General features: G+C 44.0%; 1 protein-coding gene across 4 annotated transcripts; it reads left to right on the top strand.

Annotated features, from left to right (window-relative positions):
- Positions 1-23,214: 23,214 nt before the first annotated feature.
- LRRC8B (leucine rich repeat containing 8 VRAC subunit B) lies at positions 23,215-61,866 on the top strand. Of its 4 annotated transcripts, XM_029062218.2 has the most exons (5): positions 23,215-23,272; positions 27,233-27,282; positions 45,470-45,567; positions 50,577-52,735; positions 56,705-61,866. In XM_029062218.2, exons 4-5 carry the CDS (start codon positions 50,603-50,605, stop codon positions 56,975-56,977), a joined length of 2,406 nt encoding a protein of 801 aa, XP_028918051.1. In that variant the 5' UTR covers positions 23,215-23,272; positions 27,233-27,282; positions 45,470-45,567; positions 50,577-50,602; the 3' UTR covers positions 56,978-61,866. The 4 variants fall into 4 exon arrangements, with proteins under 4 accessions (XP_028918051.1, XP_028918050.1, XP_028918052.1 ...); XM_029062217.1 differs by lacking the exon at positions 27,233-27,282; XM_029062219.1 differs by lacking the exon at positions 27,233-27,282 and having other exon boundaries at positions 45,438-45,567.
- Positions 61,867-72,089: the final 10,223 nt, after the last annotated feature.

Below are 72,089 nucleotides of genomic sequence, written 5' to 3'. Positions count from 1 at the left end.
GATCGCCATGCGTAAGCATGTTCTGTATGACATACAGGGCGTTATTCTCCCCCATTCCAAAGGCCTTTGCTGGGAACAAGTTGGATGCTTTTAGAGAGTAACATTAATTCTTTGACATTGAAGACGATGCTTGTTGCACTGCTACAGAACGTGATGCTTGGAAGAAGAAACATAACAAGCTCACTATTGTGGAAAGCTTACTACCTGATCTGAGTGGGGCCAAAGCCAATTGAAATCATGAAAAATGGTTAACAAGCCTTGGACCAGGTTTATTCTGTTTTTGAGTGGTGTGATTTTTGTTTGTTTGTTTTTGTGAAGGAGAAAAGTGAATAAGCAGGAGATTGACCTGGTCTTAATCCGGATGACTGTCTATTCAGATAATGACTTTCCACTACAGCAGGAAGGGGATTTAAATGCCTGAGAAGAATCGGGTTCACCAGCGCTCAAAATACCGTGAAAGTTTTCTGAGATTTGCTCCCTGGTTTCCCATTTGTTCCTTCTGAAGGGTTCCTCCAAGTCTTCCTTCGCAAGTCCCTTCTTGAGTGAATGAAATGGTCTGATTGAGTCCAGGAGTAGGAGTTGGGAACTGGAGTTCCCCTCCCGGCTCTGCCCCTGCCTTTCTATAGGCAAACCTAATTCCTTCCGTGGCCCGTTCAATCTGTAAAATGATGGTTACTGACCTCGCAGAGAGGTTTTATGGATTACTGGGTAAATTTGTTTTGTGAGGGGGGATTAGTATAACTTTGGAAGAGTCATACCTTTGTAGTCCGTTCTTTCACTAGATACTGATCCTGTAACACTTAAAGGAGTTACTGAAGTTCACCCGAAAAACCACTAACCCAACACTTTTTTCGAAAGTTCCCAGAAGGGGATATTACAGTTCAGGTTTGAGAATATTCTCTGTGTTAAACTGATTCTTGGCTTCAAGGCTCTACATCACCTTGCCCCTTCCTACCTCTCCTCCCTTCTCTCTTTCTACCACCCACCCCGCACGCTCCGCTCCTCCGCCGCCCACCTCCTCACCGTCCCTCGGTCTCGCCTATCCCGCCGTCGACCCCCGGGCCACGTCCTCCCGCGGTCCTGGAACGCCCTCCCTCCTCACCTCTGCCAAACTGATTCTCTTCCCCTCTTCAAAACCCTACTTAAAACTCACCTCCTCCAAGAGGCCTTCCCAGACTGAGCTCCTCTTCCCCCTCTACTCCCTCTGCCACCCCCCCTTTACCTCTCCGCAGCTAAACCCCCTTTTTCCCCTTTTCCCTCTGCTCCTCCACCTCTCCCTTCCCATCCCCACAGCACTGTACTCGCCCACTCAACTGTATATAGTTTCATTACCCTATTTATTTTGTTAATGAATTGTACATCACCTCGATTCTATTTAGTCGCCATTGTTTTTACGAGACGTTCTTCCCCTCGACTCTATTTATTGCCATCGTTCTCGTCTGTCCGTCTCCCCCGATTAGACCGTAAGCCCGTCAAACGGCAGGGACCGTCTCTATCTGTTGCCGACTTGTTCATCCCAAGCGCTTAGTACAGTGCTCTGCACATAGTAAGCGCTCAATAAATACTATTGAATGAATGAATGAATGAATTATGAGGGGGAACTCTACTTGTTTTGTTTCTGCTCTACTTGTTTTGTTGTCTGTCTCCCCACTTCTAGACCGTGAGCCTGTTGTTGGGTAGGGACTGTGTCTACCTGTTGCCAAATTGTACTTTCCAAGCACTTAGTACAGTGCTCTGCACACAGTAAGCGCTCAATAAATACAATTGAGTGAATGAAGTACAAAGAATTTTTGGGGAGTGTGGCAGGTGTGGTATTCATTGAGCACTTACTACATGCCAGGCACTGTACCAAGTGCTGGGGGGAGGTAATACAAGCAAATCGGGTTGGACACACCCCCGTCCCACATCGGGCTCACAGTCTTAATTTCCATTTTACAGGTGAGGTAACTGGGGCGTGAAGTGAAGTGACTTGCCCAAGGTCACACAGCAGATAAGTGGTGGAGCGGGGTTAGAATCCATGACCTTCTGACACCCAGGCCATGCTCTATCCACTAGGCCATGCGGCTTCAATTTCTGTATTAGTGGGGTCGTGAGCCTGATACTGCGTTTTTCCAGGGTGGATTATCCGCTATGTGAATTATCCAAACCCCTCACTTCTTTCTCCTTCCTTCCCTTTGCTCATTTCTCAGTGGTTAGTACTTTCAACAGGGCGTGAGACAGGGAAGAGAGGATGTACCAATTTCAGTTGAATAATTTGAGCTATCAGTCACACTAACCCAGCCCATTAACCATAAAGATGCTTAATTCTGACACAGACACTGAGATGCAGCGTGACTCGTGGAAGGAGCCCGGGAGTCAGAGGTCGTGGGTTCTAATCCCGGCTCCGCCACTTGTCAGCTGTGTGACTTTGGGCAAGTCATTTAACTTCTCTGTACCTCAGTTACTTCATTTGTAAAATGGGGATTATTAATAATTATAAGACTGTGAGCTCCACATGGGACAACCTGATTACCTTGTATCTCCTCAGTGCTTAGAACAGTGCTTGGCACATAGTAAGCGCTTAACACATGGCATCATCATTATTAGTATTAACTTCTTAGACTAAAACACAAGGAGTAGAGCTGCGTTCTCCATTTGCAAAGTATACGATTTACATGGTTTAAATGTACATTTTAGTCAGTGCTATGGATTGGGATATGAATTAAGTGCTTAGTACAGTGCTCTGCACACAGTAAGCGCTCAATAAATCTGATTGAATGAATAGACCTTTGTTGTTGGTTAAACCTCATGCAGTATATAGTGGGTGCAGATTGTTCTTAGCAACCAGTCAGTGGCATTCACTGAGCACTTATATGTGCAGAGCACTGTATCAAACTCTTGGGAGAATACAATACAAAATTTCTTATACACTGAGAGCGGTGAGCACGCATTGGAGGCCCGGGAGAGCATTTTTTTAAATGGTATTTGTTAAGCACTTACTATGTGCCAGGCACTGTACTAAGCGCTGGGATCGATAGACGATCATCAGGTTGGACACAGTCGCTGTCCCACATGGAGCTCACGGTCTTAATCCCCATTTTGCAGATGAGGTAACTGAGGCACTGAGAAGTGAAGTGACTTGTCCAAGGCCGCACTGCAGACAGGTCGGGGGAGCCGGGGTTAGATTGTGAGAAGGAAGGGAGAGGGAGGGCAAATGAGAGAAGAGGCAAAGGAAATTGAAGCAAGATCAACTGTCAGGTACCGCCTCGGGCTTTGTGAGAGAAGATACATTTGAACAGCAGCAGATGGGAAGTGCCTAAGTAGAGCACTCAGGTCTGGAGGAGCAGCAACTGAAGCTGTGTTTTACATATAGTTTAAAAGAAGACAGTTATTTGTTATATAACTGAGAAGCAGCGTGGCTGGTTGGACAGAGCCATGACTCTGTTTGTTGCCATTGTTCTTGTCTGCCCGTCTCCCCCGATTAGACCGTAAGCCCGTCTAAGGGCAGGGACTGTCTCTGTCTGTTGCCGACTTGTACATTCCAAGCACTTAGTACAGTGCTCTGCACATAGTAAGCGCTCAGTAAATACTATTGAATGAATGAATGAATGAAGAGAGCACGGGCTTGGGAGTCAGGAGCACCTGGATTCTGATCCTGGCTCTGCCAGTTGTCTGCTGCATGACCGTGGGAAAGTCACTTCATTTCTCTGTTCCTCAGCTACGTCATTTGTAAAATGGGGGTTAAGACTGTGAGCCCCACGTGGGACAAGGACTATGCCCAACCTGACTAGCTTGTATCTACCCCAGTGCTTAGTACAGTGTTTTATACACAGTCAGTGCTCAATAAATATGATTGAATGAATGAAGGGCACATAATAAGCATTTAAATACCTAAAAAATCACTCTCTGTATATATATCTACATATATAAAATTCCCATTGCTTGGCTTAATTTTCAGAGAGGTGACAGCGCATATAAGCAGCAGGGACAATATGCTAGAAGCAGTGGTGACAGATTAAGAGCAGATTGAGTGAGGGAGCAGGAAGACTAAGTGAAGATGATCAGAAAGGTGTTATGGAGAGTGGGAGAGAGAAGCAAGGAAGAGGAAGAGATACTTATGGCATCTGTCAGTCCTTACTATGTGCCAGGCACTGTACTAAGCACCGGAATAAAAGGGAATGCTCCTGAAGTTCCCATAATATAGCGATAGAACTATTGCACAGCTCAGCCTTGTGTGACCTGGCATCCATCCCAATAATATTTCCAGAAGGTATCCTGTGTGTAGAACACGTTGCTAAGCACATGAGAGTGTACAGTGTCACGGAGTTGTTAGACATGTCTGTCCTCTATGAGCCTACGGTCTAGCAGGGGAGACAGATGTTAATATGAACAAATCACGGTTATGTACGTAAGTCCTGTGGGGCTGAGGGAGGGTTGAATAAAGGGTGCTGCTAGTGCAAATCTAAGAGCAAGAGCAACGCAGAAGGCAGTCGGAGAAAAGGAAACGAGGGCCAAGTCGGGAAAGGCCTCTGTTTGCATCAAGCTGAATGCAAACAGTCTCATATCATTGGAAGAGCATTCCCTAATTTCCAAAAGCTGTAGTGAAGACATGCAGGAATTTTTCACAAGTCTCAGATTAACAAGGAAGAGTAGGCACAAGGTGCAGATTTTCTGTGCGCCAGTCAGTTTTGAGCAATGAAAGTGTCTAGTAATAGCTGGATGCCCTACTAATAATTTTAGGAGCACAAATCTTCATGAGGTTTCCAGGAATAAGTGAAGTTATTGTATTTGCTCAACAGCAATTCCGAATTAGAAAGGATTGGACCAGGCCCATTAGACATTTTGTCAGTGATGCAGAATTCCAGGAATCTGAGTTAAAGAACTTGAGCTGATTGCTTCTTGGAGAAAAGGGACTTCTCCCTTAGTGGGGAAATTGCTCAAATGCTTTTCAAGCTCCTGGCTAATCCTACAAGCAGCAACTGATAGCCGATGTGAACTGTTTTGCCTCTAGGAGAAGGGAAAAGAGTCCAATAAATTCCAAATCAATGAATGAAGAAGAGTTCAGGAAGTAGAAGTCTGGGAAGAGTTAGAGCTCACCCAAACCTCAGTTTCCTCAGTGTCCCTCAATCAATTAATCATTGGTATTTATTGTGTGCTTACTATATACAGAGCACTGTACTAAGCCCTTGGGAGGGTACAGTATAATAGAATTGGTAGACATGATCCCTGACCTCAAGGCATTTACAGTCCGCTCCCACGAGCATCTGATCTCAGGACTAACTCAGGTCTGTATCTTACTAAATCATAGAACAGTGCTTGGCACATAGTAAGCCTTTAACAAACACCATGATTATTATAAAATCTACTCTTTGTAAATGCCGATGGAGAAAGGATTAGTTCTAAGACAAGGAAGGATGAAGAACAATCGCTGATCATCAAGTTATTGAGTTTGATTGTTTCAATATACTTTTTGTTCATTGCCTAGTTTTCCCAATTTAATAATTCTTTATTTGTGAACAGTGCCTTTCACTGTACACTTCTCACAAATCCCTGTTTAGAGATGAAACACTGTGGAGTGAACAGGACCTGTCAAAGCTAATTTGACAGTCAACAAAACTATGGCTCCTTAGTCTTCTTTTATTTCACTTACTGAACCTTCTAGCTTTCAAATTCTTATTGAAATACTTGTACCATGACATGCCAGAAAGGGATACCTTATTCAGAGACCTGACTACCATAAATCCAGAGAGTATTGTATTCTTCCCAAGGTATATTTTCCAGGAAATGTATTTTCCAGTCATTACCTCCTCCCTAATTTTACTTGCTCTGCAGGTGCAAATCCACCTTTGTATTAGAGTAAGCTCTACCTGATTTGTTCTTATCATAATTCAGAACTGCCATTTGAATTATGTGCTTACATGTCATCTTCCTCAGTCGGCTTTGAAGTACTGCCAGATTTCTTGGTCCTGAAAAATTTCACTTGCTCAACAGTTGATCCAGCAGGAACATTTTAATCAAAATGATAGAATTGGTTATCCCAATCATAAATCAGGAAAGCTCTACATGAATTTCTTTTTACAGTGGTTTGAATCACACCATCTCTACTCAGATTCCACAGTCTTTCAGTAGAGCAGGAGCACCAGAAACATCCCACCCTCTTCAGTAAATAGCCAAATTAAGCCATCGTAACCATTTTTTCCAAACAAGGCACTTAAAAAGTGTGCATTTTCCTCCTTAAAACCCATCAGATGTTTCATGGTGAGTTTTTTCACTAGTGAGACTCCATTTGATAAATAGATATACCTAGTGATGGATGTTTCAGATGTGTACTATAGAATTTACACCTTCTAATGCTGTTTGGATTTGCTGTTTTCGTTGTCCGTAAGGTGAGAGCTGTAGAAAACTACTCTCTGAGTGAGAAATTTCCTTCTCCTCAGATGAAGTAGAGGCGCTCAATGGCGCTATAATCGAAATAGTGCTCAATATCATATAATTGACTTTCTGGAGTGTGCTCTTAATGGAATTGTTATGTAATACAGAAGAGTATCAGTATTACAGCATATCTGAAAAGTCAATGGTCAATAATTTCTGCTTGATGCAATGTGGAGTGGTCAACTATTGGAGGCAGTTGAGGAATAGGGTGAACTCATGCTGAATTAGGTTTTAGAAAAATGATTTGGGAGATGATGGAGTATGGACTAGAGAATGAATCCATCAATCATTGGTATTTATTGAGAATGAAGTACAGACAAACCTGCCTGTTTTTTATGCATGTCGCCTAAGATCAGCAAGATCTGTTCCCAGTACTTATTACAAGTGTTGTTTCTCTAGCCTTTTTATAAGATCTGCTCTCCACTTTGGAAGCCATCACTCCTGAAATGGTTCACGTAGACCAGTCAGTGTTTTAAAATCTGTTTTTCATTAAACGAAATCAGGAAATGACTCTGTGCAATTTACCATACCCACAAAGGCCCCCAAAATTAAGAGCCCCACTTCCTGAAGCCCTGAAAGCTTTTTGTTCTTTCTTTTGTGGGGGAGGGGAGCCCTACATTTTGTGGCTAACGATTTTCTATGCTGAAGTGACCTCTCAAGCAGTCGAGAATGAAACTAATACGATGCTGAGAGGGGGACTTAAGAGGACATGACCGTGATGTACTGTTTCAATTCCTTCTCTTTTCAGCTGCTGATTAAGAGCTAAAGCGCACCGGCTGTTCAGAAATGTAACAAGGATAATAATGATGATGGTATTTGTTAAGCACTTACTGTGTGTCAAGCACTGTTCTAAGTGCTGGAGTAGATACAGTCTAATCAGGTTGAACACAATCCCTGTCCCCCTTGGTGTGCACAGTCTTAATCCCATTTTTCAAATGAGGTAACTGAGGCACAGAGAAGTTAAGTGATTTGCCCAAGGTCACACAGTGGACATATGGCAGAGCCAGGATTAGAACTCAGGTCCTTCTGATTCCCAGGCCCATTCTCTGTCTACTAGATCATGCTGCCATGGTTACGAAGAGATTTTCCTAGATGCAGATGAGCTGGGTCTCCACGAATACTCTCTCAGTGAAGTGATTGTTGGCCTCAGAATTGAATCAAGCTGTAAATTGAATTACATCCAGTTTCAGATACCGGGGACTTGGCCTATGTTGGATTCCTGACTACATTTTTTTAGAGAGACGTTCAACCTAGCAGTGTTCTTACTGAATACTTATTTGGGGATCCAACATAAGTAATTGGCATGTGTTTCTCCTGTCAGTTTATGAGTTTGCATTCTGAATCTTTATGTTTTCTAGACCAGTGGGGGTCTAAAAAGAACTGTATTGATCAGATACAGTTGGCTGGAAAGGGAATGTACACCGGATACTAATTGAAAGGGGACACTCAAGGACAGTCATCTGTCTAAGTGCACAGTAATTATCATTGATTGAAAGTTTGAATTTTTCAATCAGTGGTATTTATTGAGTGCTTACCGTATGCTGAGCACTGTACTAAGCACTTGCTGTACTTGTCAGTGTCTGAGTGTCTACCAGGGGCAGAACATTTAACTGGGCTCATTGGCATATACAATAAAGTAGAAAACCCAGATCCCTGCCTGCAAGGTGCTTACTTAGGATGTTGTTAATTTTTCAAATGTAGTATCTTTTCAAAGCAAGTCACCAGAGTCTGGTTCCTTGGAATTATTTGTTAGCATAAAACTTGTCTAGTCTATACCTTGCTTGAAGGGTGTGCTACCGGAGAAGCTTACAAATGTGTAGTAGGAAATGCTTCATGTCAGAAGTGTCCTATCAGGATTTCAGGCATGTACTTCTTAAAATCCCTTTTATAATAACCCTTTTATCTGACGGGTTTTTGAAGAACTATCCCCAATGTCTTTCTTAAAAGCAAAGCATGTGAATGTTGGTAACAAATTGGGAGTTATGGGTGCATTTGGTCAATCCTTTGTGGGAAGCGGTGAAGCAGCATGGTATATTGGATAGACCACTGGGATTCAGAAGGTCATAGGTTCTAATCCCAGCTCCACCACTTGTCTACTGTGAGACCTTGAGCAAGTCACTTCACTTCTCTCACCTCATCTGCGAAATGGGTCTCAAGACTGAGAGCCCCATGGGACGGGGACTGTGTCCAACCCGATTAACTTGTACCTACCCGAGTGCTTAGTACAGTGCCTGGCACATAGTAAATGCTTAACAATTATTTTCATTATTATTATTATTATTATTTGGGCGTGAAGGGTGTCAACAGATCTTTTGGGGAAAGATTTAACAGAAATGTAGAAATAGGTGTGGTTGTCTTCACTGAAACATTTTTAGTGAAGACTTAGAGCATTTTTGAAATGAAGATCAGGCATATCTCTGTCACCTCTTGACCACATCATTCTTTTTTTTTAATGGTATTTTTGTGCTTACTATGTGCCAGGTACTGTACTAAGCTCTGGGGTAGGTACAAGTTAATTAGTTTGGACACAGTTCAGGTCCCTCGTGGGGCTCACAGTCATCATCCCAATTTTACAGATGTGATAAGTGAGGTACAAAGAACTTAAGTGACTTGAACAAGGTTACACAGCAGTTAAGTCCCAGAACTGGAATTAGAACCCAGGTCCTCTGACTCCCAGGCCTGTATTCTTCCTACTAGGCCATACTGCTTCTTGTGGTTTTCATGTTAAATCACTGTCAATGATCATGTGGATTTGGGTTGTATTCTGGCAGAAACCCAAGTTAAGGAAAACTCTCATTGGAATCACCAGTCTTAATGCTGCTTGCTGTGTGACCCTGGGCAAGTCACTTGACTTCTGCCCTTTAGTTTCTTCAACTGTAAAATGGGGACTCAATACCTGTTCTCCCTCCTACTTAGACTGTGAGAGCCATGCCGGACAGGGTCTTACCCCAGTGATAGAACAGCGTTTGACACATAGTAAGCGCTTAACAAATACCCCAAAAAAATGATCTCAACACCATGTCAAGCTGTAATCAGGCAGATTAGACTATAAGCTTGTTGTCAGCAGGGAACATGTCTACCAACTCTGTTGTACTTTGCCAAGCAGTTAGTACAGTGCTGGGCACATAGTAAGCGCTCAATAAATACCATTGATTAACTGACTGAGGCTCGAAGAATGTTGCCCAATTATACCTTCACATTTTAGCCAAAGCATATAGTGAAAGCCTGAGTTCAGGCAGAACTGGGTATAATTAGTCTCCCCACCTTCAAAGCCTTATTGAAGGCACATCTCCTTGAAGAGGCCTTCCCTGACTAAGCCCTCATTTCCTTTTCTCCCACTCCTTTCCGTGTCACCCAGACTTGCTTCCTTTATTCACTGCCCCGCGCCAGCCCCACAGCTGTAGTGTTCATATCCATAATTTATTTATATTAATGCCTGGCCCCCACCTCTAGACTATAAGCTCATTGTGGGCAGGGAATGTGTCTGTTATAGTGTTGTACTCTCCCAAGCCCTTAGTAGAGTACTGTGCATGCAATAAGCACTCAATAAATATGATTGATAATTTACCATCTGTGTTCATAAAGGTCACTTCCTCCTAGGTGCTGTTAGGGAAATATCCTTATTGATGCTCAAAATTTTGATACTTCTACCCTGTCACATAGGTTTGTTAATAGAAGGCCCCGCTTTATCTCCCATGTTGCCTTTTATTGGCTAATCTCATCCCAGGAATTCATGACTAATAGTTTGATCATCTAGTAGTGATCCAGGAGATACAGCACATGCTATTTTAACCAGTGTCTATTCTAGCAAAAATGTCATATTTATGACCTGTAAATCTCTTACTAATTTGTAAAGATGATTATTATTGATGGCTCTGACAGCACAACTGTATTATTCTAAGCTCCTTGTGGGCAGGGATTATGTCTACCTACTCTTATACTGTGTGTTTGTCTCTTGTAATATTGTACTCTCCCAAGTGCTTAGTACAGTGCTTTGCACACATAAGTACTCAAATGTGATTGAATGAATGAATGAATGCTCTCCCAAGTACTTAATCCAGTGCTCTGCACCCACTAAGCGCTCAATAAATACCATCGATGATCTATATAATTGGGGTTGAGATGTTGAAAGTGAGAAAAGCATACAGATTGCTGAGAGAGGACCAGCATGTGAGGCCAGTTATGTTATGGCTCCAAAGGGAACAATGAAAACAACCACCATCTTTGTCAGTGTTTTTCCCATCTCAACAGTAATAGTATTGAGGGTTAAACCCATTATGGAAATTTCTCTGGCAAATTTGCATGTCCCAGTTGAAAGGAAATGCTGGCCTCTTTTTCCACCTCTGACTACTACAGGTAGTGATAGTGGTGCCCTGGAGAAACCACTTCTTTCTGAAGAAAGGACAAACCAGTAACCCAGGGCTCAGTCAAGAAGGGAAGCAGTGTGGCTTAGTGGAAAGAGCAAGTGAGTTGGAGGACCTGCACTCTAATTCCGTCTCCGCCACTTACCTGCTGTGTGATCTTGGGCAAATCCATTAACTTCTCTGGGCCTCAGTTCCCTCATCTGCAAAGTGGGGATTCAGTACCTGCACTCTCCTACTGTAGAATCGGAGCCCCATGAAGGACCTGCTTATCTCATATCTACCCCAGCTCTTAGTACAGTGCTTGGCACATAATAAACACTTACTTACCTTAATGATCAATTATTAAGGATTAGTTGTATTTATATATGAATCAATATCAATGTATTTCTAATATATTTAAATTATTAATGGTTAATGTTTAAGAAGGCTTGGGAAATTCTCCATTTCCTCTGAACTGGTGTCATTGACCCAAGGACTGACTGCCCGGCTAGATTCAGTTATAATGGGAAGGGATGAGAGAGGGGGATGGGGTATGACAAAAACTAAATAAAACCTCATACTTTGGTGACTCCACCAAATCTCTTAATTAAAGTAATTTTTCCAAAGGAGTGAATTTTTCTACAGGAAATTTTAATAATGCTGAAAGTGATTTTCAAAGCACCGTGGAGCTATTTAATTCAGCTTTGATAATGGCTAAGCTATTTAGCTCCACTTCCTGGATCATCCACTGGATCCTGTTGGCGGGAAACATGTAAATTCAGAAGTGTTCCCTAATGATGTGTGCTGTTCTTAACTGATGGGAACATTTTAGTTCACATCTGAGAATTGCAGAACTACAGTACTGGTTAAGGAAACTCTAGTCTTGCTGGGACAGAGCCATCAGTTTAAGCTGATTTGTTGAGGGGAAAACCATTCTTCAAGTACCGGAGGCAATTAATTTACCTCAAACAAAAGTTGCTCTCCCTCCCAAACAACTGTTGGATTAAGCAGCAGTTAGTGAAACTAATGAAATGCTTGTTTATAATTAGAATGATTGCAACTTGATTCTAAAATGGAAGAGATTTGATTTCATGGTGACATAATGGCCTCTGGTTGCTATATAAACAAAGGCAAGTTTATTCTTCCTGCAGAGGGTTTACATGGATTAATTAACCATTCTGTAAGAGTGGAAAGTGGCAATTCTGCTAGACTCTAGATTCCTCTGTGTGTGTGTGTGAGGGAGAGGAGGAGAGAGAAAGACACCTTCTGTTTAAACATGACTCTTTTGAACTGCAAAAGAGCCAGGACAGACCTAAAAGTGGGAGAGGGCCAAAATAGAACAGAAAAGGGGGGTGGGGGGAGCGGTCACTGCCTTGGTCATCCCAGAATGGACCGTTGGAGCCAGAGAAGCAGTGTGGTCTAGCGGATAGGACACGGTCCTGGGAGTCAGAAGGACGTGGGTTCTCACCCCGGCTCTTCCTCGTGTCTGCGGAGTGGCCTTGAGCAAATCACTTCTCTATGCTTGCAGATACCTCCTCCTTAAAATGGGGATTAAGATTGTGAGCCCTGTGTAGGAGAGGGCATGTGTCCAACTTGATTAGCTTGTATCTACCCCAGCGCTTAGTACAGTGCCTGGAGCATAGTAAGCACTTTGCAAATACCATTAAAAAAGAAAATCACTTGGCTGTGCCACCCACAGTGACCCTGGCTCCAAGGCTGGGCTGGGCCGTGCTCCATGTGGCTCCCAGAGCAACGACGGCTCACAAGACCGGTCCTGGCGGGGACCTGGCTTACACAGATCACTCTTTCCCTCCCCCTCACTCCCCTTTCTTTGCCCGTTTGCCTGATGTGGAAAAACGTCACCCCAGAAATCACTTCCCCAACTGTTCATTTGACGTGGTGCTCTTTCCTCCTTGCAGGAAGCAGAAGTTTCTGATCTCCCCACTCGCCATGCTTTGTGGCGTTCTTGATTTTGTTTGGGGAGAGTCGTGCCCCCTAAACGACCTGGGCCCACTGCCCAAATGGGACAGCTGAGCCAGAGGTCCCCGGCCTTGGCTGAGAGGGCCATGGCCAGATTTGGGCAAGCAGCATGCTGCTGGAGAAGCAGCATGGCCTAGTGGATAGAGAATGGGCCTGGGAGTCAGAAGGACCTGGGTGCTAATCCCAGCTCCATCATTTGTCTGCTGGGGTAGACTTCTCTGGGCCTCTGTGACCTCATCTGTAAAATGGGGATTAAGATGTGAAACAGGGACTGTGTGCAACCTGACTAGCTTGTATCTACTCCAGTGCTTAGAACAGTGCTTGACACTTAGTACATGCTTAATAAATACCATCATTATCATCAGACTCAGGGTTTGCACTTTCGGGCATCTCTTACATCCCCCTTCACTGGGAAAAAGGAGAGAAGAGAAAACTGCTCTTGGCTGGCCTGGCTAACTCAAGAATTATAACGACTTTGGTATTAAGTGCTTATTATGTTAGGCACTGTACTAAGCACTAGGGTAGCTACACTATACGCAGTTTACACATAGTCTCTGCCTCATGTGCTTCATAAGTCTAAGTAGGAAGAAAAGCAGGTATTGAATTCCTTTTATACAGATGAGGAAACTGAGGCATGAAGAGATAAAGTGACTTGCCCGGAGTCACCCAGCAGGCAAGAGGCAGAGTTGAGATTAGAACCCAGCATGAGAAGCAGCATGACTTAGTGGATAGAGCGCGGGCCATCCAAGCGCTTAGTACAGTGCTCTGCAAACAGTAAGCGCTCAATAAATACGATTGAATGAATGAATGAGTGACCTGGGACTAATCCTGGCTCTGCCACCCGTCTGCTGCGTGACCTTGAGCAAGTGACTTGACTTCTTTGTCCCTCAGTTACCTCATCTGTAAAATGGGGATTCAGACTGAGCCCTTAGTGGGAACAGGACTGTGTCTGACCTGATTAACTTGTATTTACCCCAGGACTTAGTACAGTTCCTGGTAAGAGAATAAGTGCTTAAAAAAATACCATTTAAAAAAAAAAAACCCCAAGTCTTCTGACTCCCAGCCTTTGTCTTTCCACTGTTCCACACTGCTTCCCTTGGGAAATCGGAAGCTGAAACAGAAGCAGTAAATCCAGGTTGCTTTGGGATGGGAATGGAATGAGGAATAATGGTATGGTATGCCTGTCTACTGGTTTTGTTGTCTGTTTCCCTCCTTCGAAACTGTGAGTCCGTTGTTGGATAGGGATTGTCTCTATTTGTTGCCCACTGTACTTTCCAAGCACTTAGTACAGTGCTCTGCACACAGTAAGCGCTCAATAAATACTATTGAATGAGTGGTATACCGTCTGTGTCCCCGAAGATGGCTGAAATCAGAGAGGGACCTAGGAAACTGATTTAACATGTGCTGTCTTGACCCTGGCCCAATAAATACAATTGACTGACTGACACGGCCCATTCATTGTATTCATTGAGCATTTAATCTAGGCAGATCACTGTACTAAGCATTTGGGAGAGTACAATACAACCTGGTGTATCAGGAGAGATCACGGTGAGTCTCTTAAATACAGACTAGCTTGAATTATTAATGTCCTCTGTCCTCAACTCTGGTGCCTAAGTGATTCCCTTTAAGGACTGTGCAGTAAGACTTGATCCTGGCTATTCTCAATATTGGTCTTAATTATATTGTCGTCAGCCCGGAGGCAACAGTTGTTGATGCTGTTTCATTAAATGCACTTATAAATTAATGGTTTGCTTTAGAAAAACAATGTTGGGTTTTTTTTTTCTGAAACTATGTATTTTAGCTTCTTTGGGTGGTTTGGAAGGTGCTTATGTTGTGAGTGACCGGCATGAAACCTCTGTCTTGAGCCCTGCTTAGACCCAAATTTAGATCCAAATATTTTAAATAAAATAAACATTTTTACAGTTTGGTAGGGCTGTTTCTCCATAGTTTGGTAACTAAAAAACTAAAAGATTTGATAATCCTTTTAAATTTTCAGTTAAATTTGGTGACGTCCCAGGTCCTTCTGGGATTAGAACCCAGAAGACCTGGGTTCTAATCACAGCTCAGCCACTTGTCTGCTGTGTGGCTTCGAGCAAGACACTTAATTTCTCTGTGCCTCATTTACCTCATCTGTAAAATAGGGATTAAAGCTGTAAACTCCATGTGGGACAAGGACTGTGTTCAACTTGATTATCTTGTATCTACCCCAGAGCACAGTACAGTGCCTGGCACATAGTAGGTGTTTAACAAATACCATAGGCAGCATGGACTAGTGGAAGGAGCACGGGCCTGGGCCTAGTTTCTAATCCCAACTCTGCCAAATTCTTGTTAGGTGACCTTGGACAAGTCACTTCACTTCTCTGTGCCTCGGTTCTGAAAAGCAAGTGGGAATTTATTATCTCTTCTCCCTCCATCTTAGACTGTGAACCCGGTATGGGGCCTGATTATCTTGTGCTTAGTACAGTGCTTGACACGTACCACTTGAGAAATACCACAGTTATGATTATTATTATTATTATTATCACCACCCTTAAAGAAAGCCAGAAAGCGTTAGTGAATGCCCACAACTTGAAGGGATGTAGGAGGTACGAGAGATTCTATAATCGTGGTTTGGTAGTGTGCCCAGACCCCTCCATTTTACCCAAGATTTACTTTGTTTCCCACAATTAGGTGATGTACAAACAGGGACTATCCATCTCATTGCTGGTGATGAGGCAATTCAGCTCTCCTTTGAGCTCGACAGAATCTCCCCATAGAGAAAAATCTCCTTCAAGAGGCCTTTCTTTAACTAGGCCCTCATTTCCTCTCTTCCCACTCCCTTCTGCCTCACTCTTGCACATGGATTTGCTCCCTTTTTTCACCCCTCCCTCAGCCCCACAGCACTTATGTCCATATCTGTGATTTATTTATTTGTATTAATGTGTTACTCCCCGCCCCAGACTGTAAGCTCAGTGTGGGCAGGGAACGTATCTGCCCACTCTGTTCTACTCTACTCTCCCAAGCACTTAGTACCATGTTCGGCACACCGTAAGTGCTCAATAAATTCGACTGATTGATAGAGATAACTGTACGGAACAGGTAGTCAAATGTGGGAGAAGTAATATGAAAAATCAGTATATGCTGGAGCTTGGGGGAGTCTGACTTTATGAACAAACCCCAAAGGCTGAGTTAATCTTAGGCACACAATTAGAACTCTGGCTCCCTGCATATTTATAAATAGGGATGGCTGTCTTTTCCAGCCATTCTGAAAGCCTTTTCTTCCTCCAACACCGGAGCCAAAATTGCTGCCCTTCAGTGAAATCACCATGATGATGATAATTGTGACATTTGCTAAGTGTTTCCTGCGGGCCAAATACCGTATTTAGCACTGAGGTAGATAATAGAAAATCAGGTCGAGCATAGACCGTGAATCCCATATGGGGGCATAAGCTATGGGGGAGGGAGAACGGGGATTGAATCCCCATTTTGCAGAGAAGGAAATGGAGGCACAGAGAAGTTAAATGATTTGCCCAAGGTCACACAACAGGTCAGAGACAGAGCCTGGATTAGGACCCAGGTCCTCTTGACTTCCAGGCCTCTGATTTTTCACACTGCTTCCCACGCCTGCTTGCTTGACTATGTGTACGTACTCAAATGCATAGACTTCAGCCTCTGACTAAAATGACTAAAATTCTCAAGCACAACTGGGTGACAAATAGCAGTTCCACTTCTTTTGCTTGGTGCCCTTTGTGCCTCTAACTTCCCCTTGCCAAACGGCTGGTCCAAAGAGAGTCGATTAAAAAAGAGAATGCTAGGATACATCTCCCAGAGCCACTGACCATTCCACAGGAACTATACTGAAGAGGAAATTCTGAGCATTGCTTCTTCCCCGGCAAGGAGGCTAATGCTGGGATGATTAGCTGGAAAATCCTGGGGTTTGACTAGGTTTTCCTTCTGACATTCAATTTGTCACCTACCGGCTGCAGAGCACCAAAACACCCATTTCTATTTTGTGAGTTGTGTTCTAGACTATAAGATCATTGTGGTCAGGGGATGTGTCATTTGACTGATGTATTGTACTCTCCCAAGTGATTAGTACAGTGCTTTGCACACAGCGCGCAGTAAATATGATTGAATGAGTAAATGAAGTTCTGGCAAAACCCCCTGTTAAGGAGAACAAGTACTATATTACTTGTAATAATTGATAATAATTATGGTATTTGTTAAGCACTTACTATGTGCCAAACACTGTTCTAAGCGCTGGGGTAGATACAAGGTATTCAGTTTGTCCCACATGGGGCGCACAATCTTAACCTCCATTTTATAGATGAGGTAACTAAGGCACAGAGAAGTTCAGCCACGCCTAGTGGGAAGAGCATGGGCCTGGGAGTCAGCAGACCTGGATTATAATCCCAACTCTGCCAAATTCTTGCTGTATGACCTTGAGCTAGTCACTTAACTTCTCTGTGCCTCAGTTCTCATGTTCTCCCGCTTAGACTGTAAACCCCATGGAGGACAGGGACTGTATCAAACCTATTTTTCTAGTAATAATAATAATAATAATGTTGGTATTTGTTAAGCGCTTACTATGTGCCGAGCACTGTTCTAAGCACTGGGGTAGACATAGGGGAATCAGGTTGTCCCACGTGGGGCTCACAGTCTTAATCCCCATTTTACAGATGAGGGAACTGAGGCACAGAGAAGTTAAGTGACTTGCCCACAGTCACACAGCCGACAAGTGGCAGAGCTGGGATTTGAACTCATGAGCCCTGACTCCAAAGCCCGTGCTCTTTCCACTGCACCACGATATACCCTAGCGCTTAGAACAGTGTTTGACACACAGTAAATTCATTCATTCAGTCATATTTATTGAGTACTTATTGTGCAAGTAAGTGCTCAATACTTACAGTAAGTGCTCAACAAATACCATTTAAAAACAATCCATTCTGACACCATATATGTATGATCTTCTGTTACCATGGCAGCCACATCTAAGCAGTCTCACGATGCTAGATGAGCTGCCAGTGATTCTCTAACAATGCTTTTAGCTAAAATTCAGAACAAAACCCATGCGTCATTCTAGCAGAAGATGCACGTTGGGAGGATAAAGTGGGGAGAAAAAAGCTTAACCTCTGCTTTTAAGGAGTAAAAGGATTTTCAAATTCAGGGTAGAGTTTAGGGGAGCTGGTGTCCAGATGTTTGTAAATGTGATTTGCTAGGGACTATAGGTTTGGGTCTGTCTGGTGATTTGAGTATAATCTTTTTTCTGGCCACTTCTTTAGGACCTCTCAAATGTTTAGTACAGTGCTCTGCACACAGACCTTCAGGAGACTCACAATCTGGAACTGTGAAGAAGGAGTAGGGGATGAAACAATAAAACACTGAAACACATAAATGACAGGGATAAATAAACAAAAATGAGAGTCAGAGGAGAATCCGCACAGCCTAATAGGAAGAACACAGAGTCTGGGAATCAGAAGGATCTGGGTTCTAATCCCAGCCCACCACTTATCTGCTCCATGACCTTGAGTAAGTCACTTGTCTGCTTTGTGACTTTGGGCATGTCATTTAACTTCTTTGTGCCTCGGTTACCTCATCTGTAAAATGGGGATTAAAAGTGTAAGCCCCACATGGGACAACCTGATTACCCTGTGTCTACCCCAGCTCTTAGAACAATGCTTGGTTCATAGTAAGCTCTTAACAAATTCCATTATTATTATTATTATTATTATTATTATTAAATTCTCTGTGCCTCATTTACATCACCTGTAAAATGGGGTTTTAAGTTGTGAGCCCTATGTAAGGCATGGATAGTGTCCAACCGGATTAGCCCGTATCTACCCCAGTGCTTAGTACAGAGCCTGGCATATAGGAAGCACTTTAAAAATGCCATAAAAGGGTGCCGTGGCTAGGGGAACAGAATTTCAGGCTCCTCATGATCCAGAGTCCAAGGCTCACCCTTAGCCTCAGAGACCGCTCCTGCAGACGCCAGTTTTCCTGAGGGTTTGCGGAGGCCTCACACTGTGGGTGCTGCAGTTTACATCCCTCCAGCCCGGTGCACAAGAGCATGTTGGGAGCAGGGGACCTGGGCAGTACAGAGGAGAGGCGGCAGCTTCGCTTGGCCGTAATGGAGAGAATTGAGGGAAAAACAATTCTTTTAGCTTTCATTTGGAAATCAATTCTCAACTTTTTGTCTCCTGTATCTCTCTAAAATTACGTTTTCATATTGAGTGTTTTTATTATTGACTCTCAACTTCAGTACCTCTCAGCCTTCAATCCAAATTTGGGATTAATGCCTGCATGTGACATCCTTGAGTAATACAGGGGGATAGCGTCAGATTGGAACTGGAGACACCATCCAGTCCATCCCCTTGCCTTTAGACTTCCTTGACCAGTGAAGAGAGACCAACTTACATCTTCGCTGGGCACTCCATTCTAAGGTTTAAAAACCATCACTGTGGAGATAAGCATCTTGGCCTAGTGGCTAGGGCATGGGCCTGGAGGCCAAAGGATCTGGGTTCTAATACCGGCTCCGCCACTTGTCTGCTGTGTAACCTTGGGCAAATCACTTTACTTTTTTGTGCCTCAGAAACTGTAAAGTGGGGAGTAAGAATGTAAGCCCTATGTGGGATCCTGTATAACATGATTTGTTTGTATCCATCCCAGTGCTTAGTAGAGGAGCAGCGTGGCTCAGTGGAAAGATCATGGGCTTTGGAGTCAGAGGTCATGGGTTCAAATCCCGGCTCGGCCACTTGTCAGCTGTGTGACTTTGGGCAAGTCACTTAACTTCTCGGTGCCTCAGTTCCCTCATCTATAAAATGGGGATTAAGACTGTGAGCCCCACGTGGGACAACCTGATTCCCCTGTGTCTACCCCAGCGCTTAGAACAGTGCTCGGCACATAGTAAGCGCTTAACAAATACCAACATTATTACAAGGCCAGGAACATAGTAAGTGCTCAACGAATACCACTATTATTATTATACCTTTCTTATGTTAACCCCAATTCTTTCCTGTTCAGTCCTTTGTTAAAGTGCATATCAGACACTAACCCAGTAAATAACTTGTGATAATAATAATAATTATGGTATTTAAGCGCTCACTATGTGCCAAACACTGTAGTAAGCAATGGGGTGGATACAAGAAAATCAGGTTGGACACAGTCCCTGTTCCACATAGGATGCTCAGTCTTCATCCCCATTTTACAGATGAGGTAACTGAGGCTCAGCAGATGAGTAGCAGAGCCAGGAATAGAACACATGACCTTGTGACTCCCAGGCCTGTGCTAATTGTTGAAATAGAAAAACACAGTGTTTATCCATTCATTTATTCATTCATTCATTCGTATTTATTGAGCACTTACTGTGTGCAGAGTACTGTACTAAGCTCTTGAAAAGTAAAACGCAACATTAAAGAGTTTACCGCACTAGAGCACCAGAGCCACATGATCGATGCTGACAGCTGGATGGGTCCCTCATTGATCAGTGATGCTTTCCCCAGGAGATCAGAGAAGCAGCGGGGTTCAGTGGAAAGAGCACAGGCTAGAAAGTCAGAGGTCATGGGTTCAAATCCTGGCTCCACCGCTTGTGAGCTGTGTGACTTTGGGCAAGTCACTTAACTTCTCTGGGCCTCAGTTACCTCATCTGTAAAATGGGGATGAAGATTGAGCACTCTATGTGGGACAGGGACTGTGTCCAACCTGATTTTCTTGTATCCACCCCATTGCTTACTACAGTGTTTGGCACATAGTAAGCACTTAAATACCATAATTATTATTATTATTATTATCATTAGTTATTTACTGGGTTAGTGTCTGATATGCACTTTAACAAAGAACTGAATAGGAAACTAACACAGGGAACATGACTACCAACTCCATTGTAATAATAATGATGATGGTTTTTGTTAAGGGCTTACTGTGTGCCAAGCACTGTTCTAAGCACTGGGGTAGATACAGGGTAATCAGGTTGTCCCACGTGAGGCTCACTGTCTGATTCCCCATTTTACAGATGAGGTAACTGAGGAGCAGAGAAGTTAAGTGACTTGCCCAAAGTCACACAGCTGACAAGTGGTGGAGTCAGGGACCTCTGACTTCCAAGCCTGGGCTCTTTCCACTAAGCCACGCTGCTTCTTGGACCCTCCCAAGTGCTAATACAGTGCTCTGTACCCATTAAGTGCTTAGTAAATACAGTTGATCAATTGATTTAGCACCAGTGATCTCTAGATTCGTCCAATAAGGAATTGTTCTACAGTGCCACAGCATTATTACAGACGGTCTGGAACAATAGTTGCTTTGATCTATTTTTCGGATCAGTGGTAAAAGACTTCCATCACCTCAGCAGATCAGAAGGAAACAAAGCATTGTAATGCCAGATTTCATCAAGCTCTCAGATCTTGGAACCTATTGCCTGCCTGTCAAAATGCAGCTTTAACCCTTTGCAACTGAACCTGCTGTTATTCATTCAGTAGCATTTATTGAGCACTTACTATGTGCAGAGCATTGTACTAAGCGCTTGGGAAGTACAATTTGGCAACAGAGACAATCCCTCCCCGATGAGGGGCTCACAGTCTAAACGGGGGAGACAAACGGCAAAGCAAAACAGAACAAAAAAAACAAGACATCATCATCAAGATAAATAGAATGAAGGAGATGTACACCTCATTAGCAAAATAAATAGGGTAATAAATAATATATACAAATAAGCACAGTGCTGAGGGGAGGGGAAGGGGGAAAAGCAGAGGGTGGGGGGAGGGCTGCTGCCTTAAATGGAACATGTGAAAATCCCAGAGGGGGTGGAAGAGGATGGTTTCCACTTGGCCAGCTTCAAATCTTGCAGGGTTCAGTTTTGAAAGCTCATCTTGGAGGTCCCTCTCGCTGAGGAACATTCATTCGGTCCTATTTATTAAGCGCTTACTGTGTGCAGAGCACAGTAAGTGCTCAAGAAATACCATTAATTGGTTGACACATAGTAAGTGCTTAACAAATACCATTATTATTATTATTATTAGCAGTAATAGTAAAACTCGTGCCACAAGAGTGTTGAGAAACCGATTTTAAGGTAGCAAATGATCCCTGAATAGCACCCAGACCCTGAGGAAGAGTTAATTTGGAAGCTAGTTCCGTCAAAACCATAACGTGGAACTCTGTGCTCTTTATAAATCTGTCTGAAATAAATATTTGGGTTTTAGGAGCCTTACCATTAAGTGTGCTTTGCTTTTGTTTTCCCTGTTTGCTTAGTTCATGCATTCTAGCTGAGGGAGATGAGCTTGATGACCCTTTATTTCTGAAGAGTGTGCAAGCTTGGCTTTGTGCAGTTATAGGGGCTGAGGCGCTGTAAATATACAAATTCCACCACTGTGGTCTAGTTTTGTTACACTTCCGTTGTACAGAGTTCAGAGAACAGAGTTTAGAGCTGAGCCTGGGAATCAGAGGACTTGGGTTCTAATGCTGGCTCTGCCAATTGCCTGCTATATGACCTTGGGCAAGTCACTTCACTTCTCAGTTGCCTTATTTATGAAATTATGAAATTATTTATGAAGGTATTCAATCCCCTGTCCTCCCTCCTACTTGGATTGTGAGCCCCATGTGGGATAGGGACTGCGTCTGACCTTAAAATAGCAGCTTGGCTTAGTGGAAAGAGTACAGGCTTGAAAGTTAGAAGATGTGGGTTCTAATTCCGACTCTGCCACTTAACTGTCTGCTGTGTGACCTTGGGCAAGCCACTTAACTTCTATGTGCCTCAGTGACCTCATCTGTAAAATGGGGATTAAGAGTGTGAGCCCTATGTGGGACAACCTGATTACCTTGTATCTACCCTAGCGCTTAGAACAGTGCTTGGCACATAGTGATTGCTAAACAAATTCCATAATTATCGTTATTATTATTAAAACAGTGCTTGAAACATAGCACTTAACAAGTACAATTTTAAAAAAAAATGAGTGTTTGAACTTATTCTCTGCTCATAATGTGTCAGGATCAACAAGTTCTCTGTCGATTCTGAATTTGGCAAACCTAATTTGAATTCTCCTGGATTGAGAGATTGAGATCCATTGTGTTATTTCTCTTGTTCCAGGACAGTGTGCATACTGTAGGACTGTCAAAATTGGAAGCATTTATTAAGCCTTCACCAAGCAAAATACTTTCCTGGTTATGGTAAAATGCAGAATTGTGCAGCTGCTTGTCCCAGTGATGCTGGATTGAATTATGCTTCATTAATATAACATCTCTCAATTAGAAGTAATGATCTAGGGGAATAATACTCTTTGTGAGAAAATGTTCCAAATGTAAATCTAGCAGTTTTGTTATAGCCACAAAAATATGATCAGAATTTTTAGTGCCATTATCTTCAAAATTGTGATGTTTTGTTTTTTTTTAAGATAAACTTCCCATAATGAAATATCATTAAAGGCAGTGCTAGACATTGTGGAAATGGATAAATAGAACTAGTTTTAATTGGGCTGTGAGCAGAAAACTTTACATCCTCTTTCTGATTTCTCTTCAGGAATTCTTCAAGCAAAAATTGTAATTTATAGAGCTTCCAAGTGACTGGGATTCAGAGGGTAAGTTGAACTTAATCTTTTAATCTTTGAGAGGTATGTAAGCGTTTGGCTTTCTTAATACAACTGAAAGACCTATTGAAGAAAATCCGGGAGATTGGGACGATTATTAAATTGGCATTCTTCCATATTAGCTCATGAAGGTGCTTGCAAAAGAGGTGTTAACTGGGACAGAAAAGGAGGGACAATAAGCATATCTGATTTTGCAAATCTTTACCACTAGGCTCTGCTCTTATAGAGAACGGTTTGGAAAACTGCATCTTCACATTTACATTTTGGCAAGGTTTGGACTCCATCATAAAGAACACTCTGTGCGTTCTACACATTACGGTAGTAAGGATGCCAATAGTTTGTTAAAGATATTGAGCTCAGTTCTTTCAGTGCCTGAACTCTCCTTCTGCTTCATAACATACACTGTGACCGTGCTCTTCAGTATATAAAATGGTTCCCTAGTGGTCTGGAAAAGTTGACGCTTTTCCTAGAGGGCCCAATTTGCTACAGTATAACCTAATAAATCTGGCATCCGTGACACTAGCACCTGCCAGGGATTTGAAAATTCTGGATTTTGGAAACATAAAGAAAGTGCATCATTTACCAGTCCTGTAACAATGTACACATTTGGGTTTAGACTTTAGTTTCTCCACATTTCTAGCCCTGCTGCTTTAATTTGAAGTGATACGGTTTTACTTTTAATGTACTCGAAATTGTTTCCTCACCTTAGCATTGCATTGGAAAAGGCATATAGTATACAGTAAAAGGAGCTGGATTTGTGAAAATTGAGATTTTTCTTTTAGAGAGTGGATTAATGAAATTACGCTGTAGCCAGTTATTTACTGTAATCTCTTTTATTCTATGTCCTTTGAGTGCTTTTATCATATGCTTTTAAGTTTTGTGCACATAGTAAGCGCTCAATAAATACTATTGAATGAATGAATGAAGGTTTTGGGAACACTGTTTGTAATAGGCAACTCCAGGTCACATTCCAGACATGGAGACGTGGTCTAGGAAGTCTAAGTGGATAGGGCATTGACCTGGGAGTAAGAAGGCCCCAGGTTCTATTCCTGGCTCCTCTACTTGTCTGCTTTGTGACCTCTGGCAAAACACTTAAGAGCTCTGTGCCTCCATTACCTCATTTGTAAAATGGGGATTAAGATTATGGGACAGGGACTGTGTCCAACCTGTTTGGCTTGTATTTAGCCCAGTGCTTGGTACAGTGCTTAGCACATAGTAAGTGCTTAACAAATACTGTTAAAAAAAAAGGTGGGGGCAGGGGGTGGGGAATCATTGAAGTCTCCATTTTCCATGGCAGCCTGAAACAATCAATTTAGCAGTGGAATCATTTAACAATAAGAAGAATAACAAATAATTACGGTATTTAGTGCTTACTATGTGCCAAACAGTGTTCTAAGCCCTGGGGTAGATACAAGGTAAGCAGGTTGTCCCACGTGGGGCTTACAGTCTTAACCCCATTTTACAGATGCGGTAACTGAGGCACAGAGAAGTTAAATGGCTTGCCAAAGGTCACACAGCAGACGAGTGGCGGAGGCGGTATTAGAAGCCACGTCCTCTGACACTCAAGCCCGTGCTCTTGCCAGTAAGCCACGGGGGTTGAAGTTAGGTAGTCATAGTTATCCAGGGTCTGAGGGGAGCCAAGCACTGTATTGGATGTGTGGACACCCTTATCGGAATTATGAGATGAGGTCCCATACTCGAGGTGTTTACAATTGAATGGGGAAGTCAGGACAAATGTAGACCTCAATAAGAAATCCAAGACCATGGATTGGAGGATACAAATATATAACACAATGAGGTAATTGAATGGGAATTATTGAGAAGCAGCTTGGCCTAGTGGATAGATCCCGGGCCTGGGCATCAGAAGGACCTGAGTTCCAATCCTGGCTCCAATACTTGTCTGCTGTGTAACCTTGGTCAAGTAACCGAATTTGCCCAACTGTATCAAGCAAAAACTTATCATCATTGACTTTAAAACTCTCCATCACCTTTCCCCCTCCTAACACACCTCGTTTCTCTCGCTCTACAACCCAACCCACACACTTCGATCCTCAGGTGTTAACCTTCTCACTGGGCCTCCACCTTGACTGTCTCGCTGCTGGTCCCTGGCCCAAATTCTACCTCCGGCTTGGAATGCCCTCCCTCCTCAAATCCAACAGACAATTACTCTCCGTCCCCCCTTCAAAGCCTTACTGAAGGCCCATCTCCTCCAAGAGATCTCCCCAGGCTGACCCGCACTTTTCCTCATCTCCCACTGCCTTTCCTGACTCACTCCCTTTGCTCTTTCCACCCCCCGCACCACACAGTACTTATGTATATATCTGTAATTTTATTTATTTATATTGACATCTTTTTACTTGTATTGATGTCTGTTCCCCCCAGCCCCCTTGACTGTGAGCTTGTTGAGGGAAGGGATTGTCTCGCTTTTATTACTGTCTTGTACTCTCCTACGTGATTGATGTAGCGCTCTGAACACAGTAAGCGCTCAATAAATACAGTTGAATTAATGAATGAACTGAACTCAGTGCCTCCGAAGCAGCGTGGCTCAGTGGAAAGAGCATGGGCTTTGGAGTCAGGGCTCATGAGTTCGAATCCCAGCTCTGCCACTTGTTGGCTGTGTGACTGTGGGCAAGTCACTTAACTTCTCTGTGCCTCAGTTCCCTCATCTGTAAAATGGGGATTAAGACTGTGAGCCCCACGTGGGACAACCTGATTCCCCTATGTCTACCCCAGCGCTTAGAACAGTGCTCGGCACATAGTAAGCGCTTAACAAATACCAACATTATTACATCTGTGAAATGGGGATTAAGACTGTGAGCTCCGTGTGGGACAGGTGCTGTGTCCAACCTGATTACATTTTATCTACCTCAGATTAGCTTCTATCTACCCCAGCACTTTGTACAGTGCCTGGTACATAGTAAGTGCTTAACAAATATCATTTAAAAAAAAAAGAAATGTTCATTAAGTGCCAAGGAGTTTATTAAAGTGGTAAGAGTATCTTGAGTTACTGGAGCCTGGTTGCACTCTCTGAAATCATTTGAGATATGTTCTGTAAAAGGTTTGTGGAAGAAGAAAGTTTTTAGTTGAGGTTTAAAAGAGAAAAGCAAGTTGGATTAAGTGGGATTAGGGCACTCTAGGTGAGTGGGATTGCCATAATAGCAGGAGATGATGGCAGTTAAGTAAGAGGGAGATAAGGATAAGGACAAACTCAAGGAGGGGACAGAGTGGGTTGAGGACTTTAAAAGCCAAGGTTAGAAGTTCTGAATTGATGTGAGTGCAGGCTGTATAGTCTTTCCAGAAAGGCAGTGAGCATGAGATGGAAGCTCAAGTAAGAAACATTTTGAGAAGCAGTGTGGACTAGTGGCAAGAGCACAGGCCTTGGAGTCAGATGACCTGGGTCCTTTGCCCATCTTTTCTACTAGCTAGGTGTGAGACACTGGGCAGGTCTCCTAACTTCTCTGTACCTCAATTTTCCCATCTGTTATGGGGTTCGATTATCTGTTTGATAGCTATGAAAGCCAGGAAATACCTAGTACAACTCAGCTAGCCCGCCCACTTCACTCCTCTAATGCCAGCCTGCTCACTGTACTTTGATCTTAGCTATTTTACTGCTAGGCTCTTGCCCACATCCTCCCTCTGGCCTGGAATGCCCTCCCCCTCCATATACGTGAGACGACCACTCTCTCCTCCTCTAAGGTCTTTTTTAAAATTGTATTTTCTAAGCACTTGCTACGTGCCAGGTACTGTACTAAGCACCAGGGTAAATACAAGCTAATTAGGTTGGCCGCAGTCCCTGTCCCACATGGAGCTCAGAGTATTCATCCCCAGATGAAGGTAACTGAGGTCCAGAGAATCGAAGTGACTTGTCCAAGGTCAGAAAGCAGAAGAGTGGTGGAAGTGGGATTAAAAACCAGATCCTTCTGACTCCCAGACCTGTGCTCTATCCACTAGGCCATGCTGCTTCTCAATGCCTTACCCCAACCCAAGCCCAATTGCTGAAGGTAAGTAAATCCCTCCCCGTCTCCTTCCTACCTGCGTTGAAATTAAGCACTTGGCATTGAATGGATCTTGGAGGAATCTCTAACCTTCAGTTTGTGGCAGATTTTTCAATTCTTAGCAGACACCTCTAACTGGAGTAACTGTAGAAGTCTGCATTACCCCAGTGCTTAGTACAGTGCTCGGCATAGAGTAAGCATAGTAAGCCCCACTTTCCCTCATCGCCCACTGCCTTCAGTGTCACCCTGACTCTCTCCCTTTGATCTTCCCCCCTCTCCCCGCCCCATAGCACTTATGATATATCTGCAATGTGAGCTCTTTGTGGGCAGGGATTGTCTCTCTCTATTGCTGTATTAAACTTTCCCAAGCGCTTAGTACAGCTTTGCACACAGTAAGCACTCAATAAATACGATTGAATGAATTGAATGAATGAATAAGGACTAAAGAATGAGAAGAAGAATAATAAGCAGAGGGACAATTTAGAAATGGCTGATGCAGATATCACCAAGTTGCATCTCATTCATTTAGTCGTATTTACTGAGCTCTTACTATGTGCAAAGCACTGTACTAAGCACTTGGGAAAGTATGGTATAACAATAAACAGACACATTCTGCCCACAAGGAGCTTTAAGAGGAATCAATGGACTATCCAATGTATCATTGCGAGATATTGAAACAAATGAAGTGATTATGGGCTCTCTGTAACTCCAGGGATGAAGAAATCAGTTTTCAAGAAGGCAGATGAAGTTCTGAAAATGATTGTAAGCTAGTCCTCTAGACTGTAGCCTTGCTGTGAGTAGGGGATGTACCCGCCAGCTCCATTTTCAAATACCATTGAAAATAAATAAAAATACCAACTCTGTCATATTGTGCTTAATGCACAGTAAATGCTCAATAAATACGATTGATTGAAGGAGAAAGCCTTGCGAGAGAAAAGTTTAAATGTGCACAGAGGTGTTTAGAATGAGTTTGCCTGTTTTAAGGTTCTTGAGGAAGAAAAGGAGGTTCAACTAAAACTCAGCCTAAATTGGACAAATAACTGTTGGAGTTCCTCAAGGGTCAGTTCTTGGCCCTCTTCTGTTCTCCATTTACACTCACTCCCTCGGTGAACTCATCCGCTCTCACGGCTTTGACTACCATCTCTACGCAGATGACACGCAGATCTACATCTCCGCCCCGTCCTCTCCCCCTCCCTTTAGGCTCGCATCTCCTCCTGCCTCCGGGACGTCTCCACCTGGATGTCAGCCCGCCACCTAAAACTCAACATGAGCAAGACTGAGCTCCTCATCTTCCCTCCCAAGCCCGGTCCGCTCCCAGACTTCTCCATCACCATGGATGGCACGACCATCCTTCCCGTCCCGCAGGCCCGCAATCTCGGTGTCATCCTTGACTCGTCCCTCTCGTTCACCCCACACATCCTATCCGTTACCGAGACCTGCCGGTTTCACCTCTACAATATCGCCAAGATCCGCCCTTTCCTCTCCACCCAAACGGCTACCTTACTATTACGGGCTCTCGTTATATCCCGGCTAGACTACTGTGTCAGCCTTCTCTCTGACCTCCCTTCCTCCTCTCTCGCCCCGCTCCGGTCTATTCTTCACTCCGCTGCCCGGCTCATCTTCCTGCAGAGACGATCTGGGCATGTCACTCCCCTTCTTAAACAACTCCAGTGGTTGCCTATCGACCTCCGCTCCAAACAAAAACTCCTCACTCTAGGCTTCAAGGCTCTCCATCACCTTGCCCCTTCCTACCTCTCCTCGCTTCTCTCTTTCTACCGCCCACCCCGCACGCTCCGCTCCTCCGCCGCCCACCTCCTCGCCGTCCCTCGGTCTCGCCTATCCCGCCGTCGACCCCTGGGTCACGTCCTCCCGCGGTCCCGGAACGCCCTCCCTCCTCACCTCCGCCAAACTGATTCTCTTTCCCTCTTCAAAACCTTACTTAAAAATCACCTCCTCCAAGAGGCGTTCCCAGACTGAGCTCCTCTTCCCCCTCTACTCCCTCTGCCATCCCCCCTTTACCTCTCCGCAGCTAAAGCCTCATTTTCCCCTTTTCCCTCTGCTCCTCCACCTCTCCCTTCCCATCCCCACAGCACTGTACTCGTCCGCTCGACTGTATATATTTTCGTTACCCTATTTATTTTGTTAATGAATTGTACATCGCCTTGATTCTATTTAGTTGCCATTGTTTTTACGAGATGTTCTTCCCCTTGACGCTGTTTAGTGCCATTGTTCTTGTCTGATCTCTCTAATCTGATCTTGTCTAATCTCCCCCGATTAGACTGTAAGCCTGTCAAACGGCAGGGACTGTCTCTGTCTGTTGCCGACTTGTTCATCCCAAGCGCTTAGTACAGTGCTCTGCACATAGTAAGCGCTCAATAAATACTATTGAATGAATGAATACTCAAGAAAGCGAAAAACTATCTCCACAGTCAGCAGAACAGGCTACTTCTGCAAACTCAGAAACCCAATAAATGGTATTTATTGTGTGCTTATTTTGTGCACAGTAAGCACTTAAAAAATACCACAATTATTAGTATTGCAGAACACTCCTAATCACATTATAACTCTCCATTTAATCAGTTTTTATGTCCTTCATAAAACTATTTTTTACAAAGATTAAACTGCCTTAGTGGATTTTAATATTACAGTATATAGCATGTAAAACAATTTCATATTTTTCCAGAAGTTCTGAAAATTTATTCTGTGGGAAAACGCACTCACCCAATCAATCGGTGGTGTTTATTGAGTGCTTTCTGTGTGCAGAGCACTGACCCATGCAGTTGAGAGGGATAGTACGTAAGAGTAGGTAAAGACAATCCCTGCCTACAAGAAGCTTACAGACCAAAGCGGGAGACAGAAATTAAAATCAATTCCAGATGAATTATATGTACATAAATGCTCCTTGGCTAGGAGAAGGGTAAATACAATCACTCCAGATTAGACTGAGTCTGTCATTGGGCAGGGATGGTCTCTATCTGTAGCCTAATTGTACATTCCAAACGCTTAATATAGTGCTCTGAACATAGTAAGCGCTCAATAAATATTATTGAATGAATGAATGAACCACTTCCGGCTCTGCCACTTGTCAGCTGTGTGACTGTGAGCAAGTCACTTCACTTCTCTGTGCCACAGTTAATCCCCTGTAAAATGGGGATTAACTGTGAGCCTCACGTGGGACAACCTGATTACCCTGTATCTACCCCAGCACTTAGAACAGTGCTCTGCACATAGTAAGCGCTTAACAAATACCAACAATTCGGCAACAGAAACAGTCCCTACCCAACAATGGGCTCACAGTCTAGACGGGGGAGACTGACAACAAAACAAAATAAGTAGGCAAGTATCAATGCCATCAAAATAGATAAATAGAATCATATTCATTCAATAGTATTTATTGAGCGCTTACTATGTGCAGAGCACTGTACTAAGCGCTTGGGATGAACAAGTCGGCAACAGATAGAGACAGTCCCTGCCGTTTGACGGGCTTACAGTCTAATCGGGGGAGACGGACAGACGAGAACGATGGCAATAAATAGAGTCAAGGGGAAGAACATCTCGTAAAAACAATGGCAACTAAATAGAATCGAGGCGATGTACAATTCATTAACAAAATAAATAGGGTAACGAAAATATATACAGTCGAGCGGACGAGTACAGTGCTGTGGGGATGGGAAGGGAGAGGTGGAGGAGCAGAGGGAAAAGGGGAAAAAGAGGGTTAAGCTGCGGAGAGGTAAAGGGGGGATGGCAGAGGGAGTAGAGGGGGAAGAGGAGCTCAGTCTGGGAACGCCTCTTGGAGGAGGTGAGTTTTAAGTAGGGTTTTGAAGAGGGAAAGAGAATCAGTTTGGCGGAGGTGAGGAGGGAGGGCGTTCCGGGACCGCGGGAGGACGTGACCCGGGGATCGACGGCGGGATAGGCGAGACCGAGGGACGGTGAGGAGGTGGGCGGCAGAGGAGCGGAGCGTGCGGGGTGGGCGGTAGAAAGAGAGAAGGGAGGAGAGGTAGGAAGGGGCAAGGTGATGGAGAGCCTTGAAGCCTAGAGTGAGGAGTTTTTGTTTGGAGCGGAGGTTGATAGGCAACCACTGGAGTTGTTTAAGAAGGGGAGTGACATGCCCAGATCGTTTCTGCAGGAAGATGAGCCTGCAGAAGAATCTATACACACCATTAGTAAAATAGATTAATAAATATGAACAAATATACACAAGTTCTGTGGGGAGGGGAAGGAGGTAGAGCAGAGGGAGGGAGTAGAGGCAATGGGGAGGGGAGGAGGAGCAGAGGGAAAGGGAGAGCTTAGTCTGGGAAGGCCTCCTAGAGGAGGTGAGCTCTCAGTAGGGCTTTAAAGAGAGTAAGAGAGTTAGTTTGGCAGATGTGAGGAGGGAGGCATTCCAGGTCAGAGGTGGGACTTGGGCCAGGGGTCGACGATGGCACAGGCGAGAACGAGGCCCAGGGAGGAGGTGAGCAGTGGCAGAGAAGCAGAGTGTATGGGGTGGGCTGTAGAAGGAGAGAAGAGAGGTGAGATAGGAGGGGGCAAGGGGATGGAGAGCTTTGAAGCCAAGAGTGAGGAGTTTTTGCTTCACAAGAAGGTTGATAGGCAACCACTGGAGATTTTTAAGGAGTTGAGTGATATGCCCAGAGCGTTTATGCAGAAAGATAATCTGGGCAGCGAAATAAAGTATAGACTGAAGTGGGGAGAGACTGGGGGATGGGAGATCAGAAAGGAGGCTGATGCAGTAATCCAGTCAGGATATGATGAGAGATTGTACTAACAAGGTAGTGGTTTGGATGGAGAGGAAAGGGTGGATCTTGGCGATGTTGTGAAGATGAGACCGGCAGGTTTTGGTGATGGATTGGATGTGTGAGGTAAATGAGAGAGCAGAGTCAAGGATGACACCAAGTTTGCGGGCTTGTGAGACAGGAAGAATGGTAGTGCTGTCCACAGTGACAGGGAAATCAGGGAGAGGACAGGGTTTGGAAGGGAAGATAAGGAGCTCAGTCTTGGACATGTTTGTTGAGTTTTAGGTGATGGGAGGACATCCAGGGGGAGATGTCCTGAAGACAGGAGGAGATGCGAGACTGGAGGGAGAGAGAAGAGGGGAAGAGATGTAGATTTGGGTGTCTTCTGTGTAGAGATGATAGTTGAAGCCTTGGGAGTAGATGAGTTCACCAAGGGAGTGAGTATAAACGGAGAACAGAAGGGAACCAAGAACTGACCCTTGAGGAACCCCTATAGTTAGGGGATGGGAGGGGGGAGGAGGATCCCGTGAAGGAGACTGAGAATAACTGGCCAGAGAGATAAGAAGAGAACCAAGAGAGGACGGAATCAGTGAAGCCAAGTTTGGATAATGTGTTGAGGAGAAGGGGGTGGATGACAGTGTCAAAGGCAACTGAGAGGTCGAGGAGGATTAGAAGAGAGTAGGAGCCAGAGTTGGGGAGAGAGAAATCAATATAGATAAATAAAATTACAAATATGTTTGTAAGTGTTTTGGAGCTGGGAGGGGGAAAGAGCAAAGGGATAAATAAAATTACGGATATGTACATAAATGTTTTGGGGCTGGGAGGCGGAAGAGCAAAGGGAGCGAGTCAGGGTGAAACAAAAGGGAGGTGAAGATGAAGAAAAGTTGGGCTTAGTCTGGGAAGGCCTGTTGAAGGAGATGTGCCTTCAATAAGGCTTTGAAGCAGGGGAGAGTGGGGTTCACAGGTCAAGTAAGACAGAGAGCAGTTATTTAATCCCAGTTTAACAGTTGAGGAACTGAGGCACAGAGAAGTGTAGTGACATATCCAAGGTAACAAAGCAGGCAAGTATCAGAGCCGGGATTAGAACTCATAATAATAATAATAATGTTGGTATTTGTTAAGCGCTTACTAGGTGCAGAGCACTGTTCTAAGCGCTGGGGTAGATACAGGCAAATCAGGTTGTCCCCCATGAGGCTCAGTCTTAATCCCCAATTTACAGATGAGGTAACTGAGGCACAGAGAAGTGAAGTGACTTGACCACAGTCACACAGCTGACAAGTGGCAGAGCCAGGATTTGAACCCGTGACTTCTGACTCCCAAGCCCGGGCTCTTTCCACTGAGCCACGCTGCTTCTCATGTCCTCTGATTCCCAGACCCATGCTCTTTCTTTATCGTGGAATATGCCTGAACTACTTTTGTGTCAATGTAGCTCATGATCGCTGAATTAATATTCATTTAATCTGAAGAAATGTGGCGGGTAACACAGTCACGATATCTTCAGAGGAACACTCGAGGGCAAGATTTGTGTCTACTAATCTATTTTTCTCTCCCAAGTGCTAAGTAGAGTGCACTGCATACAGCAAGCACTCAGTAAATACCATTGGTACTGGTGGTGAACATCTATAATTTATCACCAAAGAGGATTAGAACAAAAGAAATGGGCTCGAGTTGGAGGACGAGAATCTTTTTAGCAAAGGCCTGGGATTCTTGCACTACCCTAACCACTCTGGAAGATTTCCCTGACTAATCACCTATCTCCCCACTCTTTCTAGCTCCCTCCTTGCATTTCAATTCCTACCTGGAAGCACTTAGGGTACTCAGCCATACCCCTTCCGCAGGGCTTATCTTTTCACTTAGTTGCTTACCCTACCTGAAATATATTTTAATGTCAGTCCTGCTGACTCCCTAGGGTGAGGGGAGCAAACCCCTTGATCCATCAATCAGTCAATAATATTCATTGAGTGCCTACTGTATGCAAAGCACACTGTACTAAGCACTTGGGAGACTACAGTACAACAGAGAGAAGCTGCATGGCATAGTGGATAAAACACTGGCCTGAGAGTCAGAAGGTCATGGATTTTAATCTTAGCTCCACCACTTGTCTGCTCTGTGACCTTGGACAAGTCACTTGACTTTTCTGTGCCTAAGTTACTTCATCTATAAAATGGGGATTAAGATTAAGACTGTGAGCCCCATGTGGGACAGGGACTGTGTCCAACTTGATTCAATTGTATCTACTCCAGTGCTTAGAACAGTGCTTGACATACGGTAAGCACTCAACAAATATAATTATTATTGTCATTATTATCATTATTATCAGAGTTGGTAGACACAATCTCTGACCACAAAGAGTTTACCGTCTAGTGGGGAGTCGGACATTAGAATAAATTATGCTTATGTACATTCTGTGGGGCTTAGGGCGGAGTGATTGTCAAAAATAATTATGGTATTTTATGGCCAAATGATTAAATGCTTGCAAAATCCAAGTCATAGGTGATGCAGAAGGGAGAGCTAGTAGGGAAAAGGATGGCTTAATTGAGGAAGGGTCTTGGAGGAGATGTGATTTTAATAAGGCTTTCGAGGTGGGGTGGGGTGGTGTGTCGTGTGTGAAGGGGAAGGGAGTTCTAGATCAGAAGGAGACCTTAGACAAGGAGTCAGCAGTGGCCTAGTGGAAAGACACGGGCCTGGGAGTCAGGTAAGTCACTTCACTTCTCCAGACCCCAATTCTCTCATCTGTAAAATGGGGATTAAGATTATGAGTCCTAGGTGGACTCTGTCCAATCTGATTATCTTGTATTTACACCAGTGCTTAGTACAGTGCCTGGCACATAATAAGTAGTTAACAAATACTAACAAACAAACAGTGAGATATACGAGATTGAAGTACAGTGAATAGGTTGACATTAGAGGAGTGAGATGTGCAGATTGGGTATTAGTAAGAAATTAGAGAGATAAGTTTGGCTGGGGAGAACTGATTGATTTAAAGCTGATGGTAAAAAGTTTCTCTTTGAGGAGGAGGTGGATGGGCAATCACTGGAGGGTCTTCAAGAGTGGGATGATGTGGACTGAACTTCTTTTAGGAAAATGATCTGGACAGCAGAGTGAAGTGGGGATTGGAGTGGAGAGAGACAGGAAGCAGGGAGGTCAGTGAGAAGGCTGATGCAGTAGTCAAGGTGGGATAGGATAAGTGCTTAGATCAGCATAGTAGCAGTTGGGATGGCGAGTAAAGGGTGGATTTGGGGGATGTTGTTATGGTAGCTCTGACAAGATTTGATAACAGATTTAATATGTGGGTTGAATGAGAGATGAGTCAAGGATAATGCCAAGATTTCAGGCTTGTAGAATAGGGAGGATGGTGGTTCCTGTGATGGGAAACTCAAGGGGAGACCAGGGATTGGCTGGGAAGGTGAGCTGTTCTGCTTTGGACATGTGAAGATGGAGATGTCAATGGGACATCCTGGTAAAGATATTTCCGGAAGGCAGGAGGAGATGTGAGACTACAGAGAAGAGAGGTCAGGGCTGGAGTGTAGATTTGGGAATCATCCTTATAGAGACGATGGTTGAAGATGTTGGAGCAAATAAGTTCTCCAAGGGAGCAGGTGTAGTTGGGGGATACAAGGAGACCCAGAACTAAATCTTGAGGGCACCCCCAACATTGTCAGAAGGTGGGAGACAGAGGAGGAGTGGTCAGAGAGATAGGTGAACCAAGAGAGGACAGAGTGTCTAGACTGTAAGCTCCTTGTGGGCGGGTAACATGTCTACCAACTCCGTTATATTGGACTCTCCCAAGTGCTTAATACAGTGTTCTGCACACAGTTAAGTGCTCAATAAGTACGGCTGATTGAAATCAAGGTTACATAATGTGTCCAGAGGAAGGGGGTGGTCCACAGTGTGGAAGGCAGTTGAGAAGTCAAAGAGATTTCGGTTGTCCTCCCCCAACTTTCCTATTACTATAGACAGCGTGAACTTCTTCCCTCTCACCAGCTCGTAACTTCAGCATTATTCTCGACTCCTCTCTCTCATTCAACCCACATATTCAATGTCACCAAGTCATGTCAGCTCAACCTTTACAACATCACTAACAACCACCTTTTCCCTCCAGCTGAACTGCTACTATGCTGATCCGAGCACTGATCTCTAGACTGTAAGCTCATCTGTAAACTGTAAACTCATTATGGGCAGGGAACATGTCTGTTAATTATGTTGTATTGTACTCTCCCATGCGCTTAGTACAGTACTCTGCACATAGTAAACACTCAGTAAACACAATGGTTTAATTACCCTACCCTGCCTCGACTACTGCATCAGCCTCCTTGCTGACCTCCCTGCCTCCTGTCTCTTCTCACTCCAGTTCTCACCCCTCTGCTGCCATAGATCATTTTTCTAAAAAAACATTCTGTTGGTTTCCCCAGCCCTTCAAGAACCTCCAATGGTTGCCCATCCACCTCTGCATCACCGAAACACCTTACCATCATCTTTAAAGTACTTAATCACCTTGCCCGCTGCTTTCTTAATTTGCTGACTTGCTATTACAACCCTGCATGCTTACTTGGCTTCTTCCACACCCAGCTACTCGATCTCGTCTCTCACCATCGACCCCCTCACCCGTATCCTACCTCTAGCCTGGAACTCCTACCCCCTTCATATTGCACAGACCACCATTCTCCCTACATTCAAAACCTTATTAAAATCCCAAGTGGTGGATTTGGGTTAGAACCCAGGTCCTTGGACTCCCAAGCCTGTGCCTTTTCCACTAGGCCATCCTGCTTCTCAATAAGGAGAAAGGCTGTGTTACCTTACTCTCAGGAGACATTCCTCGTTCTACCTGACAGTATTCCTGTGTGACTTTCTGTCTGTGATCCCAAAGCAGGATCTGTTCTTGAGACAGTGTCTCCCCCCGCTCCTTTTCTTGCCCCTTTTCATTAAGAGAGAAATCAGTGGGTCTGGAATCTTTTTCTCCACTGGAATCATGTGTCTGCTACTCCTGCTTCCCAACCCCGGTTTCCAAGAGGCTTTCAAATCAAAAGCTTTTCAATTGAAATAAGAAGCAACATTGCCTAGTGGGTAGAGCATGGGCCTGGGCATCAGAAGGACCTATATACTAATCCCAGCTTCACCATGTGCCTGCTGTGTGACCTTGGGCAAGTCACTTCTCTGGGACTGTTACCTTATCTGTAAAATGGGGATTAAGAGTGTGAGCCCCATGTAATAATAATAATAATAATGTTGGTATTTGTTAAGCGCTTACTATGTGCCGAGCACTGTTCTAAGCGCTGGGGTAGACATAGGGGAATCAGGTTGCCCCACGTGGGGCTCACAGTCTTAATCCCCATTTTACAGATGAGGGAACTGAGATGCAGAGAAGTGAAGTGACTTGCCCACAGTCACACAGCTGACAAGTGGCAGAGCTGGGATTCGAACTCATGAGCCCTGACTCCAAAGCCCGTGCTCTTTCCACTGAGCCATGCTGCTTCTCCATGTGGGACAGGGTCTGTGTCCAACCTGATTAGCTTGTATCTACCCCACTGTTTAGTACAATGTCTGGCACATAGTAAGGGCTTAACAAATACCAAAAAAAAAACGAGCCTTGAGAATGGAGGAAAGTCTCCTTCTGCTTATGTGGATGCTCCAGCCTGGAGACCAGTAGCTCGGGAAGGTCATTTTCCCCTAAAAGCAGACATGATGAGCTGGGGGACACCCGTTGTTGGGGAGGGAGGTTGGGGACCATCTACAGAAAGGGGAGTTAGGAATTTCACCCTTTGGGGGTGAACTGAGAGGCTAGGAAGGTATTCGGGGTACAGAACAGGCAGAAAGGCAACCAAGTGTTCAAGCATAATTAGGGTTATTTATTGTGATTTTTTTTGCCCTCCCCCATAACTTAGAAGGTATGTATGGGTACATATGGCCCTTAAAGTGAGGTAATGTCAAACTAGAAGCTAGTGGAACTATTCTTTGTTTACAGTCACCTTGCTGTAATGATCCCCTAGAGCCTATGTTTTATTATCAAATGCTGCCGAGTTGTTTCCGATTCGAAGCAATTCAGAGCTGCAGTTATGCCCTCTAAAATATGGAAGAGCCAAGCTCAGTATAAAGGAGTGCTGACGTCTTTTCTCCCTAAAGGACGGATCAAGGAAAGATGGCTTTTATTGTAGCAGGAGTTTAAGGAAGATCTTATTAGTTCCTACATCCTTGGGCCAGGGCTGGCAGAAGAGCTCATTTGGGCAGGGATGTGTCTGTTTGTTGTTATATTGTACTCTCCCAAGCGCTTAGTACAATGCTTTGTATACAGTAAGCACTCAATAAATACGACTGAATAAATACGATGGAATGAAGAGTCTCCCTTTCCACCCCATCCTTCAGTGATACCATGAGGGCTGAATAACAATAATAATAATGATAATAATAATTATGTTGGTATTTGTTAAGCACTTACTATGTGCAGAGCACTGTTCTAAGCGCTGGGGTATACAGGGTAATCAGGTTGTCCCCCATGAGGCTCACAGAATCCAGTGAAGGGGCTGTTGAGTCCAGAGGTTTATTATTCTGGCAAGACTTGGCTATTGTGACTATAGCATTGAAACCAGCCAGATCAGTGAATAACCTCAAAACCACTCTTGTGCTCCAGTTCTTCTTGTTCTTATTGTCATCCTTGTTTTCCTGTGTGTTTTTGCTGCGTGGTTTTATCCTTCCGGGCATGTCCCTTGCCAATTCTTCCCACTCCTTCCGCCTACTTCTCTTTGATTGTGAGTCCCCCGTGGACTAGTTACCAGATCATGGCCTTAGAGGATAGAGCCTGGGAATCAGAAGATCACGAGTTCCAATCCCGGCTTCACCACTTTTCTGTTGTGTGACCTTGGATAAGTCACTTTACTTCTCTGTGCCTCAGTTCCCTCATCTGTAAAATGGGAATTAAGACTGTGAGCCTTATGTGGGACAGGGACTGTGTCTAACCTGATTATCTTGTATCTACCCCATCACTTAGAACAGTTCCTGGCACATAGTAAGCACTTAATAAATACTATTATTATTATTATTGTTATGTTTGTACCTTACCTCAGCCCTTAATACAGTGCTCTACACACAACACGTTCTCAATAAAAACTATCAATTGAAAAAGTTGCCCGAGATATGGAATGGCCAACACCGTCTTAGGATCCTCGGAGAGGTTCCTGTATCTCTCTCCCTGAAGGATTTTCAAGATAGGATCAACAACTACAAATAAATCTCATTTCACAGAGGACTTTTTCCCCTGGAAATCTCCTCTCTTTGGGAAAGGAGTCCTTGTGGGCGTTGCCTGGGTTTTTTTCCATGATCTCTACTGCCCTGACCTCCATCTGCTCCTACCAAGGCTGAAGTAGCTTCAAGTCTCTTAAAAATCTTCCAAGTCAAGCAAACAGACTTGGCAAGGGGACCCGGCTCTTTACCTCTCAGGAAAAAGATCCTTCATCTACTTTATGGCGTTATAACGGAATTCCCTTTCTCTAGAACACTGGTTATTAGCAAATACTTGCCCCAGTCATTGGATTAGATTGTGATTTACCTGTTCCTGTCTTGCATGGTTGACACTGTAGCCTTGCCCATAGGTAGGAAATTGGGCCAGATAGTTCCCAAAGTTCCATTCATTTTAGGATTCTAAATACCAGTTAATCACCCTTGGGTTTTTTTTATTTTATTTTGTTGATTAATATGGTGGGGGTCTTGCCTGCCAATAAAGATTATGGAGATATCTAGCTCTAGCATTGTCATTTCCTTTCTTAAGCCCTGGAGACCCGGGTTCTAATCCCAGTTCTACCCTAGACCTGTGTGACCTTGAGCAGGTCACTTCACCTCTCTTTGCCTCAGTTTCCTCACCTGAACAATAGGGATAAGAAACTGCCTAACAAACTCAGAGATTACGATTCCCCTGAGGGACAGCGACTGGATCTGATCTGATTATGTTGTAGCTATTCCAGGGTGTAGCCATAAAAAGCATTTAATAAGTACCGAAACTAAACTTAGAAACTTAAGGGTAGAATTGTCAAATAAATTCATGAACTTTGGAAAGCTTTTATGGTTTGGTGACGAAGGTTAAAAGCTATGGGCATAGAATTAGCACCATAAAAGTCTTTCACTTCAAACTGTTTCTTTGCTCTGATTTAATATGCTCATACTAGGAACACAAATCTGACTTGGAGTATTTCTTAAATGTTCGGTAAAATCTAATTGTAGAGATAATGTCTTCAAAATGCACTACAAGAAAGGGTGAAGCTGTGAAAACCCCAGTTAAGGCCTGAGTTATAAGGATTGTAAATTAACTTTAGCATATGCATAATTTTCCAGAGGCTTTAGGATCTTCATAAATAAATAAATGCAGATGCTGTATGATTAAAGTTTCAGAAATCTGATTTGGTTAAAATTTTAGAAAGAGTGCTCTTTATATAGGAAAATAAAGAACTTATTTCCCAGTTTTTCATAGTATTAGTCCAATTCCCTTCCCCTTATGGGAGAAAAATAGTAGATTCATTAGAAATTCTGTCGAGGAACTCTTAATAATTCTTATAATAATTGTTATATTTGTTAACCACTGATATGTGCCACACACTGGTGTAAATCCAGGATAATCAAATCTACATAGAGCTCACACTCTAAATGAGAGGGAGAATGGAAATTTAACCCCCATTTTACAGACGAGGAAGCCGAGGCACATCAGAAGTAAAGTGACTTTCTCAAGGTAATAGAGAGAGGAATAGAATCCAGGTCTCCTGGCTTCTAGTCCTGTGCTCTTTCCAGTTAATAATAATGGTGGTATTTGTTAAATCCTGACTGTGTGCCAGGCACTGTACTAAGCGCTGGGGTGGATACAATCAAATTGGGTTGAACACAGTCCCTGTCCCATGTCTCCATGCCCATTTTACAGATGAAGTAACTGAGGCCCAGAGAATTGAAATGACTTGCCCAACGTCAACAGCAGGCAATTGGTGGAGTCAGGATTAGAACCCACCACCTTCTGACTCCCAAGCCCGTGCTCTGCTTCTCAATTACCAAATTTATGTGTGCCAGCTCCAAATTTGCAAAACAACTAGTAAGGGAAAAGCAGGTTTTCTCAGTTGTAAGCACTGAAAGATTTCTGTCCAAGTTATTAAGAGGTTGTTGCTGCTGAAAGGCAATGGGGCAGGGAAAGGAGGAGGAGGGGAAGGGAAAAAAGAGGACGAGAGTAAATTGATGCAAGTGTAAATAGTCTTTTCTTTTCCTCTTTCCAAATTTTGTGGCTGGTTTGTTCCCAGCATGTTACCCTTTGAGAAAAACACGAGACTTGAGTCACAACTGTTCCGTTCCATGTCCATGCTCTGGGTCCCTTCCTGTTCCCTAGGCCCTGCTCCCTTTTACAGCTAGTCATTCATTCATTCAATCATATTTATTGAACACCTCCTGTGTACAAAGCACTGTACTAAGTGCTTGAATGTAGGGTTCCGTTGCCTTTTCTAACCCCTGAAGCTTAAAATAAAGCAGCAGGGCTTAGTGGAAAGAGCACGGGCTTGGGAGCCAGAGGTCGTGGGTTCTACTCCCGGCTCCGCCACTTGTCAGCCGTGTGACTTTGGGCAAGTCACTAAACTTCTCTGTGCCTCAGTTACCTCATCTGTAAATTGGAGATTCAGATTGTGAGCTCCACATGGGACAACCTGAATGCCTTGTATCTACCCCAGCACTTAAAACAGTGCTTGACACATAGTAAGAGCTTAACAAATACTATCATCATCATCATTATTATTATTATAATACTCAACAACGTGCATTTTTCCCACCTGCCCATCATGTGGCAAGGGTCTTGAGAAAGTTTGAAATTGTTTGGGTGCTCTTTTGATTCCCCAGGCCTCACTGTCTTGTCTTCCTGGAGCAAGTATCTTCTACTGTGTCTGCTCTCTGAGTTTAATAATAATTGTGGTATTCAAAATGTTTACTATGTGTCAAGCACTCTTCTAAGTGCTGGGGTAGATTCAAGTTAATCAGGTCAGATGCAGTCCCTGTCCCACATAGGGCTCACAGTCTAAGTAGGAGGGAGAACAGGTATCGAGTTTAGGGGCTCAACAAAGTTGAAGTCAGTTATATTATTTAGTTTGGCCCCGCTAGTTAATAATAGTAATTGTGGTATTTGTTAAGTGCTTACTCTGGGCCAGGCATTATACTAAGTTGTGGGCGGGGAATGTGTCTGTTGTGGTATTGCATTCTCCTAGGTGCTTGGTTCACTGCTTTGCACACAGTAAGCACTCAATAAATACGATTGATTAAATGAATGAATGAATGAATGAATGAATGAATGAACACATGGGTACAAGAAAATTGGGTTGGACACAGTCCCTATCCCACATGAGGCTCACAGTCTCAATTCCCAATTTACAGATGCGGTAACTGAGGCACAGAAAAGTGAAGGGACTTGTCCAGGTTCACATGGCAGACAAGTGGCGGAGCCAGGATTAGAACCTATGACCTTCTGTCTCCCAGGCCCCTGTGCTATCCACTATGCTATGCTGCTTCTCTCTTTGGATTTGGAGAACAGTCAAATGTGCCATTTGTAAGAAGTGGAAGAAGCTGATGAACCCACTTCATTCCTCTACTAAGGAGAGGTTGGATCCACCCATCCTCCTTCAGAGAATTCGGCCATTTCCTTCCATTCATAAACACAGGATATTTTGATGGTCCGGTGTTGCTCTTCCAGGTTGATGTGTCAAGTAACGTGGCTTAATGGATAGAGCACTGGCCTGGGAGTCAGAAGGACGTTGGTTCTATTCCTGGCTCTGCCACATGTCTGCTCTGTGACCTTGTGCAAGTCATTTCACTTTACTGGGCCTCAGTTATGTCATCTGTAGAATGGGGATTAAGAGTGTGAGCCCTTTGGGGACAGGGACTGTGGCCAACCTGTTTAACTTGCATCTACTCCAGTGCTTAGAACAGTGTTTGTCACATAGTAAGTGCTTATGTAACAGGAATGAGTCTGAGTTGTTTTGTTTTTTTTAGTGTTTCTGATGATTTGGGCATTTCTTCAATCATTCAATGATATTGAGCACTTACTGTTTGCAGAGCAGTGAAGTAAGCTCTTGGGAGTGTACAGTACATCAGAGCCGGTAGACATTCCCTGCCCACGGTGAGCTTACAGATTTTGGGGGGTTTTTATGGTATTTGGTAAGCACTTACTTATGAGCCAGGCATTTTTCTAAGTGTTGGAGTAGATACAGGGTAATCAGGTTGGGCACAGTCCGTCCCACATGGGGTTTACGGTCATAATCCCCATTTTACAGATGAGCTAACTGAGGCACAGAGAAGTTAAGTGGCTTGCCTAAGGTCATGCAGCAGACAAATCACAGAGCTGGGACTAGAACTCAGGCCTTTCTGACTCCCAGGCCCATCCTCTACACACTACTAGTTGTCTAGGATCATTAGAGTGGTTGCAATTTGTCTCATCACCTGGTGGGGGTATTTAGGTCATTTTCCTTCCTCCCCTCCTATTCATATACTCTGCAAATTAGTTTGGTTCTTATCCTTGCTTCTAATTGTGTGAACTTATCCAAGCCATTCTTGGAAATAGCTCCTGTTGCCTGACTACTTCATAGGTGAGTAGACATCAATGCTTTGAAAGAGCTAAGAGTGTTAGATGGAGATTTAATCAGTCATCACAAACTTCAGTCATGTGAGGTTTCAAAAAGGGTCACTTTTCCTTTTTGGTAAACAGAAGAACTGAGGACCAGAGAATAAAGTGACTAGTCAGTAAATAGCTATACCATATATTGGCACCAAGCTCACTGAGATTCTTGGCTGTATGTCTTTTTCTATGAGAAATATCATTCTTGCTCTTGCCAGACTTCCGAGATAAGAGGCTCCAATCCACATTTTACACCACAGAAATGAAATTTCAATTAGAAGGATGGTATTCAGCGAGAACTGGTCACCTGGGTTTCACTGAAAGAGAATGGAACTCCCACAGCTATCTTGGCCTGCTTTTAATATGTAGGGAGGAGAAGGAAAAACAGACCAAATTCAAATGCTTGTGTTTTATCAACATCATAATATTATGGGTTTCATTAAATCCCAAGCAATTTGCCCCAAGAACCTAGAAAAGCACAGCAACATTTAGGGACCCGAGCATGTGTATTCAGAATTCTCCTTGTAGAGAGAGCTAGGAGATGATCCTTCAGAGTTCACAAAGGATTATCATCATTTTGAACTCCCACCCATTTATCTGGCTAAATCATTCAAGATGACTGGATAAAATGCCACCAGCAACAGCATTTTAACACCTCATCCATTGTTTAAGGGGTTTAAACTACAGGAGTTGCCCAAGTACAGACAAGCAGATGGTGAGGGGAAGAGGATGGGGAGACATCCTGTGAGCCCAGTAGTTACCGCTTCTGGAGTGGCCTCTCTGTCTTCCCCATCACCACTAGTCAGTCGTATTTATTGAGCACTTACTATGTGCAGAGCACTGTACTAGGCACTTGGGAGAGTACAGTATAACACTATAATAGATATGTCCCTGCCCACAATGACCTTACAGTCTAGAGGGGGAGACAGACACAGCTCCAGCCAGGAGAAGTATGTGTCAGGGCAGCAGGGATGGGGACGGGGAAGGAGACTGGTTATGACTTTTCAGAAACATTCTCTTTCTCTCTCCACCTGTGTGTCTCATTATATTTTCACTGCATCAGAGACTGACACATCTTCCAATCAATCAGAACCTCTCTATGAGAACGAGTCAGAGAGCAGGGCTCACAGAGCATGCTGGAAACCAACCCCTTCATCTGGTTAGAGTGGAATCAGATAAGGATGCCCATAATCCAATCAGACCTATCTTAGGTAGCGTACACCTGATTCATGCACCCCCTTCAGACAACTGGAAGAGAATGAGTTAAGGAGCCAGGACCAAAGAAAGTCTGAAACACCTTTCCCCACACCACCCCAACCACCAAATTGCCTCCCCTTGAATTTCAAAGCTTTGCCCAAATTGGTAATTATTCTCACCTCCTTCCAGCTGGTCCCCTTCCCATCTCCTAAAACGTTCTGGGAAATGTTGTTCCCGGGAAGGAAACTACGTGCCTTCCCATTTCAACTTCAGTTCCATGTTTATTAGGGTCTGAATGCTTAAACAAGTAGGTCTTCCAACAAATATTTGGAGAATAACAAGGATCTTTGGGATACAATGCATTTTGAACAGCTTCTCGTTATGTATGAAACAACATATTTCCATTTTTATTTACAGGATATTTGTGTCTAGAGAATTGTTTAGCTCAGAAAAAACAGTTGCAAAACAATCATCGTCAAGAACTATTGAATATGTAAAGAAAGTATTCTTAAATTCATCTTAGAGCAAGGCAAAGTGCTTGTTTACAAGGTCGCCTCTCAAACTTAAAAGTATATTGACGGAGATTGAAATTCGGTGTTTGTTTGTTTGAATTGCCATAGTGACTTCAAGATGCCTGTATGTTCCCATCCAGAATGAAGACCAGTGCAGAGATGGTGTTTCTAAGGACGTACAAAAGGTGTAGGCCTCCTGATTGAGATGTTCTTCTGTCTTATTCATTTGGCCAGGACAGTAAGTAGAAATGTTAAAGATGCAATAGTTCCACAAATCTGAACTGTGTTCATTGGGAGCACTGGGTAAAAATCATACTTCTCAACATCAAAGCTAAGTTAAATATCACTGTGGCTGTTCAAGCACTTTCCCCTTAGAGTACGCAGTCAGCAGATTTTGAACCTGAAGCATTATATGTAAAATGAACTCTTAAGTCATTAGCATTGTGGAGATCCCTTGACTGGAGTATCCTTTTGGGTCGCCTTGAGGATTAGAGCCTGAAAATTCACCTTCAGCTGACATGAAGGAATCCAGATCCAAGGCTAGTTCAGAACTGCTGAAAAGTTAATCTAGCTGTAGTGAGAGGTACTTTTTTATCTTGGGACTTCCCCCTTCCCCCATCACCCTCATGGCGGTCACATCAATTGGACCCCACACTGAGGGAGGCCCCACACTGAGGGAGGTTTAATTAAACAGCTACAAATGCCCTATGTGATAGTAAATTGGAACCCAGCCAATCAGCGGGAAGGATTGGGATGGACCAAGTAAGATTAGGTAGTTGGGGGAAGGAGACCCTCAATTATTTTGAGGAGAGAGGTTTTGGAGCCGTGATTCTGGGAGACCAGGATGCAAGAGAAGGCTCGAAACTGTGATCTGGGAGATCAGGACACCCAGAAGGTTTGAGCAGTGATCTTGGACGGTCAGGACACCCAGAAGGTTTGAGCAGTGATCTTGGACGGTCAGGACACAGGAGAAGGCAGAGTGCCTGGCACATAGTAAGCACTTAACAAAGACCATTTAAAACAAACCATAAAAAACAGGAGGGTCTTTTGGTGTCAATGGAAGCTGACTGGGATCTGGGCACTTCTAACGTGACCATGGTGGGCTATTGTGTTTGTTTTATGGTACTTGTTAAAACCCTTAGTATGTGGAAAACACTGTTCTAAGCTCTGTACAAGTAATTTGGTTGGAAACAGTCCCTGTCCCATTTGGGGGTTCACAGTCTTAAGTAGGAGAGAGAACAGATATTGAATCCCCATTTTACAGTTGAGGAAACGAGGCACAGAAAAGTTAAGTAACTCGCCAAAGGTCAGACAGCTAGAAATTGGCAGAGCCCGGATTAGAAACTCAGGTCCTCTGCCTCCCAGACCTGTGCTCTTTTTGTAAACTCTTTTGGGGCAGTGAATGTGTCTGTTTATTGTTATATTGGTACTCTCCCAAACGCTTAGTACGCTGCTGTGCACAGAATAACCATCCAATAAAATATGATTAAATGAATGAGTGAATAAACAAACTAGACCATGGTGCTTCTCATTTGGGGCTGAGAACCTTGGAAATGGCGCATACTGAAAAGGCCTACACCCCACATTTCTCTCTTCCCACTCACCCTCTTCCTAACAAGCAAACAAACAAAAAAAGCCCAGTTGCATCACAATGCAGCATTCTTAAAGCTGGGCGGCGGGAAAGAGAGAAAATGGAGCATGTGAGATTTGGCTCCCCCTGTTTCTTTAGCCCATGGATGGCTGCTGTTAAATAGCAATGAGGGGTTGTGCAGTCCCTAGAGAATCTCTGTTAGAGCATGCGCTGGGAATCTAAATGTCCATCTGTTCCTGGCTGTCCCTTGGGCAAGTTGTTTAATGTCCCTTTGATTTGATTTCTTCATTGTAGCACCTGCCAGACTGTGGTGAACCAAGGCTTGCTTTACTAGTGAATTAAAAAAAAAACACAAACCTAAGCTGGTATGACTCATCAAAAAAGGCAATTTTTTTTCCTCTGGATGGTTCTTGAATTGTTAGAGGACATTCTAGCTTGTTTTCTTGAAGAGGAAGTATTATTTTAATAGTGCTGGGAACTCTGTGACCATAACGTGACTAAATGATTTTACCATAAACTGTGATTGAGAATAAGCATCCTATTCCCCAACGCAACCCAATATCTCTGTGGGAGGGGGATTTCTCGCTGTGTGGCAATTGTGTGTACGCGACTCCGTTGTGGCCATTTAGGGAACTGTTCTTATTGCTCACCAATATTTAAAATATTCTGTTTCGTCACTGGCTCCAAGATATGATTCTGAAAGATAAAGAAGGCTTTGGGAAATGTACTTTGTATTTAGTGACCATGGAGATATGGAACAAGGATCTTCTCACCAGAGAGGAAGTTGCTAAAAGTAGAGGGAACTTTAAAATTTAAAATAACCACATTTACCAAACCATACTTGGACTGGACGTGTTTTTTGAACTAGCAACTCCAGTGTCACTTTGAACCGTTTAGCCCACAAAGTCTCTTGGGTTATCAGACCCAGAACAAGAACAAGTGACCGTTTTTCCCTACATTTTGCATCCAGCTCCCAGAATGAATGTATGCCGAGGCTGGGAGGAACTCATGATAGAGGTAAGGTTTACACTAGCCCAGAGTAACTCTGGACAAGTCCTCATGATAGAGGTAAGGTTTACACTAGCCCAGAGTAACTCTGGACAAGTCCTGACCTTGTTCCATTGTTCTCGTCTGTCCGTCTCCCCCGATTAGACCGTAAGCCCGTCAAACGGCAGGGACTGTCTCTATCTGTTGCCGACTTGTTCATCCCAAGCGCTTAGTACAGTGCTCTGCACATAATAAGCGCTCAATAAATACTATTGAATGAATGACCTAAGTCATCCCAGTTCTAAAATGTCCTGAGGGTCTGGTTGGCTTTAGGAGTAGTTTAAGTCTGTTTTGGGGAGAGCCAGGATTATTATTATTACTATTATATTCGTTAAGCACTTATTATATGTCAATCTACATTAAGCAGTAGGGTAGGTTCCAGATAATAAGGTTGGTCACAGTTCCTGTCCCACATGAGACTCATAGTCTAGGTAGGAGGGAGAACAGATATTGAATCCCAATTTAACAGGTGAAGAAATTTGGGAACAAAGAAGCTGTGACTTGCCTAAAGTCCCACTACAGAGAAGTGTCAGAACTAGAATTCGAATCCAGGTCCTCTGACTCCCAGGCCCATGCTCTTTCCAGTAGGCCATGTTATCTCCCACGCAGAACTAAATGTCCAGGGGTGGATCTTCTGGTGGGCGGCCATTCACTCCATCTTCCTCATTGTCTCTCTCCAGACTCCTTCAGAGTTTGAGGTCGTGTCATCAATCAGTCAATGATATTTATTGACCGCTTACTGTGTGCAGAGCATTGTACTAAGCACTTGGGAGAGTACATTACAACAGCGTTGGTAGATATTTTCCCTACCCACAATGAGCTCACACTCTAGAGGGGGGAACTGACATTAATATGGGAGACAGACGTTAATATAAAGAAATAAATTACAGATATGCACATAAGTGCTGTGGGGCTGAGGGAGGGGCGAATAAAGGATGCAAATCTAAGTGCAAGGGAGGTGCAGAGGGAGTGGGAGATGAGGAAATGAGGGCTTAGTCAGGGAAAGGCCTCTTGGAGTTGTGTTTTTAATAAGGCTTTGAAGGTGGGGAGAGTGATCGTCTGTCAGATATGAAGAGGGAGGGCGTTCCAGGGTAGAGGCAGGTCGTGGGTGAGAGCAGCAAGCTAGATGAGATTGTGGTATAGTGAGCAGCTTGACATTGAAGGAGCAAGGTGTGCGGGCTGAGTTCTAGTAGGAAATCTTGGAGGTGAAGTGAGAGGGGGCAACATGATTGAGTGCTTTAAAGCTGATGGTAAGGAGTTTCTGTTTGATTTGGACGTGGATGGGCCACCACTGGAGGTTCTCGAGGAGCGGGGAAACGTAGATTCAGTGACTTTACGGAAAAATGATCTGGGCATCAGAGTGAAGTATGGACCTGAGTATGGAGGGGCAAGAGGCAGGGAGGTCAACAAGGAGGCTGATGCAGTAATCAAGGTGGGATAGGATTAATGTGGAAGCAGTTTGGATGGAGAGGAAAGGGCAGATTTTAGTAATACTGTGAAGTTGAACCCATGGGATTTGGTGACAGATTAAATATGTGGGTCGGAGGAGAGGTGAGTGGAGGTTAATGCCTGATGGTTTCAATTTTCTCAATAAAGTAGGTGGCCAGTCTTTAGTGGCAGAAGATGGGGAAGGTAGGGGCCAGGGAGTTTGAAGACGGAGTTCGATTTTTGAAACTGGCAAGGTCATTGGGCTTGGGAGTCGACGAGGACAGAAAAATTATGTTGGCAGGCAGAGGAGAGGGCAGAGTTAAAGCAGGCAAGCAGGCAAGCATGAATTTGAGGTGGGCGAGGTCGGCCTGGTATTTGGATTCCGGTCAGTAGTGCCCTGTGGCTCATGCACAAGACCAAAGGAAGCAGACCATGGAAGTGATCCAGGACTGTGGATTAGAGGGTATCGCAAAGGGATAGGGGAGCGAGTGAGTTGAGTTCAGAAGAGAGGGTGTTGAGGGTACAAAGTGCTTAACACAACAGTGTGTCCTAGTGGAAAGAGGAAGGGCCTGGGAGTCTGAGGACTTAGGTTCTAATCCGAGCTCTGCTAATTGCTCTGCCAATTACTTGCTATGTGACCTTGGAAAACTCACTTAACTTCTCTGTGCCTCAGTTTCCTCAGCTGTAAAATGGGGTTACCTGTTCTCCCTTCTACTCAGATTGTGAACCCCACATGGGACAGGGATCTAATTAATCCATATCTACCCCAGCGCTTAGAGCAGTGTTTAATAATAATTATGGTATTTGTTAAGCGCTTACTATGTGCCAAGCACTATTCTAAGCGCTGGGGTAGAAACAAGGTAAGCAGATGGTCCCACGTGGGGGGGGTCCCAATTTTAATCCCCATTTTCCAGATGAGGTAATTTAGGCACAGAGAAGCTAAGTGACTTGCCCAAGGTCACACAGCTGGCAAGTGGCGAAGCCGGGAATAGAACCCACGACCTATGACTCCCAAGCCCGGGCTCTTTCCACTAAGCCACTCTGCTTCTCTACTGTCTGACACATAGTAAGCGCTTGACAAGTACCGTAAAACAAACAGAAGGAGTACACAGTCCCGCTTTGTGGATGAAAAAGCCCACTGTTTCCCCTGCTTTCATGGCGTTCTTTTCTTTCCCTTCCAGGTGCTGCTGCCATCGGAGCTTAAGTCATGATTACACTAACAGAACTGAAGTACTTAGCCGACGCCCAGTCCTCCTACCAAATACTAAAACCATGGTGGGACGTCTTCTGGTACTACATCACCCTGATCATGTTACTGGTGGCCGTGCTGGCCGGGGCCCTCCAGCTGACGCAAAGCAGAGTCCTCTGCTGTCTTCCTTGTAAAGTGGAATTCGATAATCACTGCGCAGTGCCTTGGGATCTGATCCAAGCGGGCTCGAACGCGTCCACCGTTCCGGCGATCGCACGACCCCTCCGGATCCAGACCGACCTGCACCGCCAGCAGTATTCCTACATCGACGCCGTCTGCTACGAGAAACAGCTCCATTGGTTCGCCAAGTTCTTCCCGTACCTCGTGCTCCTGCACACGCTCATCTTCGCCGCCTGCAGTAACTTTTGGCTCCACTACCCCAGCACCAGCTCCAGGCTGGAGCACTTCGTCGCCATCCTGCACAAGTGCTTCGACTCTCCGTGGACCACCCGGGCCCTGTCGGAGACGGTGGCGGAGCAGTCCGGGAGACCCCCGGCGTTCGCCAAGTCCAAGGTCTTGCTCTCGTCCTCGGGGAGTTCGGCGGACACCGAGACCGGCAAACAGTCGGTCTCCTACGGCCAGACGGGCCTGGAGCCGTCGGGCCTCGAGGGCCCGACCTCCAGCGTCTTGGACAAAAAGGAAGGGGAACAGGCCAAGGCCATATTCGAAAAGGTGAAGAGATTCAGGACGCACGTGGAGCAGAAGGACATCATCTACCGTGTGTACATGAAGCAGATCGTGGTCAAAGTCATTCTGTTCATCCTGATCATCACGTACGTGCCCTATTTCCTCACCTACATCACCCTGGAGATCGACTGTGCGGTCGACGTCCAGGCCTTTACCGGGTACAAGCGTTACCAGTGCGTCTATTCCTTAGCGGAGATCTTCAAGGTCCTAGCCTCGTTCTACGTCATCTTGGTCATCCTCTACGGCCTCACCTCGTCTTACAGTTTGTGGTGGATGTTGAGGAGCTCCCTGAAGCAGTATTCCTTCGAGGCACTGCGAGAAAAAAGCAATTACAGCGACATCCCCGACGTCAAGAACGACTTCGCCTTCATCCTTCACCTCGCGGACCAGTACGACCCCCTTTACTCCAAACGCTTCTCCATATTCCTGTCAGAGGTGAGCGAGAACAAGCTCAAGCAGATCAATCTCAACAACGAATGGACGGTGGAGAAGCTGAAGAGCAGGCTGGTGAAGAACGCCCAGGACAAGACGGAATTACACCTTTTTATGCTAAGCGGCCTTCCGGACAACGTCTTCGAGCTGAGCGAAATAGACGTGCTTAGCCTGGAACTGATTCCCGAGGTCAAGCTGCCCGCCACCGTGTCGCAACTGGTCAATCTCAAAGAGTTGCACCTCTACCATTCCTCGCTGGTGGTGGACCACCCTGCCCTGGACTTCCTGGAGGAAAATTTGAAAATCCTGCGCCTGAAATTTACCGACCTGGCCAAAATCCCCCGGTGGGTGTTTCACCTGAGGAATCTCAGGGAGCTGTATTTGTCCGGCTGTCTCCTCCCCGAGAACCTGAGCTCTCTGCAAAGCGACGGGTTTCAGGAGCTAAAGAACCTCAGGACGCTGTACTTGAAGAGCTGTCTCTCCCGGATCCCTCAGGCTGTCACGGACCTGCTGCCTTCTCTGCAGAAGCTGTCTCTTGATAACGAGGGGAACAAACTGGTCGTTCTGAACAACCTGAAAAAGTTGATGAACCTGAAGAGCCTGGAACTGATCAACTGTGACCTGGAGCGGATTCCTCACTCCATTTTCAGCCTGAACAATTTGCATGAAATAGACCTAAAGGAAAACAACCTCAAAACGGTAGAGGAGATCATTAGCTTTCAGCATCTGCAGCACCTCTCTTGCTTGAAGCTGTGGCACAACAACATCGCCTATATTCCCGCCCAGGTCGGCGCCCTCTCCAACCTGGAACAGCTCTTCCTAAGCCATAACAATATCGAGAATTTGCCCTTGCAGCTTTTCTTGTGCACCAAGCTCTATCATTTGGATCTCAGCTCGAATAACCTAACCTTTATTCCGGAGGAAATCCAATATTTGAGTAACCTCCAGTACTTTGCTGTGACAAACAACAATGTGAGTAGGTTTCGTGTTTTGCGCTTTTTTTAACCTGCTTAAATTCCTGCCAGAGTGAAACTTGCTCTTCTTTTCGTTGGAGAGCGGGCACGATGGTGCCGTCACAAAAACGTATAAACGAACGTCTGTTGGGAGAACAGACATTTAAAAAAACACTGGAGGAGTTAGCCATTAACCCTACAAGTGATGAGGGGAGGAAGTAATGAAATGTCTGTGTCTGAAGGAAGACTGTATCGTCTTAAAGAGACCCGGTAACTTAGACCCAGAAATTGGCCAGCTGACCTTAGTAAGGCTTTCATGGTTTTAGAGGTGAAGAGAAACCTGGCACCTGCAGGCCTGAAGCCGAGCTATGGAAACCCATTTTCGATACTGTACAGAAGAAGGGCCACCAGAGAGAGGTTTTCTAGATAAACCCTGAAGGCAGAAGAAACAACACTGGCTAAAGAGGGAGGAAAACAAAATCAGATTTATCGGTGGCCATGGGAAAAACTGGTAGGAAGTGGGCCCATTAAGGGACAACATGGATTATCCATAATCAATCAATCGTAGTTGAGTGCTTACTATTTACAGAGCACTTTACTAAGCACTTGGGAGAGTACAGTAAAACAGAGTTAGACAAGTTCCCTGCCCACAGTGACCTGGTGGTCTAGAGGAGAAGACAAACATTAAATTATATATAAATTACTTCTTTATATTAAAGATATGGACATAAGTGCTCTGGGGTTGAGGATTGTGTGACTATCAAATGCCCAAATAATAATAAGGATGGCATTTGTTAAGTGCTTTCTATGTGCCAAGCACTGTTCTAAGCACTGGGGTAGATACAAAGTAATCAGGTTGTCCCACATGGTGCTCACAATCTTAATCCCCATTTTACAGCTGAGGTAACTGAGGCACAGGGAAGTTAAGTGACTTGCCCGAAGTCACATCACACAGCTGGGTCACAGATTCAAGGGCATAGATGACACAGAAAGGAGAGGGAGCTGGGGTAAAGAGGGCTAGATCCAGGAAGGCTTTTTGGAGGAAGAGTGTCCTGCTTCTGTAAAATAAATTTAAAGGCTTACTGTTTCCTCAACTTTCTGCATTTTAGCTCACTGTTCAGTAATAAACAGCAATCTTCAGCCAGTAATTTAGGGAATGGCAGGGAATATTGGCGAGGTGCCAGAAAACAAAGGTCGTCTTGATTTTTCAGGCAAGATAATTAATGACTCTTGGCCTCTGCTCTCAGACTTTGGGCGCTCTTGAAAGAATAGATCTGATCTGAAGGGGAAGAGAATCTATAAAAGGGGAAAGAATTCAGGAATGAGAAAGTTACACTTCTTGAAACCCTCCTGTAGGTTTTACTGTTAGTGTAAACCATAAATAGCTATTGGACAAATACAGCTTTTCAGAATATGCTTGTTTCAGCATAATCTACTTGAAAGACTTAAGGAATCTGGCACTATTATACCAAATGTAATCAATATGATCAATTTGGGGAATATATTAACAGAGAAAATTTGTTTCTCTGGGCATATATTTGGTGGTGGACATTTTTGCCTAGTACTGAGTAAGCAATCTCAACACCGGCTAATGTTTATGCCACCAGATTAATTTTCTACTTGGAATGGCCCATTGTTAGTGAGAGTTTGTGAAAATTCAGACCTAGCGCTGAGATGGCCTGACTCACCTGTCCCAGGCTTGGCCTACCCGGACCCTTATCCTCCACCCTGATGTCATAGTGATGGGCGATCCTTCAGCGTTGCCTAGTGGAAAGAGCACGGGTCTGGGAGTCAGAGGACATGGGTTATAATCCTGGCTCTGCCACACATCTGTTGTGTGACCTCGGCACATCACTTAACTTCTCAGGCCTGTTACCTCATCTGTAAAAAGGGGATTAAGACTGTGAGCCCCATGTGGGATGGGAACTGTGTCTGACCTGACTAACTTGTATCTACCCCTGTGCTTAGTACAGTGCTTGGCTCATAGTGAGTGCTTAATAAATACCACAATTATTCTTATTATCATTCCCATCCAAACCCACAGCTGCTCAGAGATACAGTAACCAAAAGGAGGCCAAAAGATCAGAAAGGTCAGGGTCAAGACAAAAGGGGAAGAGATCAATGGTGGTAGGGTATCAGGCTTCCAGAAGAAGACTGATCCCTCATGCCCAGGTATCTTTAGGAAAGAACAAGGCCATGAGCCACAGGCCATCAAATGGGCTTTAAAAGGAGTCAGAAAACATCCAAATGCAAAAAGACAGCATCATCAAGTTTTATATTTTATTTTTTAATGACTTTGGGGTGAGCCAAATTTTAGCAAGTAAAAAAAGTTGGATGGGAAGAAAACCTAAGAGGCAAAAGAGTCCAAAAGAACTGGTTGAAAATATTCTGCTGGCGTGCACACAGAATACCAGTGGATAGAGAGGGTGAGAAAGGTCACCAGATGCGAATGGCCAAACTCGAAAATATCCAGTAGTCTTGGGGACTAATGGGAAACTACAAAAAGTGGAAGTTTGGCCAGATCACCAAAGAGGAGTATAAATAGCATATTCAGAGATGAGATAAAGCCAGAAAGGAAGTGCAGCTTGCACAATACATGAATTGGAGGTATAATTAGGCAAAAGACTAGGGTCTGAAATGGTGTCACTTTGCTTCATCCTCTTTCCCCCTCCTCATTTCCTTCCTTCTCCTACACTCCAACCTCCCCATTTCCACCCAGAAGCAGGAAGGGAAACTAATAAATGATTATGTGCATCTCCTTGAGGGCATGGATCATGTCTGTCAATTGAACTGTACTTTCCCAAGAGCTTAGTTTAGTGTTATGTATACTGTAATAATAATAATAATAATGTTGGTATTTGTTAAGCGCTTACTATGTGCCGAGCACTGTTCTAAGCGCTGGGGTAGACATAGGGGAATCAGGTTGTCCCACGTGGGGCTCACAGTCTTAATCCCCATTTTACAGATGAGGGAACTGAGGCACGGAGAAGTTAAGTGACTTGCCCACAGTCACACAGCCGACAAGTGGCAGAGCTGGGATTCGAACTCATGAGCCCTGACTCCAAAGCCCGTGCTCTTTCCACTGAGCCACGCTGCAATACTGTTAATTGATTGCTATGAGATGATTCATGAAAAATTCAGGTTTAGCCTTTCCATTCATTCTTTTTTGACTTTACGCAAAAAATGAAATCTGTACCATGACTTGTGGGGAAAGGTGAGCAAGGTAACTGTGAGTCCATAGACTGACAAGTCTTAGAGCCTATGTTAGCTTTGTTGTCACGTGCACTGCTCTGCAAATCTGTAGTTTTAATAATAATAATAACAATGGTACTTGTTAAGTGCTTACTATGTGTCAAGTACTGTTTTAAGCATTGGAGTAGATACAAGTTAATTAGATTGGACATAGTCCCTGTCCCATATGAGGCTCACACTCTTAATCCCCATTTTCAGAGGAGAGGTAATTGAAGCCCAGAGAAATTAAGTGACTTACCCAAACTCCCACAGCAGACATATGGCAGATCTGGGACTGGAACCCAGGTCCTTCAGACTCCCAGGCCCATGCTCTGGCTCAGGGAAGAAAATGTTAAATATACATAGCAATCTCAGCCAAGCAAATATGATGAGAAACACTGTTTTTCCTTAACTGTAGGTTCAGAAAGAAACTCTCACACGGCCAGCTTCAGTTTTGTATGTGCGCAAGACATACAAGGAAAAACAATCTGACCATAATTGAAAATGGATGTGATACGACTATCTTCTCTTTATTTAGAAGTTCACATGTAAATGATTGCGAAACGGGTAACCCTGGCACTTTTGTGGCCTTAAGGTCCTTATAATAGAATGCAATGTATCACAGTCTAAAAATTTCCTTGGCTAGATGGCCCTTCCATCGAAATCTTGCCTGTGAGCAAAAAAGAACACTTTCCACCATGGTGGGAGTGTGATATGACAAGAGCTCATTTTTCACGTCCTTTCTTTCACGTTATAGATTGAGATGCTACCCGATGGATTATTTCAGTGCAAGAAGCTGCAGTATTTACTTCTGGGAAAGAACAGTTTGATGAGCTTATCTCCTCGCGTGGGTGAACTGTTGAATCTTGTCCAGCTGGAGCTCATTGGAAACCACCTAGAAACACTCCCAGCCGAGCTAGAAGGATGTCAGGCTCTGAAGCGCAGCTGTCTGACCGTAGAAGAGAACTTGCTGAATACACTTCCTCCCCCCGTGACGGAACGTTTACAGACGTGCTTAGATAAATGTTGATGAAGGGAAGACACGATCTCAAAATCCCTTGAAAGGCTTGGATTGAAAAGTAAAAAGCTGTTGTCTAAACTGAAAAGGGTGGGAGGAGAGGAAAGAAGAGTATCTTGGGTCTCAAGTCTAGTCAGGTGCATTGACCTGCTCTTGTTCTTGTTAGGGACTCCATGCGCAGTTTGCACCGAAATCATGGGAGGTAAGGCACGCTGTAGAGGTGTTTGGTGAGTAAATGATCCTGTGGTGACTGAGGTGTTTCAGTGCAGAGGTGTGGGGATGGAAGGATCATGGCTGTTCAGAGGCCAGGGGAAATTGGGCTGTTTTTCTCCCATCGTTCCAAATCTGAGAAATGTTTTCAATGACTTTGATTTGGCATCTGAGGCCTAGATCAATGAGATAGGTTCTTGAAATATGCACTCTACTGACTTTAAGTAACAGGCTTAACTGCCTCGATGCATTGTGTGGGGAGGGGGGCTTTTTAAACTGCTAACTTATCTCCCAGCTTAGCTATGTCTTCCTCATTCTGCTGTTCTCAAGATGTACAGAATGAGCCCTGAGAGTTCTCCTGCCCCAAGCTGTCGAGAACCGAAGTGGTCCTGAGAATATGCAGTTGGGCCAGGGTGATTCTCTACGTCAAGGCCCTTATTTCGTTTCCCTCGGTTTTCTATTCAAAAAGTAATAAAGAAAAAAAATTACCTAGCTCTTTCCATTGAGGGATCTTGACCTGTAAGTCCAGAAGTCAATTTTGCGATCTACTAAGAATCAAAGAACTTTTAACAGCAAGTGCTTAGAACTGCTGTAAATTGTGAATCTGATGTTTGTAATATGTTCAGTTTTGAAACATTACCATCCTGTAACAGATCACCACCATCTGCCACTTTAGCAAAAGAGATGGTTCTCTTTCGTCTGGTTCTTTGGGGGATCGCCGGCATAGCTCGGAAGAGGGCAACTTCTCCTACAGTCCTCCGCAGGGGAGAGGAGGTGGGTGATTGCCACGTCTGCCTCTTCCCCGGGGTGGTTACTGTGCAGGTACGAATCCATATCGATTTGCAAAAACTGCTGATTTGTTTTTAATTTAAGAAAAGCAATTGTCAAATATTTGTAAATGCTTCAGCAGAATCCCGAAATCTTTTCTCTTTCCCCATATACTAGTTACTAGGCAAATGACTTTGCCCCAACTCCATATTTATTCATGAAGAATGTTCAAAGTTTGCAAAAGGAATATGTACATTTTCACACATAAATTTGTTTTATATCTACTTTGTGTAGTTCTTCAGGAATTCATTTGCTTCTCTTTTAAAGGTCTGTATGTTTTACCTATTGTGTGTCCATTGTAAATTTAATAAAATGGCTGGCAAACTTTCAGGGAATGTACATTTTTTTTTCTCTCTCTTAAGATTGTCGAGGTGTTAACTGCCTCATTCTGGACCTAAAATGTAAATTAACATATAACAAGCAAAAAAAACCACCTGAAAAACATTTTGGGTAAAGAGCACTGTAAATATGGACTTTGTGTTTATACGTTGAAATATTTTTCGTAACTTTCTGTCCATATCTGATAAAAACCAGTCGCTGTTAAATTGGGGAAAGATGTGGTTTATCTTAATTTTATTTTTCTCCGTGACTGAGGTGCTGATAGTAAAAGTAACATACCCCATGCATGTTAAGCTAGGTTTTTACACTTCATGATAGAAATGTGAATGGTCTCCAGGAAATAATCAACAAGGTGTGTCCTCTTCCACCATGTTAATGTTCCGAGGAGGAAAAAGCCTCATCCCTTAGCCAAATTCACCTATAGTCCAGGACTTTTAACTTCTCAGGGAGCAACTTTCATTGATGGGGACTTCAGGTGGCAAACCTACCTAGGTTTTCTACACTTTCAAAGGAATGAGGTTTTTAATGAGCTGATGATCATATTTAACTTGTTATGCAATAGGATCTTTTTTCATATCTAAGAGCACGAATATATGAATAAAATACTCGGGTATAAGTCTCAGTAAATAAATCCCCCCCTCTTGCATATTTTCTGGCCATCTATCCAGCCAGGGTACTTCTTACAACCCCATAAACAGAAAACAGGAAGTAAAGAAATGAAGATTGAGTTATGACTCAGCTGAAAAGAAAAAAAGAAAAATGAACAGTCCTGGCTGAGGAGCTAAATGGCCAAGATGGTGTTTGGTACTGCAGAGTTCCTTGGTGGGGTTTCCGAAGTCTCTTACATTTTAGGGCAGGACTCTGTCTTTGGCATTACCAAGACAGGAGAGGGCATTCTAATCTTTGTGGGCATTGGGGGGAGCAAAGAGGAAGAAATGATCAAGTCAGAGCAGAAGCCGTGTGAACCATGAGTTTGCCTGTAACCTTGGTACTTTCCCCGAGTCACTAAATTTCTGGGTGGCTTTTTGTCATTTGATTAGCATGGGTGACTTGAACTGGGCTTATACACAAAATGTCAGGAGAAATCCATTTTTAAAACTTTTTTTTTAATGAAACTTTTGTTATATAAGGGTGTTTATCTTTTAAGAGACTTAAACAGGGCAGTTTCAGACACATTGTAAGACAACAAGCTAGGTAGTGAATTTTCAAGAGAGACGGGGATTTTTGTAAAGGAGACCCTGCTTCTAGGGCCTGGTTTATTACTTCAGAGTTCGGTACAACTCCTTTAGGGTCCCTACCTCCACCACCATTTTTTTCTGTCATTGTAATGGACTAAGAGAAAGTGTTATGCCTAAACGCCATCTTATTGATGACCAAATTAAATATTCACTCACTTCACCCTCTGCATAACCTGAGCCTAAATGTTTGTTTTTTTAAAATAAAAAAAGGACGAAGTAACAACCCTTACCTCTAAATTCCACCCCATGAATGCTGGCGTCCATCCATCAGTCATATTTATTGAGCCCTTACTGTGTGCAAAGCACTGTACTAAGTGCTTAGCACTGTACATCCAGGTAAAAGGATTAGAGATCGATTCCTCTTCTTACCTTAAGTATATCAGTCAGTGTGTTTTGTGATATTGCCCAACACCAGACATAATATCTGCATTCTTTAGTCTCAATTTTTCCTTTTGATTTTCTGGAAGCTAACATCTTGTGTGGCCACTAAAACACACTTCAGATTCAGTACTGAATGAAACTGGGCAAAGAGAGGAATTCAGAGGGACTCTAAATCTCATATCAGTTCTAGCATCCTGTGGTAAGGCCGTGATTTGTTCGCATAATATCATCGCTCGAAAGTGAGTCTTTGTTGTTGCTACTTTAATGTTTTGATTTATGCTTTTTATTACAACATTGCATATTTTGTGATTGCAGAATCACCCAACATTTGAATAGTTTAAGCAAACTTGATTGTGTCACTACTTTGATTTCCTACCACTGCTTTTCTATTTCTCCTGGCAAATTTGTGCTTTGTTTTTGTGTGTTGTATCCAGAGGTCTATGGGTTTGCAAACCTGAAGGACCTGGAACCCCACCTTGGGATTTTCATACCTTTTTGTTCTTCATACCAAAGAACATCTTCCCCCCGCCTATGTCCTTAGTTGTTGTAATCCATATTTCCCACTGGAGTCATCCAGAGGACCAACAAACCTTCTGGGTTTGTTCTACCCTGTCAAGCACACAGTAAGCGCTCAATAAACACCACCAATCTCATGTGCCAGTTTAAATTTTAAGAAACCGTGACTGTGCAATCTAAGTGAACTGAGGGAGCCGGCAAGTGTAATAGAATTACAGTGTGCTTTTTTTCTATTTACATGGAAAAGACAGAAGCTGCTAAAAGAGGTACATTCAAATTTGGCTTCTGCCTGGCTTATCTTCTAGACTGTAAGCTTGTTGTGGGCAAGAGAATGTGTCTACCAACTCTGTTGGGTTGTACTCTCCCAAGTGCTAAATACAGTGCTCTGCACACAGTTCAAGGTTCAGTAAATACCAGTGATTGACTGATTATTCATCATAAATGTTGTCAATAGGATCAGCATAGTAAAGAATAATCAATTCAATTTCCAAAATCATTTATTTTCATTAAGGTCTCCTAACCACTTTCTGAAGGATTAACATAGTGTATATGCATATATATATATATATGTGGATGTATATATATATATATATATATTCCCAGCTTTAAAAATGGCTTCTATTGGTATTCAAGTATACATTTATTATGGGCATGCAAAGAGTCTCATAATTTATTCCATATTTGAGTTCCTGTATTTTGTTTTTACAGTATACAGTACGAGAATTATAGTGTGATATGCAAGTTACTCCAGTAGAGTGGTGAGAACTGATTTTTGCTGCATGTTAAGTGTTTATTTTGGGTCTTTACACTACAAATGGAGAAGAGTTGAAGTTGTGTATTGTGTACAAGCAAAACATATATAAGATAATCTCAGCATTAAAGACCCCTCTAAAATAAACTTTTCTGAGTAAAGAATTCAAATTTGTGAGTCAGTTTTTAGAAATCTGCTAAAAAAATTCTTCCACTCCCTTTCCAAGTGTGTATTTTATAAATGCTTTTGATTTTCACCCAGTTGTTTTTATGTCACATCTTGAGGGTGGATCATTTGTTGATGTCTTCTAGACTGTAAGCTCATTATGAACAGGGAACGTGTCTGCTAATTCTGTTGTGTTGTACTTCCCCAAATGCTTAGTACAGTGCTTTGCACATATTAAGCACACAGTAAATATCTGATTTATTGGTATGTGAATGATTAGGAATTCAAGGTTTCATACTGTGATAATATGTTGAACTCCAAGTCTCCATAAAATGTCCTTGGGGGGAAATCCCTTTGCTTGAAACTTTATGATGTGTTGACAAACTCCAAACTGGTTTTCAAAGTTTGTTTTGGCAGATTAAAAATGCAACATTTATATGAAGGCAAAATAAACTTACTAAATGTAGGTGGAACTTGGCTGTGCTTTATTTTAACCAACAAAGCATTTAACTCCACATCAACACGAAGACTATGTATAACATATCCGTTTCTCTCCACTTCTTTCCAGAGTCAGGTCCCGCTGGTTAAAACACTTGACTTAGGGTTGCATATTCCCCCTCAAGTACCATATTCATTTCATTTTTTAAAAAATCTGCCTGAGTCGAGCAATAAAAGTGGTCATGTGCAACTGAAATGAAATCAAGCTTGAGTAGCTCTCTGCGGCGGGGTGAGGGTGGGCAAATAACTGTCTCTCCTGGCGAAGGCCCAGTGAAGTGATCATTCTTCACATGATGGTGCTAGGGCAGTCAAGAGCCAGTCACACAGTTTGATCTGCCAGGAGCTCTCTTCTAAACCCCCCGGGCTCCAGGCCAAGCTCGGAGGGCAGGGGTAGTTGCCAGAACGCTTCTTTCTGATGGTTCTGGAAAAGGCCACGGCTGGGTCTGGCTTCAGGAATGGATGGGCCTTCCCAGCCCCCTTGTCAGCTCCTCTTGCTCCCTCACATCCATCTCAGCCTATTGCTTTTACATCCTAGACAATCCACCACCCCAGTCCAAATTCCCAGGCAGGGATAGGGAGAGGAGGTGCTGAAAAGACAAGGGCTTGGGAGAGACCGTAGAAGGAACCGTGGAAATAAAGTTACAGTTCCCAAACTGCTAAGGGAAATCAGTCCCAGAGTCCAGCAAGTATCCTGAAGTGTGATCCCATCTTGCTCCAGCTACCACACCTTCAGTCGCACAATCAGTGGTATTTATTGAGCACTTACTATGTGCAGAGCACTATGCTAAGCACTCGGGAGAGTAAAATATAAGAGAATTAGCAGAAACATTCCCTGCCCATAATGAACTTACAGTCAAGAGGGGTCAGAACTGAAGGAGGGAGATGAGAGGCAAGTCAATCAAGTTTATAGGACCATCATAAGTCATCGCATTTCCCCCTTATTGGCTGACTGACCATCAGGGAGAATTCACTCAGTGCCGGCACTGGTCATCCATTATGTGGACTAGCTGCCTTGTTAATAATTTTGGTATTTCTTAAGCACTTACTGTGTGCCAGGCACTATACTAGGCACTGGGGTGGGTACAAGCAAATTGGGTTGGACACAATCCCTATCCTACATGGGGTTCACAATCTCAATCCCCATTCCATAGGTGAAGGAACAGGCCTAGAGAAGTAAAGTGACTTGCCCAAGGTCACACAGACAAGTGGCAGAGCTGGGAGAAGAACCCACGACTCTGACTCCCAGGCCTGTGCGCTATTAATTGCGAAACCTGGAGTGCTATTCTGCAACTCATCACTGACTCATTTGGGGCCCCTAGCCAGACTCCAGGCTAAAACCCAGGAGGAACTGGACAACTTTTCAGAGCCTCATCTCTCCGCCACTTTTCCTTAGCCTCTGGCTTGCTGGCTTTCCATATGCTGCATATCCCAGGTGCCCATGGCAGAGTGGATGGGGAAAATAAGAAGGGGCAAATTCATGCCAGTTTAGGTTCTCATAGCTCCAACGAGCTGTAAAAGGTTTGGTAAGGTAGAAAGCTGAAACTATCAAATCGCTTCTTGAGTTTGAAGATGTGTGTTCTCTAACCGTTGTTACTAGGGATGATTGAGATGATGGAGGCCCTTCCCTCTCAAGGTTTTGCATGTCGACAGGTTTGCAATATTCCACCCTTTTTGTTCCAGTTAGGGCTGCCATGTGGAAGCGCTTAGGGCTTTGGACTACATTCTGGGAAGGCCCCAATCATTCACTCATTCAATCGTATTTATTGAGTGCTTATTCTGTGCAGAGCACTGTACTAAGCGCTTGGGAAAGAACAATACAAAATAAACAGTCACATCCCCTGCCCACAACAAATTTACAGTCTGGAGAGGAGCGGGGAGACGGACATTAATATAAAGAAATAAATTACAGATATATATGTAAATGCTGTGGGGCTGGAAGGGGTGAAGAACAAAGGGAGCATGTCAGGGCCATGCAGAAGGGAGCGGGAGAAGAGGAAAGGTGGGCTTAGGGAAGGCCTCCTGAAGGAGATGTGCCTTCAGTAAGGCAGTCGTGTTTCACAGGCCTTTTCAGGCCACACTTGTGACAGAATGGCATGCTCTGTGCCCTCCCCTTCCTCTGCCTCCTCCCCCTTCTCATTCTCCTTCTTCTCCCCCTTCCCCTTCTTCTCCCCCTCATTCCCCTCCTTCTCTCCCCCGGCCCCCCAACCTCCCTCTTTCATTCCCCCCACGCCACTCCCTTTGTTTCCTTCCCTTTTTCTAACCTTCCTCCTCCAACCTCAGGAATAAAATCAGCCTCTGAACCTCTACCCACCCGCCTCTACCGCAGCCCCGCCTGTTCAAGGTGGGAGAGGGATAGATGGGGAGAGCAGCTGCTGAGGAAGGGAGGACTTTGGCCTTCCCACATTCCCTTCTGTCAGCGTGCTGGGTGGCAGAGGGCAGGGGAAGAGTTGTGGTAGCTGAGGGGAAGCAGGTGCACAGGAATCAGTTAATTTGGCCCCGAACCCCCAGGGAAGCCTTCATCAGATAAGGTGCCAGAGTAACTCATTCAGCATAACCCAAGGGATGTCACTTCTTTATGGATTTGTTAAGCGCCTACTATGTGTTAAACACTCTTTTAAGTGCTTAAGAAGATGTAAGTAACCCATGGGGCTCGTAGCCCTACAAGCAAGACGATTGGGGGCTGCTTTCAGTTTATGATTCTGTGTAATTTCTGGGGAAGCAGCGTGGCTCAGTGGAAAGAGCCTGGGCTTCGGAGTCAGAGGTCATGGGTTCGACTCCCGGCTCTGCCACTTGTCAGCTGTGTGACTGTGGGCAAGTCACTTAACTTCTCTGTGCCTCAGTTACCTCATCTGTAAAATGGGGACTAACTGTGAGCCTCACGTGGGACAACCCGATTACCCTGTATCTCCCCCAGCGCTTAGAAAAGTGCTCTGCACATAGTAAGCACTTAACAAATACCAACATTATAATTATTAATTTTGAAACAGTTTTCACCCTGTGCACTTGAGTTTCTACCCCTTTTTAAGCACTTTGTCACTCACCCCCTCCCCAGGCCCTCAGCAGTTAGGTATATATCTTTATGTTCTACTGCTTCCCCACTAGATTGTAAGCTTCTTAAAGGCAGAGATCATGTCTGCCGAATCTACTGTATTTACTCTCCCAGGTGTTTGAGTGCTGTGCACAGTGGAAAGAACATGGAAAGAGCTGGTTCTAATGCCAGCTCTGCCGCTTGCCTGCTGTGTGACCTTGGGCAGGTCACTTGATGTCCGTTGCCTCAGTTCTCTCATCTGCAAAACGGAGATTCAGTTCTGTTCTCCCTCCTACTTAGATTGGAGGTCCAAGTGGGACCTGATTATCTTGCATCTACTCCAGTGCCCTAGTACAGTCCTGGGCACATAGTAAACACTTAACAAATATTGGCAGGGAATGTGTCTACCAACTCTATTATAATGTACTCTCCCAAGTGCTTAGTACAGTGCTCTGCACACAGTAAGCACTCAATACATACGATTGATGAACTGAATGATTGAAATACCATTATTATTGTTATTAAGGATTAAGATTGATTTACTACCCAATAACACTTTCAGCAAATCAGTGATACTATTGACTGCTTACTTGTAAATGATTAACTGTTGAGTTGGGGTGGGGCAGTGGGGCAGTCAGCTAATTTTAGTTTAAGAAGATGAGTACTCTTTAAAGCAAGACTTTAAAGCACGCAATCCTACCTCACCTACTACAGTCCAGTCCTCATACTTCACCCCTCTAATGCCAACCTATTCACTGTACCTCATTCTCATCTATCTCACTGCCGACCTCCCGCCCTCATCCTGCCTCTGGCCTGGAAAGCCACCCCTTACTCTCCCCACACTTTCGAGAAGCTTAGGGTCCACAGGGGGAGACAGAACATTAAAGTTGATCCAGGTTAGGAGAACTAACAGAGTGTAAGACTATAAAAATATCGTGGTCCTCAGATGAGTATCCAAGTGCTTAAAGAGAAGCAGTGCCGTCTAAAGGAAAAAACACAGGCCTGGGAATCAGAGGACCTGGATTCTAATCCTAGCTCTGCCCTTATCTGCTGTGTAACGTTAGGCAAATCACTTAACTTCTCCGGCTCTCACTTTCCTCATCTGTAAAATGAGGATTGAATCTTACTTCCTCCTAGTTAGACTGTGAGCCCGCTGTGGGACAGGAACTAAGTTCAACCTGAGTACCTTTTATCTAGCCCTCAGTATTTTTTATCTACCTGTTTGGCACATAGTAAGTGCCTAACAAGTACCATTTAAAAAAAAAAATCATGGAAAATATGTTCAGTGGCTAGTTTAAATTGTTCTGTGAAATGATGCATTAACCTAGGTTCAATCAATAAAATTACTATTATTATGGTATTTGTTAAGTGCTTCCTATGTGCTGAGCACTGTTCTAAGTGCTCAGGTTGTCCCACCTGGGGCTCACAGTTTAGTCCCCATTTTACAGAGGAGGTAACTGAGGCACAGAGAAGTTAAGCAGCTTGCCCAAGATCCACAGCAGACAGGTGGCAGAGCGGGGCTTAGAACCCACATCCTCTGACTCTCAAGCCTGTTTTCTTTTCACTAAACCGGGCTGCTTCTCGTCATCAAATAATCAATAGCATTTATTGACCTTTTACTATGGACAGAGCACTGTTCTAAGCACTCGGGTGAGTACAGTGCAACAGAATTAGCGGACATGCCCATAAGGAGCTTACAATCTAGAAAGGGAGGCAATATTCATATGAATAAATAAGTAATTTATGGTATATAATTTAAGGAAAAAAATCAGTAGTTTCAGAACAACTTTAAAAGTCTGCTGTTGAATAGATAAAATGGAAAAAATGAACCTGTCCTGTGCTTTGCAGAATTTTTAATCAACTGCCCGTTGTTTATTTGAGAGGGGACCAAATTTGCTTTGCTCTTTTGCTCCCTCTACTGCTGATAGTTTATAATTGTCCTTTTAAAACCCCTTTCAGGATGCACCGAGAAATAATAATAATAATGTTGGTATTTGTTAAGCGCTTACTATGTACAAAGCACTGTTCTAAGAGCTGGGATAGATACAGGGTAATCAGGTTGTCCCACGTGAGACTCACAGTCTTCATCCCCATTTTACAGATGAGGTAAGTGAGGCACAGAATAATAATAATGTTGGTATTTGTTAAGCGCTTACTATGTGCCGAGCACTGTTCTAAGCGCTGGGGTAGACACAGGGGAATCAGGTTGTCCCACGTGGGGCTCACAGTCTTAATCCCCATTTTACAGATGAGGTAACTGAGGCACAGAGAAGTGAAGTGACTTGCCCACAGTCACACAGCTGACAAGTGGCAGAGCCGGGATTCGAACCCATGACCTCTGACTCCAAAGCCCGTGCTCTTTCCACTGAGCCACGCTGCTTCTCAGAGAAGTGAAGTGACTTGCCCACAGTCACACAGCTGCCAAGTGGCAGAGCCGGGATTCGAACCCACGCTCTCTGACACCCAAGCTCGTGCTCTTTCCACTGTGGTATTTCATTCAATAGTATCTATTGAGAGCTTACTATATGCAGAGCACAGTACTAAGCGCTTGAAGTGTACAATTCGGCAACAGATAGAGACAATCCCTGCCCAGTGACGGGCTCACAGTCTAAACAAAATAAAATAATGCTGGTATTTGTTAAGTGCTTACTATGTGCTAAGCACTGTTCTAAGTGCTGGGGGAGTTACAAGGTAATCAGATTGTCCCTCCTGGGGCTCACAGTCTTAATCCCCATTTCACAGATGAGGGAACTGAGGTGCAGAGAAGTGAAGTGATTTGCCCAAAGTCACACAGCTGACAAGTGGCCGAGCCGGGATTAGAACCCACCACTTCTGACTCCCAAGCCGGTACTTTTTCCACTAAGCTCAGAGTTTATTATCTCCAGACACTGTACTAAGTCATTTCACTTCTCTGTGCCTCGGTTATCTCATCTGAGAATGCAGATTAAGACTGGTAGCCCTATGTGGGACAGGGACTGTGTCCAATCTGATTATCTTGTATCTACTCCAGTGTTTAGTATATTTCCAGGCACATAGTAAGCACCTAATAAAGACCATATAAACAAAAATAAGGAAGGACAGCAAGGATCACTAAAACAAGAATGCATTCCCAAGGGAAGACGGGAAAATCTTCTTCCCTGAGGGTTGTTCTCAAAATTAAAAGACATTCATTCATTCATTCATTCATTCAGTCGTATGTATTGAGCACTTACTGTGTGCAGAGCACTGTACTAAGCGCTTGGAAAGTACAATTCAGCAAAAGATCGAGACAATCCCTCCCCAACAATGGGCTCACAGGCTAAAAGGGGGGGAGACAGATCTCAAAACATTCCTAATGACTGAGTGGTTTGGATGCCTCCCTATCTGAATGTGATTGGATGGTTTGGGACAGAGTTCCAGACTTGCTTTATGGCCCGATCAATTCATCAGTGGTATTTATTCATTCAATCGTATTTATTGAGTGCTTCCTGTGGGCAGAGCACTGTATTAAGCACACGAAGAGTATAATGGAGTTGGTAGACATGTTCCCTTCCCACAAGAAGCATACAGTCTAGAGGGGAAACAAATAGTAATATAAATAAATAAATTATGGATATATATGCAAGTGCTATGGAGCTAAGGGGGTGAATATAGAATGCTTAAAGGGTACAAATACAGTGCTCTGCACAAGGTAAGCACTCAGTAAATACACTTGAATAAATGAATACAAATCCGAGTCCATAGGACGATGGCAAAAGAGAGAGGAAATAAGGGAAATGAGAGTTTAATTGAGGAAAGGAAACCCAAAGTGGGGTTTGGTCATGTGACAGAAAGGGAGAGACATAGGAAACAGAAAGGCCTAGTGGAATATTACGGGCCTGAAAGTCAGACAACCTGGGTTCTAATCCCATCTCTGCCACTTACGGTGTAATAATTATGGTATTTAATAATAATAATAATTGTGTGCCAAGCACTGTACTAAGCTCTGGGGTGGATACAAGCAAATCGCATTGGACACAGTCCCTATCCCACATAGGGCTCATATCTCAATCCCCATTTTTACAGATGCGGTAACTGAGTCACAGAGAAGTGAAGTGACTTCCCCAAGGTCACACAGCAGACAAGTGGGGGAGCCAGGATTAGAACTCATGATCTTCTGACTCCCAGGCTCATGCTGTATCTACTATGTCATGCTGCTTCTCTGCCATGCTGCTGGTTAAGCACTTATTATGTACCAAGCACTGTTCTAAGCACTGAGGTAGATACAAGTTAATCAGGTTGGACACAGTACATGTCCCGCATGGGGCTCATACTCTTAATCCCAGTTTTACAGATGAAGAAACTGAGGCACAGAGAAGTGAAGTGCGCAAGATCACATAGATATGTGGTAGAGGCAGGATTAAAACCCAGGTCCTTCTGACTTTTAGACCCATTCTCTATCCATTTAGGACCATACCTCTTGCGGGACCCATTTATGCTGTCTCAACTCCAGTGCTTCGTACAGTGCTTGACACATAGTAAGTGCTTAACCAATACAATTATTCATATTATTACTATTATCTCCAGAAGCCAACAGAGGTACAGGAGCAAGTGGTATGAGCCTTCATGATGCTGTGAGTGGAGGAGTGTGCCAGTGAGTAGAGATGGGAGTTTATGGGAGGGGGCCTGGTGAGAGGTTTACAAACGCTTAGTACAGTGCTTTGCACACAGTAAGCACTAAACAAATAAGATTGAATGAATGAATGAATGAATTGTGCCCAGTGTAAACATTTTAAAGATATATCCAGCAAAGGCTGAGACAATACTGCCTCCCACCTGAATACTGGGATGCAGTGCTTAGTATAGTGCCAGGGACGCAGTGCTTAGTACAGTGCCTGGGACATAGTAAGTGCTTAAGATATGCCATTAAAAAAAAACTGGGAATTAGTTGCTGAGGTTGGACCTGCAAGCATACTGCCATCAGGAAAGGTATGGCCCTTCTCAAAGGAAAGCTTGGAAAGGACTAAGACACAAAGTTCAAAGAGAAAACAGTGGCAGGATCTGCTTACATAAGTCTATCAATACAACATGTGGAAAGAGCATGGGCTTGGGAATCAAAGGACCTGGGTTCTAATCCTGGCTCTGACAATGTTTGCTGTGTGACCTTGGGCAAATCACTTCATTTCTCTGTGCCTCTGTTCTCCTGTTCTCCCTCTTACTTAGACTAAGAGCCCCATGAGGGACATGGACTGTGCATGAGTGTATGTATCAAACACTTTTCTAAGCACTGGGGTAGATACAAGTGAATTAGGTCGTGCACAATCCTAATTCACTTGTATCTACCTCAGTGCTTAGAAAAGTGTTTGATACATAATGAGCACTTAAATACCCCACAAAAAATCCCCCAAGGGCCATTTATTTTTGCACAAGGTGTGATTGGCACTACAGTTCCCACCTTGGCTTTTGCGGTCACTCACACAGTCATAGGTAAATTTCTCCATAGTTGGGGTCTTCTTCCAATATGGAGGACAATTTTATATGTGACCCTGGGAGATGGGAAGGCTTTGGAGGTAAAGCTTGGAAACAAAAGAATACAATTTCTAAAATTAGTTAAAAGTCCCTGGTCTGGAAGTTGCCCCGCAGTGCAAATTGTTTTTCTCTGCTCCGTATATTAATTTATGGACACAGTAACTGATGTTTGCCAGGCTACTTGCCTTTCTGGTGTAATTGACAATGACCAGTCTGCTTTTTGCTCAGTTGCGCCTTCTTCTTCCCATCCCTTCTTCCCTCCCTAACGGCCATCTTCAACCGTTCGCTCCCCAGTGGCTTTTTCCCCACTTCTTTCAAACATGCTCACGTCTCCCCAGTGCTAAAAAAAACCTCGCTTGACCCCCATGGCTCCATCCAGTTATCGCTACATCTCCCTCCTACCTTTCCTCTCCAAACTCCTTGTCTACTAACCCTGTCTCAAGTTCATCTCCTCGACTCCCTCCAATCTGGCTTCTACCCCCTTCACCCCACAGAAATGCCCTCTCAGAAGTCACAAATGATCTCTCTCTTGCCAAATCCAACTGCCTCTACTGTATAATAATCACAATTATAATTATGGCATTTGTTAAGCGCTTACTATGTGCTGAACACTGTTCTAAGTGCTGGGGTACACAAGTAATCAGGGTCATTCATTCATTCAATAGTATTTATTGAGTGCTCTGCACAATGCTCTGCACTAAACACTTGGAATGTACAATTTGGCAACAGATAGAGACAATCCCTGCCCACTGACGGGCTTACAGTCTAACTGAGGGAGACAGATGGACAAAAACAAGACAACCTAATCACGATAAATAGAATCGAGGGGATGTACACCTCATTAACAAAATAAATAGGGTAATAATATATACAAATGAGTACAGTGCTGAGGGGAGGGGAAGGGAGAAGGGGAGGAGTAGAGGGAAAGGAGGGATAGGGGGCTTAGCTGAGGGGAGGTGAAGGGGGAGCAGAGAGGGAGCAGAGGGAAAAGGGGAAGCGCAGTCTGGGAAGGTCTCTTGGAGGAGGTGAGGGCTCACAGTTTTAGTCATCATTTTCCAGATGAGGTAACTGAGGCACAGTGAAGTGAAGTGACTTGCCCCAGATCACACAGCAGTCAAGTGGAGGAGGCGGGATTAAAACCCAGGTCCTCTGACTCCCAAGCCCGTGCTCTTGCCAGTAGGCCAGGCTGCTTCTCAGGCACGCTACTGTATCCTGATCCTCCTTGACCTCTCAGGTGCCGTCCACACTGTGGGCCACCCCTTTCTCCTAGAAACATTTTCCAACCTTGGCTTCTCTGACACTGTCCTCTCCTGGTTCTCCTCCTATGTCTCTGGCTGCTCCTTCTTATTCTCTACACTGGGCTCCTACTCTGCCTCCAACCTTCTAAATGGGAGAGTCCCTCAGGTTTCCATTTTGGGTGCCCTTCTAGTCTCCAACTACACCCACTCCCTTGGAGAAGTCATTTGCTCCCATGGCTTCAACTACCACCACTATGCAGATGATTCCTAAATCTACATCTCTCTCCCTTTCTGCAATCTCGCATCTCCTCCTGCCTTCAAGACATCTCCACATAAATGAACCACAGACACCTCAAACTTAATATGTCCCAAACAGAACTCTTTTATCCTCCCACCCAAATCCTGTCCTCCCCCTGATTTTCCCATCACTGTAGACAGCACCACC

This window comes from Ornithorhynchus anatinus, chromosome 4 (genome assembly GCF_004115215.2).
Source record: "Ornithorhynchus anatinus isolate Pmale09 chromosome 4, mOrnAna1.pri.v4, whole genome shotgun sequence".
In the NCBI taxonomy this organism is placed as follows: Eukaryota; Metazoa; Chordata; class Mammalia; order Monotremata; family Ornithorhynchidae; genus Ornithorhynchus; species Ornithorhynchus anatinus.
The sequence above is the reverse complement of the archived record's forward strand: the minus strand, read 5'-3'. Positions and strand labels throughout refer to the sequence as shown.

Coding starts and splice junctions, on each gene's coding strand:
- LRRC8B (XM_029062217.1), top strand. CDS start 50,603: ATGATTACACTAACAGAACTGAAGTACTTAGCCGACGCCCAGTCCTCC. Junction 52,736..56,704: donor TTGCTGTGACAAACAACAAT/GTGAGTAGGTTT, acceptor TTCACGTTATAG/ATTGAGATGCTACCCGATGG.